Below are 72,089 nucleotides of genomic sequence, written 5' to 3' on the forward strand. Positions count from 1 at the left end.
AATGTATGGTATTTTAGATATCAGTTTTAAACTGATATGTAAACATTGTTTATTATATCATTTTTCTTTTTCAACCTGATATCCTAAATAAAAAATAGATATCCAATTTGATATTATTTATGATATCTATAAAATCCAAGTACCAACAGAATTGGTCAATAGATATCGTATTGGATACTAATACTGACATATAACTCGATATCAATATCAGGTTTGAGGTAGAATATGATATAAAATTATAGTATCAATATCAGGTCTATAGTAGAATCTGATATATATAATCTTGATATCAATATCAGGTATGGAATAGGTTCTGATATCTAAATATTGTTTTTATATCAGATCTGAGAAAGAACCTGATATCAAAGCGTTATAAAATATCAATTATTAGTCTAAAACTGATATCGTTTAGTATGTCGATTTCACAAAAGAAAATTGGAATACAACTTGCTATATCAGTTTTTTTTCACCTAAAAAATGATATGAATACATAAATTTGAGCCTGTACATAAATTTGTGCAGCCATAAAATCTTCCATGCATTCTCATTCCATATATTTCAATAATCACCAATAACAATATTCAAAGCTGCCTACATGTACATAATCACCAATAACAATACAAATATCCAACAAGATAACCATATATATATTTTTTGTTTTGTAGAGGTCTAAACATACCATGCCACCAGCCTAATAACTAAGGCAATATTGCCTAAACCCTGCTTGTTAATTAAGACCTTTACAAAACCAAAACAATGTACCAAACGCTGCCCACATGTACAAAATAACATGACAGCACCTAGCCTAATTAATCTGCAAATCAGCACTATGTCTAGCTAGCTAGCTAGTTCTATCTTCAATTCTGCCATCCTTTACAAAATAGTCATGGCAGCATGTATGATCTAATTCAAAGCACCAAATCTTCAATCTTCTTCCATGCTTTACAAAAAATGAGCATGCACGACAGCTTTCTTCTATCCACAAAAAAGGCAAAATGCACACCACCTACCAATTAACTTGTCGGTCTAAAGATAATTGTTCAGAAAATCTCCCCATTCCACACGCAACTCATCTATTTGATCTTGTGTGTATCCGCTTCGCTTGGTCTTCATATTGGACCACTGAAAACATCAAAGGAACATATATTCTTTAATTTAATCACAAATTCATTGATCTCATAAGTTCTATATACTGAATACATGCATGCCTTATTAATCTCAATTTTCAACTAAACATGCATATGCATAAAGAATAAAAGCAAGTCAGAGTAGTTGAATGGACAATAGCAGCACTAGAAAATGAGTTGATAGTGATGAATCTATACCCAATGTTGTACATACAAAATAAAAAAGTTGATAGTGATGAATATATATATATATATAAAGGTTTTGACCAAGGTAAAAATGTTGATTGGAAGCATAAGAAATGGAAATAAACTAAGCTTCACCTAATCAGTTAATTCAATTGATTAATATATAACATATTATCTAAAGTACATGACACTCTAATCAAACATGTGTATTCTGGAGGAACAAATGAGGAAAACAAATTCATGGGATAAGTGGCTAAAAAAATTAAAATAAGCATAAAATTCATCATAAAGTTAAAACAAAAAATTTAAATCACCTAATGAGGTATGTGGAACAAATCGAAGGTTCTTAGGCTTTAGTGAAATATAAAAGATATGCAGGTCATGTACTACAGGCTAGCTGTCGTGTCATACCTGAGAGATGCAGCCACCAAGTCCCATGCCCTCAAAGAATTGATGGAATATATATATAGCACTACTACAAAATAACTCATCTACAAAATAGATATATAAAACAATAAATTGAAATTGTACATTCCCTATAATACAATAATTGTATTTATAATTTCATTGTGAAAATACACTTAAGCATTAGGAATTATCAAGCTACTAACTATACAACAAAAATTATACTAGAATTGCAACAAATTCTAAAACCAAAGAGTTATACTTATTAATTAGAATAAAACCAAGTTGTATATCAAGTGCCAAGTAGGCCTTAAATAATAAGAAACTTGACAATTGACACTTAGAAACTTTACTTTTCCTTAGCATCTCCAAACAAAGCCCTTTGAGAGTCAAAAACTCCTTATCACATCTATCTGCATAGACATAAACAAATACTAAGTTAAATGCTAAGTTAAATATTAAGTATCACATTTATCACATTAGCTCAAAACAGTTTAAGGCTGACTGGTTATCACATTTATCTGCATAGATTAAACAAATACTAAGTTAAAAACAATCTTTAGTGTATCAAGCATCTAGAATAGCATCAATGTATGAACTTCAAGTTACAAGAAGTCACATTGTCAAAATTACAGAAAAATCTTTTGAGATTTAGTCACATATAGCAATTTACAACACCAAAGATTCCACCACAAAGGGCTTAATGTCTCACTAAGTCATTTCCAAAACTCATTAGATGTATAAGAACCCAAAAAAGATAAAAATAAAAATTAAGGGACTCTTACTGTAAGGTAATAAGTCTCAGTTGGCAAGGTATAAACTCTTTTTGGATGCACCCTCTGCTGCTTTTTGGGGTCTATTTCCTTCCCAAAATTCTTACCAGAATATAAAGGAAAAAGAAAATAGTGTTATCTAAAACATGCAATTGGAGCCACTGATAATGAGTACAATGAAAAAGAAAATAGAGTTCAAATGTGGAAAAAGTTGAAAGAATGGACAAGGTTTCAACATGGGTCATATTCAAATCCAAGGTTCTCAACTGCTCTTTATTTGGGAACTGAGCATTTTGCCTTTATATCTCATTTTCATATCATATTAATTATAGCATTAGTACTACAAAGCCATTAGTGCTTCAAGATTACATCACATGCCATAATCCAGTATTAGCTAGCTAGAACCACAAATAAAGTAGAGGAATATCCAATGTACAAGCACTCACCAAATCTGAATTTAAAAAAAAAAAAATTTATATCCGCAGCCACAAAAGAGAGGTGCATGATATTATTGTCACTTGTTTATTATGTTAATCCACAAGTATTAAATTGTGGATGGGGAATGATTGTAACAATAGGCAAAAGATCATTAGTACTTAAAAGTCTGTCAATTCTATTCAATATAAAATAAGATTTTATTTTATTTTTGCAATTTATTTTTTGCTGCTACAATAAAATAAGATTTGATTCTAGGGAGAAGTGTCTTTCTAACTATACAAGAAGGTGGAGGTGCCAATTTTCTAAGTCATTGCTTCAGAGTCAAAGTTATGAAGGAATCTTTTTTATGCAGATGAGGAAAATAGGAAATTCAAACAATTTGGACCCCACTAAAAAAGTTTTATCATTCATACCATTTAACAAAACCATAGGTTTTTGAAAGTTGAAGTCAATGATAACACACATGATTCCCCTGCTACTTAATAGATTGGGCATTAAAATGGTCATCAATTTTATCAGTGCTTTTGTTATCATAAAGAATCTATCCTGAGTAGGTGGAATGAGTATCAGAAATTGTAAAAGTATCAGGTGGAATGAGTATCAATTTTTCCAAAAAGCAGCAGATGAAACATTATGCGAATCAGAAAGAAACTTTTACTGTAAGTTAATAAGTCTCAGTTGGAAACTCTTACTCTTACATTATACGAATTAGAAGGAAAAGGTAAAAGATATGAAATAAGGTTGTCCATAACATTTTGGCCTGACCTAAAAGCATCCGACTTTACCCAAGTTCTCAGTTTCTTCATCTGAAGATGAAGAAATGGTCCAACCCACTTCTAATATCTCTCTCTCTCTCTCTCTCTCTCTCTCTCTCTCTCTCTCTCTCTCTCTCTCACTCTCCACTATCAAAGGCGTGACCTTGAGCTTGTCAATTTGAGAATAAGTGCTGGGCGACATGATTCAATGAAAGGAAAGAGAACAACTTGAATGCAACAAACAACCAGGATGATGGGAAGAGACTCACCGCAAGAAAACGAGAATCGGAGGGAAGAATATTAGCCAATTTCCTCAGATTGGTTGAAACCCCCTTGTGAGCAAACTAATTTACCCAAAAATTCAGAAAACATAAACCAGCACAAATACAACTAAATCACAAACCAAATGCTCAATCAAACTAAATCAAAAAATCCAGAAACCAACTAAATGAATTGGGGAAAAAATTAAAAACATGATAAACACTTACCATAACCTGTCGAGAGGATCTTCAAGCGGCAGCGGCGACGGCAAGAGAGAGGCTGGGGTGCAACTGGTCAGGTGAGAAGTGTGTCTGCGAAGGGAGAGGCTGAGAGTCAGAGGGTGAGAGAGAGACAGAGAAGTGAGAGTGACAGAGACAGACGAACTCACTAGGAAGTCTGGGAGTGGCGACAACGACGGCGACGGCAGGTGTGTGAGGCTGAGCTGAGAGAGTTTTTGCGACTGCGACTTGCGACTTGCGACTTTGCGAGAGACAGACAGACAGAGAAGTGAGAACTGACCTAGGTTTTAATTTTTTAGTATATATAGAATTTGTATTTAAGTGTTTGGAGCTAGGTTAAGTCGAAAAAAAATCATTACATATCAGGTATGTTTGGGTGTTAGGACAAGAAAATTATAAATGGTATGTTAAGATATCAGTTGATAGTTTAGATTGATGTCTTTATAAATTCTTAGAAAAAAGGAAATATTATATATCAGTTGAAAAAAACCATGTGATATCTAATAGAGTTTAGAAATCAGCTAAAAAATTAACTGATATTATAATTTTTACAATATCAGTCAATTTCAAATCTGATATAAAATTGGTGATATCTATTGACAATTTTGTTGTAGTGCATTTTCGTTCTAGTAGAAGCTTGATTGAGTTATTTGCTTCAACTAGTACAATGCTTCAAAGAATGCTTTTAAGTGGAATCAACGAAGATATGCGTGGGGAAGCCAATAGTCTTCTTAATTGGATGACATCTTTTGGTTTTGTGTTTAACTTGCTTTTGTTGAATAAGGTTATGGAAATCACTAACTTTCTTTCTCAAGCATTGCAGAACAAATCTCAAGACATTGTACATGCTTTGAATTTTGTTTCAACAACAAAATTATTTCTCCAAGAGTTGAGAGAAAATGGATGGGATACTTTTCTGAAAACAGTGGAATCATTTTGTGAATTACATGAAATCATTATGCCTGATTTGGGTGCTCGTTATAGGGTGGGTACAGGTCGTTCTTGTCAACAAAGGAATTCTATAACAGTTGAACATCATTATCATGTAAATGTATTTTATGCTGTTATAGATTTTCAGTTGGTGGAGTTAGATACTAGATTTAACCCCCAAGCAGTGGAACTTCTTACTCTTAGCTCATCATTGGATCCTCGTGATAGTTTCAGATCATTTAAAACTGAACATATATGTGATCTTGCTATGAAGTTCTACCCTCAAGATTTCACTCATGCTGAGTTAGTTAGTTTAAGAATGGAATGCCCTTTTTATGAGGTAGACATGCGTTCTGATCCCAAGTTTCGTAATACATCTTCTATTTCTGATTTATGTCATCAGTTAGTTGAAACAAGGAAGTCAGATTTTTTTCCCATGATATATAGATTGATTTGTCTAGTGTTGACTCTTCCTGTTTCTACTGCAACAACGGAGCGAGCATTTTCATCTTTGAAGATTATTAAAACTCGACTTCGAAACAAGATAGAAGATGAGTTTCTTGATGATTGTATGATTCTCCACATTGAAAGAGAGCTTTCTGATACTATAAGTACAGATTCAGTAATTAAGGATTTTTATGTTTTGAAGAAGCGCAGGGTTCAATTTGCATAGTCTTATCTTGTATTTGCATTGCATGTTTCATTGTTTTGTTGTTATTTTCTAGTCTATGTTTTTGTATAGATATGCATTTTGAGGGGTAAGGCTCACTATGTCCCCCCCTAACTAGGTGTATCTTTTTTATTTATTAATGAAATTTCATCGTACCGTCGATGTTTTTTTTAATTTAGCCCCTCCGAGTTCTAAATCCTGGCTCCGTCCCTGCCAAGGATCAACACTTTCAAACATGGAAGATATGTTAATTAGCTGAATAATAATAAACAATTGATTTTCTTGTGCAGCACGTATATATGGTGACTAGTACAAGTACTATTTGAATTTATACAAGTGCTAGTGCCTTTGCATGTTCATGAGATTTTTCTTGAATACTCAAATATCAACGGCAAGATATATGCATGATGGCTGTCTTCAGAAAAATGCGAATGGCTTGATTAGTATAAATCAGTATTTTATCTTGCTATTGAGTCAATCAGTATAAATCAATTCTAAAATATTGGCTCCTACAAACACAAGGGTGTTTTGAGAACAAATGAAATAATATAAATATTCAAAAGAAAATAAATATGAGCTGTAATATAGTCTCCAACTTCTTCTCGGACACATGTACCCTGACTCAGAGTACAGGTAGCTATATTTTGTTTTGTTTTCCAATTTCCCCCTAACTAGTTAGCTATATTAATTAATTTCTTTACATAATTTATGCTCATCGTACACAGTTATTTTGTTGTCTGAGGATACAGAGATGTCTCCACAGACGGTTTGCAAAAATATAATTTCTCTTATTTTATTTTAGAAAACATATATTTAAGATATGACAGTTATTTAAAATTTTGAAATAAAAAAATAGAGAGAAAATATGATGTGACGGTTGTGTCTACTATATGCTCTTTCTTTGCAACTTCATAAGTGTACGTATTATTGGTCTCTAGTTTGTGTTGAAAAGTCAATACATAGGAGCTTAAACGGCAATAAAAGAAAGAAGAAGCCTTTAGACCATCAAGTTTTCATTGATAGTTTGACCAATCCACAGGTTTTTCTTATTTTAGCCTTAAACGGCAAAAATTCCAATCCACAGGTTTTTCTTATTTTAGCCTTAAACGGCAAAAATTCCAATCCACAGGTTTTTCTTATTTTCTTCCCCAAAACTAGAATTATGCTGTTCATTCTATATATAGCTAGATGTAACTGTGTAAGTATGCTAAAAATTTCTTACAAATCAACCAACATATTTGTGTATGTCTACATAAAACGAATTTGTCTTGGGAACGAGCAAATCATTAAGAGATCAGAAAAGAGTTACAAATCATAAATAATTAATCAGTACAGCAACAGAAATTAAACTAGGTTAAAACCACAAATTAAGAAAGCTAGATAGATAGACAAGTGCCAAAGATTTTTAGACTATTATTATTATTATTATTTTTTTGCAAATCAACAACCATATATTTTGAGCTGTGATTCTGCACTTGTGACACTTCATTTGTTGTTATCATGTTAATATGTTTTGTTGTAGAGGACTGCAGCTGGTACTGTGAAGGGAATGCTGGTTGAGGCTAGGGAATACTTGAAAACCTTTACATTGCAAATGATATGTGTCCTATTTCAACCTCATTTCGGATTGCTGATTTGGGTTGTTCTGTTGGACCCAAGTACCCAACACATTCTTTGCAGTAAACAATATTATAGAAACCGTAGCACAAAAATAATCTTAGAATAGAGAACTACAAAATAGAGGTTCGAATTGTTGAAATACAATATAAGGCTTTTTATCGCCAATAGTTTCTGTATTTTCACTCAAACATTAAATTGGTCTCTAAAGTACATTTTCAATCAATTTTATCCTCATTTTTGCCGTCGAACATCAATTTTGAAAATTCGCTAAAAATAGCTCGGGATACGAAAAATTTCCCGAAAATTCCTAAAGACTCTTCTTGACTACTACTATTTTTATATGGGGTCAAATTATCAAATTGATTTTTCAGAAAATTCAGAATTCCCAAACTAATTCCTTGAAAATACTAAATGTCAATTTGATAATTTGACCCCATATATAAATAGTAGTAGTCAAAACAAGTCCATAGGAATTTTGGGAGAATTTTTTCGTATCTTGAGCTATATTTGCCGAATTTTCAAAGTGTGTCTAGGGACCAAATTGATATTCGGTGGTAAAGATGAGGGATGACATTGAGTGAATGCACTTTAGGGACCAAATTGATGTTTTAGTGAAAGTTGAGGGACAATTTGTGATAAAAAGCCTACAATATAATAGGTCCTATGATTGATCACTTAAATAGGAATCCCTAAATAAAAGGAGCCTCTATAAATATATATAAATTCTTTAGAGCAAATAACTAAACCTTTTTTTACGCAATTTCATTACCAATGAGCAAAAACACTGAGTGATCTTTATTTTCAAAATTGCATATAGTTTCTTGCAGTAAGTTTCAACCAAATTTTCAATGGTTTTAACCTGCCCATAGGGTGTACAATCGTAGAGCTAATCAACAAACTAGGTGTTGAGCCATCGAAGCGAAAGGATTTGCACTGTTGATCGCTCGACATTAGGTCTGCCCTTTAGTTTGGTGAATATATCGATTTTTGTAATTCGAAAATCCGAAAAAACTCGGTTTGGTTTTGGTAAAATAAAAAAAGTTAGTAAATCGACCAATTATCGAAAGAAACAGAATTGATTATTAATGAAAAAGCTGAAATATTTACCAAAAAAAACCGAAATAATTTCCGAAAGTTAGTTATATATAGATGCTTATATAATACTATATATTCTGTTAGTAACATAAATACTAAAGTTAGTAACATAAATACTAAACGACTAATATTATAAACTAACTATAAGAAGATATAAATGTGTAATGTTATCATATATATTAATATTATTAAAAGTGCATGTGGGCTAATATAAAAATCTAGTCATTCTCTAATAAATTAAAGGTTATCATAATTAGGAAAATAATAACCTCGTTGTTAGGTAATTACTAATGCATATATATATATATTATACATAGTATTCATATTTATTGGTACATACACATACTAATTATATAAAGAGATAATTAGACTTAAGTCCTTTAGAAAAACAGTTTTTAGATAGAGACCGGAGGTGTTTTAAAATTTATAAGAAAATCCTTTTAATTTATAAGAAAATCATTTTAATTCATAATAAAGTCCTTCCCCGATTTGAAGGATATTTCCCTCTATTTGAAGGATATTTCCCCTCCTAGGGTGTAGAGTGGGCTTTGTAGAGGCTGCATATTAGGTTTTAACTCCGAGATTTCGGGCGGAGCCCGAAATCTCGGAGTTAAAACCTAACATAAAACCATCAAAGAAGAAAAATAAAAGGACTTAATTAAAAACCCTAAATCACTACCGGTCTTAGTCTAAAAAAGACTCATAAAATGGACTGTACTCTAAGTCTCCATTATATAAATTAGTATGATAGATATATAATAATATATATTATTAAACTACTTGTACTAGTATATATTATTTCTATTAATACTAGTACTATACTACACTACCAATACTACTCATGCAAATATATATATATATATATCAAATCTTATATGTTATGCATCATATTTAATTAAATTGCAATTTATATTGGTATATAATTAGTATTATTAATTATTAAGCAAAAAATGAACTGAAGATATATTGAAAATAAGCCAAAGCTAAACCGGAAATGAACCGAAAGCATTAGATACCAAAATTACCGAAAAATACTGAAAATGGAAAATACTGAAATCGAAAAGTACCAAAATTTTTGGTTTTGGTTTCTGTAAGCCCTATTACCGAACTAAACCGACCGATGGACAACCCTAATTGTAACAATAGTTTGCATTCGAATATAAAATCATTAAATCTTAGTTGTTGCAAGGCTTCTTCTTTAGCGCGCCTTCATTATATTTCTCATTTGTGCCTGCCAAATTATATAGCTAATTTTTCATGTCTTAGTAGCATTTATAACTATGTGTTTTCAGTTTGTCTAAAATTGTTGGTTTTATTAATTTTATTTGCATGTAATGTTAATGTTACACTTTGTGCATATTTTTCTTTTACATTCATGGTTTGTAATTTTCAACTCACTAATAAAAATAAGAAAACAAATTCAACATATGGGCGGCGTGCGTAATAGGTAAAGTCTTTTGAACACATTATGTGTGCTAAAATATCAATGTTTACGCAATAAGAAAAGCCAACAAGTGGGAAGAGATTAGTGGTCATTAATTGAAACATAGCCAATACCATGAATTTTACTAGAAAGAATACATGCATACATGTATCATGATGTACCAAGCAATTGATGAAGTATTATTCAATTGAAGCCCGAAGCAACTTTATTGAATGAAAATAGTGAAACATGTCCAGGGAAAAGATTGAAAAACTTGCATAAAGGAAATTAAGCAAATCAGCAGCAACAGATCCCAGTAAACTAAGTGTTAAATCTATAATATTAACATGCATGGAAGCCCAAATTTTATGCAATGTTAATTAATTAGCAGTGTCCAGTCTCTACATCCACAAAACTGAAGCATCTAGATCACAACGTACGAACAATTAAATGAACGTTGATGGTGCTATAGATTTAGCTCGAGGACGTCGCGGCTCAGGTGCAGTGGTAAGAGACAGTAATGGTGCATTAATTCATCGGGGCAATGGCAATGCAAGCTCAAAGTCCTTGCTACGTACGGAGCTTTTTGCTCTCAAGTCAGGGGCCAGTTAGAGTTTGTATGGTGAACAATGTTGAAACTTATGGTGCACAATGTGGCCATGTTGAGGGTCTGGTTGTTGATAACCAGTCATTTAGAACTCTGAAAAGCAATTAAACGGAAGGAGTTGAATTGGAATCACTTGACTTGCCTTTGCTATATATACATGTACCAACGCTTTAAAAGCACCAAAAAAAAATCTTCATGATATTTGCAATTGGACCGAAAAATTACAAATGAAAAGAAATTAATGTTGGTGGAGCTACCGAAACACAGTAACGAAAAATGAATTTAAAAACCAAGGTAAACCCAATTCCTCACCCCCCCCATTAATCTACAGAGTACAATAGCAATTTGACACCCAAAGAAAATTCAATGTCGTTAAAACAAAACAGAAAGTTCGAGAAAACAAAATATATGAAGAAGCCCGGGATTGTTGAAATATAATGCCTCTGCATTCTCTGCCAAAACAAGATCAAGCTTTCCTATTCTCTGCAAATACTAGCTCAAGCTTCATTTGACATAATTTTTTGCTGTTTAAATTTACTGTTCTGTTTTTAACTTGTGGGGAAGTTTTGTCCACTTGTTTTAATGAATGGTTGATCTAATGTCTGATGTATGGCTAGGATTAAAGTTGGTGTTGTCTTAGGTCTTGTCCTAAGCTTCACAAATATTAACACAATCATATATATCAAATTGCTGGAGCAGTAAGCTAGCTGTGTCCAAAACCTCTCTCACTCTGTTTTTCACTTTCTTTGCAATTCATCTCTTCTTCTTCTTCTTGTATTTAAGTGGTTGATTGCAGGTGAAATTACAACAAGGTATCAGAGCTTGATCAAATCAGCTAGGGTGTGTGTGAAATCAGAAAAGGGAAAATCTGAAACCTAACTCAGAAAATCGATGTTGAGCTCCAGCGGTAACGATGATCGAAACCTATCATCTCCGATCTTCAATGGCTGAGAACTAAGACTATTAGAGGGTTATGATGAGAACTTTGTTTATCTCACATGACCTATGGAAGTTTATGATGTGGGGTTTGAAAAACCAGATGAAACCAAGGTCTTGACTGCAAAGGAAAGCACACTACTGGAGGATTCAATTAAGAAGGATGCCAGATCGAGCTCTCCACCTTATTCAGTTGGGTCTGTCAATCGATATTTTTTCCCAGAGGAGATACAAAGGTACGATCTGTCAAACTTCAATCTCTTAGAAAAGACTTTGAGTATACTAGAATGAAAGATGATGAGTTGCTTAAAGACTATTTTACTAGGCTTACTGATGTGATTAATCAAATGAAATCATATGGTGATGCCATTACTGATAAGAGAATTGTTGAGAAAATCTTAATAAGTTTACCTCAAAAATTATATGATTATATTGTTAGTGTAATTGAGGAAACTAAGGATTTAGATAGTCTGACCATTCAAGTGTTGAAAGGTTCAATCGAAGCTTTTGATCAAAGGTTAGATAGGCATGATGAGCATTCAGTGGAGAGTGCATTTCAGTCACTCGATCACCATGAATACAAAAGGAAAAGAGCAAGGTCAATCTAGTTCTCAACAAGGGCAGTCAATAGTAACCAAGAATGAGAAAAATTGGAAGGGTAAGAATCAGAAGTACAAAGGAAAAAAATACCTTTAAGAAGAAATCAAACTCTGAGATGTCTTCTACACAATCTATCAACAGCAATCAAACAAAGTGCAGAATTTTTGAGAGGAAGAGTCACTCTGAGGACACTTGCTGGTTCAAAGGGAAACCTAAATGCTATAGTTGTGGAAAATTTGGCCATTTTCAAAAGAACTGTAGAGTGAAGGAAAATCAGCAAGTTAACTACACTAGAGGAAGTTGGCAATGAAGGCTATTTATTTTTTGCTTGTCATGCAGCAACAACTGAGGAGAAGCATAATGATGTGTGGTTCATAGACAGTGGGTGCATCAACCACATGATTGGAAACAAAGATCTTTTTGTGGACATTGATGAATCATTGACTTCACAAGTCAAGATGGGCAATGGAGCATTGGTGAAAGCAAGAGGCATGGGCACTCTAGAAATTGAGACAAAGAAAGTGAAAAAGCTCATAAAATCTGTGATGCTTGTACTTGATTTGGATCAAAATCTTCTTAGTGTTGGTCAGTTAGTGGAGCATGGCTATTATGTCAACTTTGGTGAGAATCTTTGTGATATCTATGAGAAAGGAGATCCAAGCCAAGCTGTTGCAAGAGTTAGAATGGAGAAAAACATGAGTTTTCCTCTCTCTTTTTATTACTCAAACAACCTTGCAATGAAGATGGATGTAGTGAGCAGTTCTAGGCTATGGCATCAAAGACTTGGGCACTTGAATTTCCAAAGTTTGAAGCAAAAGAAATGGTTTATGGTCTTCCATCAATCCAAGAAGCAGAAGAAGTGTGTGAAGGTTGTGCAATTGGAAAGCAACATCAAGTCTCATTTCCAAGAGACAGTGCATGAAGAGCTTCTAAACCTCTTGAACTCATCCATTTTGATGTATATGTGCCCCAATGAAAACAACAACTCATTCAGGAACAAGTACCTTCTGATTTTTGTAGACATGGATTTACTTCCTAAGGCAAAAATTAGATGTATTTTCTGTATATAAAAAGTTTCAAGTGATGGTGGAAAGGCAAAGTGGCCTTGTTATCAACACCATGAGAAGTGATAGAGGTGGTGATCGAGTACAATTCACATGAATTTGTCAAGTTTTGTGAAGATGTGGACCTTGAAAGACAACTCACAGCAGCCTATACTCCAAAACATAATGGAGTAGCTGAGAGGAAAAACAGGACTATTGTCGAAATGAAAAAGTCCATGTTACATGAGAAGGGAATGCCTTATGTGTTCTGGGGAGAAGCAGTTTATACTGCTGTCAACTTGTTGAATAGGTGTCCAACTAGAGCAGTAGAGAGAAAAACGCCATTTGAAGCTTGGAGTGGTAGAAAACCTTTTGTCAATCACTTGAGGGTGTTTGGTTCTATATGCTATGCTCATGTACCAAAACAACTGAGGCATAAGCTTGAAGAAACAAGTGAGAAGTGTGTGTTTGTGGGATATAGTAGTCACACAAAAGACATGCTCTACAACTTGAAGAAAGAACAAATTGTCATTTCTAGAGATGTAACTTTTAATGAAAAAGCCTCATGGGACTAGAAGAAGAATTCAGTTCAAGAATCTACACTCCAAGTTGATAATGACTTTGAAGTAGATGATCGAAAATGAAGATGAGAATGATCCTCAACCACCAATTCATTCACCTCAAATGACAAGCCCTCAAACTGCTTAATCACAAGCTTCAACTCCTAGTTCAACTCCAATAAGGATGAAAAGTCTTAGTGATGTGTATGCAAGCTGTAACTTATGTGTGATTGAACCTTAAACCTTTGAAGAAGCAGTGAGAGATATAGCATGGAGAAAGGCTATGGAGGAAGAAATCTCAGTCAACTTGGAAGATAGTGAATAGACCAAGTGACAAGGAAGTGATTGGTGTGAAATGGATCTACAAGACAAAGCTGAATTTGGATGGATCAATACAAAGAAACAAGGCTAGACTAGTTGCAAAAGGGTATTATCAACAACCTGGGGTTGATTACTTTGAAACCTTTGCTCCAGTAGCTAGATTGGATACCATTAGGACTATAATTTCCTTGGCAGCTCAAAAGCAGTGGTCTATCTATCAATTAGATGTCAAGTTAGCATTCTTGAATGGAGTCTTAACTAAGGAAGTCTATGTTGATCAACTGCAGGGCTTTGTTATACAAAATGAAGAATTGAAGGTGTACAAGTTGAACAAGACTTTGTATGGTCTAAAATAAGCACCCCGAATTTGGTATGGGAAGATTCACTACTACAAAACACCTTATTCATGGCGGTTTTAATTCGCCAGCAAAAAGAATATCCTGGCGGAATATTTGCAAAATCCGACAGGATTGCATTGTACAGACGGATAGGGTCTCTGACAGAATTATTTTTGCAGCAAAAACACTTTTCCTTATCGGCTAGGAAATTAATTTCGTGCTGACAAGACATATGAATTTAAATCCAACAGGAAAAGTATTCGCGTCGGATGAAACCGCCATCATGTTTATTATTCATGTCGGACACAACTAATAGAAAAAGTAATAAAATATATATAATACTCATTCCTGGCGGATACAACTGCCAGGATCATATAATATTGAGAAAAAAAATATATTTTACTTCATTTATATAAATTTAAAATAAAAGGTTTCAATATGCCTCAAAAAGTGAGTGCAGGCAGCATCATGTCACGCCACCCACTTTTCTTATTCTTATTCTTTCTCTTTCTTTTTTTTTGGGATGCTCACCACTTTTCTTTCTTCATTCTTTTCCCTTCTCGTTTCAACATCTTCTTTCTTCTTCTTCTTCTTCTGCATCTTCTTTCTGCAACTCCCAACAGATATACTCACATCTTTTTTACTCACATCTACACATAAAATAAAATTACAAAAACAATAACAAATAAAGCAAGAATAAAATTTGAATATTTTAATCATTGATTTTCTTCCAGATTGAAAGTACACCAAAAAAAATCAATTGTAAGCACACCCAAAAAAATTGAATCATTGATTTGTTTTTAGATAATTGAATGAAAAAAAATGTAGAAACAAAAACTAAAGGGCTGATATCCCAGCAACCCCGCAGCCCAAACCCTCCTCCCTCTACCTCCCTGCGTTGGCCACCAGGTGAAAACCTCCTGCAACCCCCAACCAAGCCCCATCTATCTCTTTTTCACTCTCCCTCTCACTCTCTTCTCTTTCCCCAAACAGACCAAAATATGCCAAAACAACCCAAATCAAATTTTCAGCCAAATCAAAATTTAAAAACAAACCAAATCAGAAAAACCTTGTTGCCAAATCAAACAATCAGATCTGCTGCACCCTTGGGTTAGCCTGCAAAATAAAATACAAAAATCATATTTAAATTTAAATCAAAAGATTAAACCAAATTGAATACAAACATTTTGAAATGCAAATCTTAAACCCAAACAATTTGAACTAAAAAATCAAGCTAGTTGCTACATAAAATCGAGTTCCAAAGACTGAAATCAACCTAGCTGCTACCACACCCACTCTGCACCCAATAAACACACACAAGTTGAAAAAAAATAAGAGGAACAATAAAGAAAGAAGCGACACATAAAATGAGTAGGAAGAGAATAAGAAAAAAAGAAGAAAAAAAAAAAAACCAGCGAAGAACTAGCGAAGTTGCACGACATACAGCAAAGAAGAAGAAGAATTGAGGAAGAAGAAGAAGTGTGAGGGGGAAGCGGCGCACGCAAAGTTATATTAGGTTAGAAGCAATTCTGGCAGTTTGGACTGCCAGAAATTTAAAAAAGAATAAAAAAAAAAGGTATATGTTGGCGGCTCAATCCAACGGGATTAAGTTGGACCTCTAGCTAGCTGCACTTTCTTAACTATTCCTGGCAGTTATATCCAACAGAAAAGCTAATCCCGGCGGTTTAATCCGCCACAACAAAGCTATCCTGGCGGGCTAAAGGTTCCACAAAAAATTCTTGACCATTTCTAGCGGACATAGCTAATCCGCTTGCAATGTCCACCACAAATGAGGTGATTTGTAGTAGTGATTGATGCTTACTTCATTAAAAATGGCTTCCGAAGGAGCAAGAGTGAAGCAACTTTGTACATCAAGATGGAAGGTAACACTGAAATCCTTATTGTCTCTACACTACTAAAAAACAGCTCATCTAGCACGGGCAATGTCTGTGGTGGATTTAAATTAACCACGGACGGGCCGCCCGTTATGTATTGGGATGTGGTAGATTAGCGCGGTCATCTACCACGGGCAATGTCCGTGGTTGAATATAATATTGACCACGGACAATGCACATGGTAGATTCTTATATATTACCACGGACACTACACGTGGTAGATTATCATATACGATCACGGACATTACACGTGGTAGATTATCACATACGACCACGGACACTACACGTTGTAGATTACCAATGCCCGTTGTAAATTACCAATGCCCGTTGTAAATTACCTTATCAACTACGGTCAATGCCCGTGAAGAAAGTTAAATAAGCATAAAAAAAAAAAATTATATTAAATAATATTTTAGCAATTTTATTTGTCAAAATAGACTATATAAAGGAAAAATAAATATATAAATATTGAATACATATTATAACATAAGAAATGATAATATCATAATCAATATTATAAGTCATTACAATTAAAGCTACCAATTAATTAAACTAGTCTCATATATATGTCTTGACATAAACCAAATAAGTCTTAGGATAATATAAAAGCCAAGTGGTTGACTAACATCAAAATATAGTCTAACTAATAACTAAGGTTCTTCAACACTAATGTATTTTGATGGCCACGCAATCGTACTCGCTATAGCATCTTCAAGAATATGAAATTCACTCGTAGCACGGTATAAAGAGACACCCTCCACTTTCACTTTCCTTACCCAAACTTTCCAACAATCAGGACCAAGCACCATATGATGAACCATAGCTTCAGGATTTGTAGATTCTATGTCTCCTTCTGCAACAACTTTTCCAGTTCCTAACCAATGTAGTAGCTTGCATTTAGACCCTCTTAAAGCATGAGGTTGCAGCTACATACCAACAAGAAAAAAAAAATCTCAATATATGAACAATATAATTGAGGTATAAAACCATATATACTTAAGTACCATTAAATTACCCTGCTGTGGAATTACCTGGGAAGTAGCTTTACAAGTTTTTCTTCCATCATTCCTACCTATTTGCAGACTTGTTTCACATCGTTGTGACTACAAAATTTGAAAGAAAAAAAATTGGGACTTTCTTTGGTGGACAGGTCACAGCAGACAAGATAGTCCCCCACAGTAGACAAAAAATTGCCATTACTCTAAAGTCTGAAACAACCAGAATATTAATTAATATTTCAACATCAACATCAACTTCTTCCATCGCTCATTCTCTCTCTACCTGTGACTTTGGACAATAAGATTATGTGCTCTTCATAAATCATAGACTGCATGGTTGGTACTTTCACAATTTAAGGAGTAAGTTGCACAACTCTCGATCAATGCTTCCCCATCAACTACTTCCTAATTTTTTTATAATGCTATTCCTCAGCTGCCAACTAATTATTATATGATATATACTCACAGCAACTCTTGCCCAAGTCTTTACTTTCCAACAACCCCGTGATGTTTGACATTTATATTTTTTAGTCTCTCAAACATCTGAATCCAACTATTTACATCTAGTCACTGGACAATTCTTACTTCATTCACTACATGCATATCATAAACTAGGAGTTTTCAATCATATATAGCTAGTAAAACATGCAACTAATTAAAAAAATGTACCTAGACACTATCTTTAGAAGCTTGTTTCGAACCACTATTACTGCCTTTTAAACCTTCTATATCATGTTGTAACTAATAAAAAATAAAATAAAATAATTAGTGTGCACTCAATTAAAATATGATAAATCATCCACAAACAAATCATCTAGTGAACAGAATCAGACTACATTACCTGCTGAGTAGGTTTAGAAACTTGCCCTCCATCATTCTTAGCTCTTTGAATATTTGTACTACCTCGTTGAGATGACTAACAAATATCCAATAAATGAAAAAGAGGTAATAAAACAAACAAACAAAAAAGAAGAAGAAGAAGAAAGCCTTATTAAACAAGCATACAATTAGACAGGAAGCCTTATATTACTAGACAAGCATACAATTAGACATTCAATTGCGGAATAACCACCCATGGGCCCCAAATTAGAGAGTAGCTATTCATTTGCAATAAAACCAAGTAGAAACCAGGAAACCAAACACACAGAGACATATATAAACATCTAAACTCAATTATATATGTTTGTGACTGCACAGCCACTGCACACTTACCAATCTCACATCCTAAACCTTCAAATGAAATTAATATAACTACAAGAATCTATCAAAGCATCCACAAGCTGTAAATAACTAACTTCTACACCCCATATTGCTAAAAAATTGTTTGCCAGTAAACCCCATATCCTTGATGGTCTGCTTGTGGTCATTTTAGTTTTTAGTTTTTCATTTAATTTTATTAAAGGTGGAGAAGGAAAGTTCAAAGGATGGTGAGAAGGATAGTTCAAAGGAAAGTTCCTCCTACCTTGTATTTAAGCAGCTCTGGAGGTCTGTCTTGGAAAACCTGCGAGGGAAGGTGTGCCCGGAATTAGCAGCTGCGACAAGAACAACAACCTAGCTACCAAAATACAAAAATGCAATTACATCAGGTAGCAAACAATATATCAATATCAATTTCTTTTCTCAAATCTAAATTTGTCCACAAATCGAAAGAGAGAGAAGGAGAGAGAGAGAGAGATCGAGATCACTCACCGAACCGAAACGGCCAAAGATGGAGCTACTAGTGCTGGCGTGCTTCGGAGAGATCGAGAGAGTAGTCACTGCTAGAAGGATAAAAAAAAAATTAAACTAACAAATTTTACATAAATCCAAGAAAAAACGAAAATCCAAGAAACCCACCCAAAATCATACACACTGCAAATTTTTCTTCTTCAGATCGGGGCAAAAGTGAACTCTCTTTTGCTGGGTTCAGTATAGGGCGCCAATCTCAAAAAATTTCATTAAAGGGCGCGGGACTGGAAAAATTTAGGACAAAAAAAAAAATCTTTCCACCACGTACATATCTCGTTGTACATCAAAAAAAGGCGCTGTGGTTATTAAAATTATTAACCACATACATATACCGTGGTGGAATAGAAAAATGCGCTGTGCTAACTAAAATTTTTAACCACGTTCATTTCCCGTGGTGGATTGTATTATAGACCATGGGCATTAAATGTCCGTGATAAATTAACTTCTTCTAACCACGGGCCCGTTATTGACCGTGGTAGTATAACTTTATTTATAACGGGCTTATATTGACCGTGGTAGATATATATTTTTAACCATGGACTTTTCTTGACCATGGTAGAATTAATGTGGTAAATAAGCTATTTTCTAGTAGTGCTATTTATGTAGATGATTTAGTGTTTACTGGAAGTAACAAGGATATGATTCTGAATTTTAAAAGGGAGATAATGAAAAAATATGAAATGAGTGATCTTGGTCTCTTGCATTATTTTTTGGGAATTGAATTTTTCAAAACAATGATGGCATCTTTAATTTATTTCTCAAAAGAAATATGCTAAATCTCTCCTTGAAAAGTTTGGAATGAGAGGTTGTAAACCTGTTTCTACACTTCTAATTGTAAATGAAAAACTCTCAAAAGAAGATGGGAGTGGAGCTGCTGACATAACTCTTTACAGAAGTTTGATGGGAAGTCTACTTTATCTTACAGCAACTAGACCAGATATTATGTTTGCTACAAGTCTATTATCAAGGTTCATGCATATGCCTTCTCTAATTCACTATGGAACTGCAAAAAGAATAGTAGATATGTGCAGGGCACAATTGATTTTGGCATCGTGTATGAAAAGAATATTAAGCCAATGTTAATTGGGTTTTGTGATAGTGATTGGGGAGGAAGTGTTGATGACTTGAAGAGCACCTCTGGTTATGCCTTTTCTATAGATTCTGGTGTTGTATCTTGGGCTTCAAAGAAGCAAGAAACTGTTGCTCAATCCACTGCTGAGGCTGAGTATGTTTCAGCTGCATTTGCCACTAGTCATGCTATGTGAATGAAAAAGATCCTAGAGGATGTTGGTGAGAAGCAAGAAGAGTCTACTCCAATTTTATCTAACAGCACGTTTGCAATTCCAATGACTAAAAATCCAGTCTTTCATGGTCAATCAAAACACATTGACTTAAAGCCTCATTTTATTAAGGATGTTGTGGATGACAATTAATTAAAGTGGTTGAAGTTGTGTACTGCAAGACTGAAGATCAAGTAGCTGATATCTTCACAAAAGCTCTGCCTAATGAGAAGTTTTACTACTTAAGGTAACTATTGAGAGTTAAACAGCAAGGCATTAAGGGAGAGTGTTGAAATATAATGCCTCTCCATTCTCTGCCAAAACAAGATCAAGCTTTCCTATTCTCTGCCAATACTAGCTCAAGCATCATTTAATAGAATTTTTTTATGTTTAAATTTACTGTTTTGTTTTTAACTTGTGGGGAAGTTTTGTCCACGTGTTTTAATGAATGGTTGATCTAATGTCTCATGTATGGCTAGGATTAAACATGGTGTTGTCTTCGGTCTTGTCCTAAGCTTCACAAATATTTACACAATTAGATATATCAAAATAGCTGGAGCAGTAAGCTAGCTGCGTCAAAAACTCTCTCTCTCTCTCTCTCTCTCTCTCTCTCTCTCTCTCTCTCTCTCTCTCCTTTTCACTTTCTCTGCAATTCATCTCTTTTTCTTCTTGTATTTGAGTGATGATTGCAAGTGAAATTACAACAGAGATGTAGATCCCACTTACTAGTAATGATCATACATACTATTAACTAGTAATCCTCAGAGAAGAAAAAATTATTTACTAGTAATTTAGAAAAAAAAAAAAATAGCTTGCCGTTGGATGAGATCGAGGAGATCCATTGGTTGGGCCTCTGCTTTGAACTCTTATAAATAAAGAAAGACACACACATGCACTCACTCTCAGTCACTTGAAAGTTGAAACACTGTTTAATCCTTAAGCCACCAGGCGCCAGGAAGTCATTAACCCTCGATCAGTCTTTCTCTTCAAGAATAGAAACCATCAGTCACTCTCTCTCTCTCTCTCTCTCTCTCTCTCTCTCATACACTGCTTAACCTTAATCACCCTAATTGCCCTGTATCCAAGAAACCATAACTTGTTTTCTCTCTTATCGACCAATGAGTTCAATGGTGTCTAATTGTGTGCCGGTGGGTTTTCGGTTCCACCTGACCGACGAAGTGCTCGTGAGCTAGCCACATTCTCTACAACAAGGTTGTGGCCATGATGAACAACACACCGCCACCGCAAGAACCGTTGTATATCCCTGAGGTGGACTTATTCGACAAGAATCAAGAGCCATGGGAGATTTGGGAAAAGTTCGATCAATTCGAAAAGTTCGAGGGACCGAAATTGTTCGACCAAGATCTTTACTTGTTCACCAAACTCAAGAAGGCCAACCCGAACGGTTCCCGCATCGATCGCAAGGTCGCGAAGGGTACGTGGAGCGAAGGCAAACCGGCCAAAATGGTTTACATTGGAGACACCGGGAACGCCATCGGCCAGAAGAGGAAGTTCCGCTATGAGAACAAAAGGAACAAAGACCACCACGCTCGGTGGTACATGGGCGAGTATAGTCTTCTCACTTATGATGGTAATAGTTTTTTGGATTGTGTGATTTGTCGTCTCAGACCAAACGACAGGTCATCTTCATCTCAAAACAAGAGGAAGAACACGTCATCATCGTGCCAATAATCTTCAAGGGATGATGATCGTGAGAAGGTGAAGAAGCCAAGAATTAACAAAAGAAAGGCAAGAAACGTAGAAGAAGAAGAACAAGTACCAGTGGTGGGGCCTGCAGAGAACGACGACACCAAGTTTGATCATGACTACTTCACTGATCCGGAGGTCCATTATAGTAATACTATTCATCAAGATCATAATCAAGTTCAAGGATATGAATATTTGATGGGTGGTTCTGGATTATCGAGTCTTGGTTATTGAAAAGGAATTAATGGCTATGATCGAGTTTGATGAGGATCAGGTGGCTACTACAACAGCACCATGGGTCCATGCACTGCCTGATCATCATCAATATCCTCATGAGAAAATTGCTCAACTAGTCCAACCCTTACAAACTGATTCTGGATTTCTAGGTGTGCTGTTGATGAGCTGGTGATGATGAATATGACCAACAGTAACAACATATTTGATGATGAAGGTGGTCAACATTTAATGGGTTATAATGTTAATCATGATGGACTCTTCGACATTGATCGAACAAGAATTGATGGCAATGCTGCCTCATGATCATGAAGATCAAAATGTTGAATTAATCCCAGTTACTACAGCTACCCTTAATATATGCCAACTGATCATTCTGGGAATCTTGGGGCTGATGCTGATGGAGGAGTAGCAGCAACATTGCAAGTGGAAGCTGCAGCTAATATATATATTGAACGTATAGGCAACCTGCCACTAGGGAACATCTAGTATCCCATTTAAATATGAGTTTCTCCAGTGAGTTATGTATTTGACTAATTTTAACATATTTTGTCTTACAATAATGCTAGTTGTCCCACATTTTTTTCCTCACATTTGTATCTCACTTGATGTATCATTACTTTACTGGAAGGGTTTTTTTTTTTTTTCTTTTTTAGGGTTTATTTTTTAATTTTTAGTGTCCAATGTATGAATACCATATAAAATGATATGAAATTGTGGTATAAAAATGTGGTAAGTGTAGCATTACTGTCTTATAATCTTAGAAAAAAAAAAAACATATTCAAAGAGTTGGTAAATAAAAAACATTTGGTAAGTGGTATCATATTTTTGTTTTAATGTATTTTAATTTACTTTTATGGTGATTATAAGCAATTTTTTATAAAAAACAAATTTCTATGAGATTATTCAAGAGGGGCCCATTGTTAAAATTCGCACAAGGCCTCCGAAATCTTCGGACCGGCCCTGCTAGCGGCCAGCCCCCACTTCTTTTGCAAGTTGAAGGAAACTAGTTGTAGCTAGAGGATTAAGAGTACTCCACGATTTCTCATTTGATGGCATACATATTATCCTGGACATGACCATTGGCATCAAGTCTTTCAAATCCAATTTCCAAATAGCACAACAAATGACGAGATTGCAGATGAGCTTGGAGTCACTACAACAAATATGGCCAAGGGCCACTATTTTTTGCAACCATAGATGAGAGGGTGTCTATTGACAAATGAGGTGGTCACTAATATTTATTGTTAGTGATTATTATGTTTATGGTGGAGATAATAGTTGCCTTAGGACCCACTAATTTGTAAGATAGTTGATTTTTTGGTAGCTCCATAAACATAGTAACCAAATTGGGAGATTAGTGGGATAATTTTTCTTTTCCCACCCCTAACCCAAACTAAATTTGTAATGGTGGCTGTGCACAAGACCTCTTTTCTTTGAAACTAAAGTTGAGAAAGTGACAATTGACATTTTGGGTTTAGGGATGAATTTATAAAATATTTCATTAAAATTATTTTCTATGAATTTATAAAATTGTTTGTTTTGAAAAAAAAAAAGTTTTTATAAATTGGTTTAAGGTTTTATTTGATAAAATTAAATGTTTATATTTTAAACGAATTTTTGATCTAGTTGGATAGGGCTCGGGACTACGAACATGTAGACACGAAGAAGACGTGAAAAGGAGTTACGACCATCAAGTTTCATGTATTTTAAGTGAAAGGGTAATTTAGTAAATTCGTCAGATAGGGTTTATTTATAAAGACCTAACTTCAGCATTGTTCTTCTCATTTTACTCCTGAAGCAGCCGCACACCCCCTTCTCTTTCTCTTTCTTCTCTCTCCTCTGCCTTGAGCTCTCTCTGGCCATCTTTTTGTCGTCCAGCAGCCAACACCGGCGACATGGACCTCAATCAAACAGTCACTTCCTCCTCTCTCTATCCCTGCCTTTTGATTGCTCAACAACCCAATGGAAACATGGATTCACACCAAACCTGATCTGGCCTTCTTCTCCGATAGGTCACTAGTTCCGGCGACCACTTTACGTCGAGTTGGTCTCAAAATCTTTACCTAGGTGAGCTGAGTTCAATTGTGTAAACACCCAGCCCATTCAGACGCCACACGTGGTCGTTCGAAACCCAAACTTCCACGACCTTCCTCTGCCGATTATGGACAACATTAAAAACTATTCCAACATCAGTACTGAGCAACCTCCATTTAGGTTTTTATTTCAAGTTAGCCCGATCAGTTTTTTTTTTTTTTTTTTTTTTTTTTCCATTTTTCAAATCAAAACACTAATTTCTCTGACCCATTTTGTATTTGTTAATTTGTTTGCAGAAGAAGATGCCAAGAACTCACCCTTTGTTCAAAGGCACAAAAGGAATATGAAGTATCAGATTTTGTTATGCCTCATAAATTCTTAGTTGTTTATTGATTTTATCTAATTTTATCTGATAGCTTAGATGTGTATATTTTGAGGCGAGATGGCTGATGTCAACACGTATAGTTTTGTCTAATTTTATTTATGAGGTAAGCTCAATATGTTTTCTATCTATTTTAACTGTCCAAGAGTAGTAAGAACAATTGTTAATTCTCATGTTTCTAAAAGGGCCGGGGAAGAAAGATTTTTGGTATTATCTACATCCACACTACTTTTGTCCAAGTAATTTGGATGTTGTATATGGCATAGAGTGCAAACTACGGATTATATAGGTTTCTCACTTACATTGTGTATATTGGGATTTAATTTCTTAGTCTTCTTTAGCTATGTGTGATCAATTATTTTAACATGATGGTTTGAATAAATCATTTTCATAATTTGAATTCATTAGGTAACAATAAACTGTAGTACTTTGAGTTGGAAAGCATGTGAGGAGGAGTGCTTGAAGAACTGCTCTTGCTCTGCATATGCCAAAGCAGATGTGGTGAGGGGGTGGTGCATGTTATCGTATGGAGATTTAGTAGATAAAAAGGACTTTTGCTAAGGGAGGCCAAGATTTATACATTGTGTATATTGCTCATTAATTTATACATATGTGTTGATGCACTTTAGTTTGGTATTCTCTTTTCAAATCTAATTTTTCTAAATACTACAAGAATATCTAATGATTATTTTAATAATAGTTAGTATGTTTATTCTTTCTTATGTAGCCTAATGCTCACGATCATGGTCCAAAAGCTGTTGCAGAACACATGCTTACTTGCTGCATCAAAGGATCACCTTCAGGTTTATCATCTTTGTATGTTTAGTGTTTTCTTTTTGTTTATACATACTTAGTGTTGGAAAAAAAAATTGTAGTATGATGTTGGAATCCTGTTATTTTCTTAGTCCATTGTACAAATCAATCATATAAATATCTAGATACAAATAAAAATTAGTTTGAAATTTCTCTTCTATTGATGGAATATGCAAACAAACATGATATGGATTTTCCTTGGCTGCACAAGGGGCTAGGAATTTTAAGTCAGAAATGAAGTTCTCTGTGCACTTTGAAGTTTCTTATTTGCTGGTAGTCTAGTGGACACTCTCAAAAAGTAGACAAGTTAAGGCTAGTTTATGGGGGAGGAATAGAAAAATGGAAGCATGGGGGTTATGGGAATTGGTTAAGAAATGCAGGTGGGGGAGTTGTTGGGGAAAAGAATGATGGGAGATGACTAAAGAAGTGGGAACGTGATTATAAAAAAAGAAAGAGAAAGATATTAAAGAAATGTGGAAGAGGCATCAGCAAGGAGAATAACGTGGGTTGATTAAAGAAAGAGGGAAAAGATAGGAATAAGATGAAACTGGGGTGGGGTATTGGCTCTAGAGGTCCGAACCTCATGGGAGAGGTCCGGTCTTCATGGTAATGCTGGGAGTTGCTGGAGGTTCTGGAGGTCCGGACCTCAAGAAGGAGGTCCAGTCCTTAGCTTCATAGCTTCAATGGTGAGTTTTTGAAGGTCCGATCCTCTAAGGAGAGGTCTGGTCCTCAAGCTTCGAATCCACTTCTTGTCCTACATCAATATGGAACATTCAACATTGCATGATTTATATATTGGTGTATATATTTGTGTAGATTTTAGATGATGCACAATGGTTAAGTATTGTTGTTGGTTAATTCTATATAAGTACAACAAAAAAGTTTGTTTATCAATAAATTTAACAGATATGCTCTCTATGACTTGTAAATGGTGTTCTTGAAGCTGAGGGAGTTACTACTGAAGCACCAACAAGTCAAGAGGATAAAGCTGCATGCTTAAGGTACATAATTATCGGGGCATTTATATATTTATTTTGTGGTACAATTAAAGAAATTTCATTTTGTAGTTCTGTGAGATTGATGGTATTGAAGGATCTGAGTTCGTGAAGAGGGATCTTGAAGGGGATGATATTGACGGTGAAAGCTTGGTCATTTTTTTTTGTGAAAACTGGCAGGGTATCTACGTATTTTGTAGCGGGTTTGGAGCTGTTGCATGACCAAGTTTAATTGTTTTAGATGCTTCTAGTTGTAAGAATGTTGAAGGAAACTGATAGAATGATTTATAATTTAGGCTTCAACTGATATATATGTGTAATGCAAGTTACTTTCAGTTCAAGTATGTGTTTTCAAATTTTATGAGCAATTTATTAGTTAGTAGTGTTTATTGAGGTTACATGAAAATTCATTACTATTAATTAGTAAGCATTTTTTTTTTGTATGGTGGAGGATATTTAATTACTGAAACCAAATCAGAAACTAATACCAAAAAGGTGGGAATGCAGCAACCAACTGTTGGAATTAGTGAGCTAGCTAACCCACTTTTAACAAGACAGTAGAAGAATCCATGACATATTATTACTTAATAATATCAATCCTCCACCAATATAGCAACCTCATTAGATATGGTGAACAATTGAAACCAACTAACTGTAGCATTGGTGAGTATTGGACCTTGCAGACTGTCATGGCAGTTTTGGCAGAAGCTTCCACCATTCTTACATGTGGGTGGCCTTAGCTCCCTTGCCACCCCAACACTAACCTCCATCATGATATATGGTGACTGCAGTGTGGCAATGGGCAATACAAACTAACAATAGTGACAATTGCATCTATTCCTACAAAAAAAAAATTGGTTGCCTTTGCTTGATTTTGTTGTAGTGAGTGCATGTAAAAAATATAAAATCTTTGCAAAATAAAAATTAAATTACAGCCCTTGGATTTGAACTGGGTGAGATGGTCTTTTAGAAAAAATTATATTAATTTGATATAAAAAATAATTAACGATGTGTATAATCTTCAAAATAAATAAATAGTGATGTGTACAATTTACTTTACAACATAGGATTAAGGCATATAGATGTTGTGCCCTAATAGGGTACAAAATTTTTTCCCTTCTGAAAATAGAAAGAATATCATCAGAATTCTAGTACATTAAGACACTTCAATGCCAAATGCACTTCAACTCGTGGTCATGCATTCACGTATTCAAATAAACACGTGTACATTAAGACCTCGTTTGATGCATATGATAGAATTGAAAATGATAAATGACTTAATTCATATGTATTCAAGAAAAAAATTTATAACTTAAAGAATAACATGGGAGTAAGATGGACTAACCAAAAGGGGAAATTTATAAATTCCAATTCCCCCAAAAATGGTAGGAATATTAGTGGAAGTTTCTCCTAATATTTTTAATTCATTTTCTTATCATCTTCTTCCTTTAAGTTAAAAGACACTCTCCATGTTAATACATATAAATTTAGTCATTTATCCTATTTAATTATATCTTATGCACCAAACGAGACTAAATTGTACTAATTATCTTGTTTAAACAAGAAAAAATTTACAAACATGACACATATTTTGATGGTTGTTTCATTTCAGAACGTTAATTTTAATTCGTGTTAATGAATGACACATACTTTTATTTTGTGTCAATTAAGGACCTTGTTTTATCTCAACTTTGACCCGACATTAAACTTATCAAAACTCCACCAAATTTAGCAAATTTGTACTTGCTTTAAAGCTATGCATCTCATCTTTACAACCATATAAAAATCACTCAAATCGGACATCTACAACTCCAGATAATTGGCCCAAAATTAAGGTACCTGAAACTATCCAATCGGACCTCTGAGAAAAATTTGGAAAATTGGAGAGTTTTGGGTACCCTACTTTGGGGCCGATTATCTGGAGTTGTACGGATCCGATTGAGGTGATCTTTATATAGTTGTAAAGAAGAGATGCATATCTTTAAACTCAGTATTATTTTACTGATTTGATAGAGTTTTGATGGGTTCAACGTCAGACCAAAGTTGAGGATAAAACTGAAAAAAAAACATGGTCCTTACTTTACATAAAATGAAAGTATATGTCCTTCATTAACACAATGTAAAATTAATGTTCTGAAATAAAATAACCATCAAAATATGTGTTTTATTTGTAAATTTTTTCTTTAAACAAACAACAAAGTGAAATTTTAGAATTACACTTCTCCGCTAAGATTATGATAAGAGTCGGAGAGTTGGAGTTTACTAGAATATGCTTCATTTGTTAACGTACATTGCTTTGGTCCGTTATGGGGACACTTAGAATATTTTTAATTATTTTTTATATAAAAAGGTATTAGAGTTTATTGGTTTAGGGTTTAAAAACAATTAAACGAAACTCCAACACGGCCAAACGAAATCTCAAATCATTTTTTTTTTCAATTGCCCAAAAACCTCAAACTAGGATATGGTATATAATATTAGGGTTTAGGCTCTTTAGAGTATTTTAAATTATTTTTTATATTGAAATATATTAGAGTTTACAAATTTAGGGTTTAAAAACAAATAAATGAAACTCCAAAAAAGCCAAATAAAAACCCAAACTATTTTATTTTCTTTACAATTGCCCAAAGGCCCCAAACTCCAATCTACCCTAAACCTTTTAATTTTTTTTCTCTTTCTTACTTTTTTTTTCTCTTTTTTTCTTCTTCTTTTTCTTTTTTTCTTTTCTTTTGTTTTTCTTTTTTTCTTCTTCTTTTTCTTTCCTTCTTTTTCTTTTTTTCCTTTCTTTTTTTTTTTCTCCCTTTTCTTTCCTTCCTTCCCTTTTCTTTCTTTCCCCCCCGAGTCTCCAGCAAAACTTTTCCACTGTTTTTCTTCTCTCTCTCTCTCTCTCTCTCTCTCTCTCTCTCTCTCTCTCTCTCTCTCTCCCCCCCTGTTGCGCCGCCTGCCTCGCCCCGCTTGTCGCGCCGCCTGCCGCGCCCAAGATCTCCCTCGATCTCCCTCCTGCCACGCCCCCCGGCCACCCCCTGCCGCCGCCCCTCCTTTCTGCCCCGATCTCCCCCTGCCGCGCCCCCTGCAGCCGCCGGCGAAATTTCGAAAATTTCGAGAATTTCGGCGAAATTTCGATAATTTCGCCGAAATTATACCGAAAATTTAACAAAATTAGGTTTCGATTTCGCCCACTCCTCAAATCGAAAATTTCTGCGAAATTTTCGAAATTTAAACCCTTGATTACACCATGTAACGGTGTATCGATTATACAAAATAATTTCTCTTATCCCAGATTAGGATATAGGGAAGTTCTTCTCTTCCATTTAAGGCCTCAAAGGCCATTATGCATCAAACGACCTAATAATACTAATATTATGCATCAAATGAATACTAATAGTACTAATTATCTTGTTTAACAAACAACAAAAGTGAAATTATAGAATCACACTTCTCCAGTAAGATTATGATAAAAGTTAGAGAGTTTGAGTTTACTAGAATATTTCATTTGTTAACATTGGCTTTGGTCCGTTAAGGGGACACATTGTTGACATTGCTGTTGTTCTAATTAATTAATTACCATTCCTCTTCAAAGGTGGCGCCGCAAACTTGTCTTAATTAATTACCATTAATTAAGAAAAGTATGACTTTTTTTATGGTCAAGGATAAAAGTTTGGCTTACGTACATACACACTTGTTCTTATCCATTTGCTATGAAATTCAGTCAAGAAAAAATAGTATAAATAAATCAGTTGAGAGAGAGCTTTAATCTGCATACTCTGAGTGAGAGAGAGAGAGAGAGAGAGAGAGAGAGAGAGAGAGAGAGAGAGAGAGAGAGAGAGTACACCTACGTACTCCATAAATCTTTGAATCAGGTACTCGATCTTTTGGTTTTTCAGTTTTTGTTTTTGTTTTTATACTTGTTAAATGCTTTCTAAAAGTAAATATATTTATTTTTTGAGAAGTATACAATTCAGTAATTAAGATGAAAGTTATGATGTCTAAAGGGAATTGGGATTCTAATGGATTTTAAAAGAATTTAAAAATCCATAAAATGAGCTTTTCGATCATCCAGTTTAATTTCTTGATAGTTTCAATTTCAGAGAGGGATGGAAGAAGCATTTCCTATGAATGGAGGAGATGGCCAATACAGCTATGCCAAAAATTCCAATTCACAGGTTTATATATATATATATATATATATATATTCATTTATATAATTTTTCTTTCCCGTTAACTAGAACTAAGAACATGCTTTTGATAAACAAAAAAAAAAAAAAAAAAACTAGAACTAAGACACATACCTGGACAAGTACCAAAGATGCAAAGACATATTTTAAAAAATCAACCCCCATTGTTTGAGCTGTGCTTCTGTACTTGCGAGATTTATTTGCACTTTTCATGTTAGTACACTTTTTATTGTAGGCGAGGGCAGCTGCTATTGTGAAGGGAATGCTGGTTGAGGGAATACTTGAAAACCTTAACATTGGAAATGAGGTGTGTCCTATTTCAACCTCATTTCGGATTGCTGATTTGGGTTGTTCGGTTGGACCCAACACATTCATTGCAATCAACAATATTATAGAAACCGTAACACAAAAATTCCAGCACAAAGGCCACTCTCATTCCCTACCTGAATTCCATGTATACTTCAATGATCATGTTTCGAACGATTTCAACTGTCTCTTCACCAACCTTCCCCCAAATAGGCAATATTTTGCGGCCGGAGTGCCGGGATCATTTTATGGAAGATTGTTTCCTAAAGCCTCCCTTGATTTTGTGTACTCTGCATACTCTGTGATATGGCTTTCTAAGGTACCAGAAGGAGTGGCTGATTTGAAATCACCAATATGTAACAAGGGGAGGATGTACTATGCCAATGCACCTATTGAAGTTGGCGAGGCATATGCTGCTCAGTATGCAAAGGACATTCAGTGCTTTCTTGAGGCTCGAGCACAAGAGCTTATTCCCGGAGGGTTAATGGCCCTTCTTATTTCTGGACGTCCAGATGGGACACTTCCGGGAGAATGTTCTAGTGGCCCACTTTACCAACTCGTCGAATCTTCCCTTATAGATATGGCCAATGAGGTATGTAGTGTTGACACTGTTATATATACATTAATTCTCTGTACAGACATTTTTTATTTAATTAAAGAATGGATGAGTGTATTTATAGGCTTTTTTTTTTTTTTTTTTCATTTTTTGATCTATTTTTCACTTTAGCATATAAATTAATCGTCAATTGAGACTCATTTTTCAGTTTGAACTCTTATGGTTTTGGGCTCTCGTTTGTCAGTTAAATTTTACGTTTTAAATATCAAATTTTGGGCTAACATCAAAAGATGATTTTATAAACTAAAAAATAAAACCGTATAACTCTAAAATGTTTAACTCTATAAAAATGAGATAAAAATTGGCAATAAATAATAAAAGATCCACATCCCTTCTTTAAGCATAGACATAGGTCTTTTTATCCAATTTTTGTTAGGGTGCAATCTTTTAGAGTATAGAATCATCGTTTGAGGTTATATTTTAGATTGTAAGTCGAAAGTTAAAATCTAATATTATATTTATATATATATATATATATTCCACAAGACTGTAAAGCCTGGATTATGATAAACATATAAATAGAGTCATGAGTTTATACATTTCTTTATAATTGATTTTGAGTTGAATGCTTTATAAAAAAAGATCCATTCTAATTCTATATAACATTAATGTACCTATGTGTACATGCAGGGTTTAGTAAGCCATGATAAACTCGACACTTTCAACCATCCATCGTACAGCCCATCAGTGGAAGAGCTACAGACGCTGATACATGAGAATGGGAGTTTTGAGATTGCAAGATTGGAGGAGGCGCCCCCTCGAAGACGTAGCCCTCTGAGTACTACAAAAGAGGTTAGAGCTGGCATGGAGAGCCTTTTAAAAGAACACTTTGGCTCTGAAATTATGGATGAGCTTTTTGAACGTTACTCAAAAAAACGTGAAGCACACCCGCGTCCATTCGTCACTACTGAGGAGGATGGCTTGTGTGTTGGATTGTTTGTCCTTCTAAAGCGAAAACATTGATGACAGTTCGTTCCTTAATTTTCTTGTACAATGGATTTGATGCTTTGTTTTTCTTGTTTGTAAGCAAATAAAATTGGTGGCTTTCCTAAGCCAATGTAATATTTGTGGATTGCTTTTTTCTGTTTTTTCGTTTTTAGTTTTCATTCTATGTATCTTTTACTTTTGGGATGAAAAGAACTTTTTTGTTCTATGCAATTAAGTCGGAGATCGAGTGAATTTTGAAAATTTGTTGTTGAATATAATTTGAAATATGAAATTTTTATTAGTTAGAGCATTTCCAATTGTGCATGCAATAATGTGCCAATGCTATACTTTATCGTACTCGTGGTCATTTTTTTCTTTCCTTATGAAAGAGACATGTTATCATACTCGGGTTTCATGTCCATTTTTTTTATCATATTTGTGGTTCATATGTCCATTTTTTTCCACATTAATTTTATATAAGGTTTTCTTATTTTCCTTCCAACCTACCGTTCTCTTTTAACTAATATATTCTAATAAATTAATATTCCTCAAATTCAAAGATGACATATTTGACCTTTAATGTTAGTCTATCAAAAGTAGTAAGACCCTTCGAACGATTCGAACTGTTAGAAAATATTCAAAGATGACATACTTGACCTTAGAAAATATTGCTTAAATAATTTTATTTAAATGGGCCAAAATTTATATTATATTTCAACGATTCGAACTGTCTATTTTCTAGGTTTCTGTTCCTAGATCATTTATGCAAAAACTTAGATAAATCAAAAACCATTAAGATATCTAATTTTGATCAAATAAATAAATGAACAAAATATTTTTGATAAACACTTAAAATGGTGACCATTTAATCAACAGTCAAATAGTTTTCGATTTGCCTAAATTTTTGCAAGAACAATCCTTCAATCAAGATAAAAAGAAAAAAATAGACAGTTTTGTTTATTAAAATACAATGTGGAGTGGATCCCACAAAAAATTCCTTAAATAAATTTATTTAAAAAATTCCTTAATAAAAAGGCCTGTATGTGAAAAGTAGTACTATATCTACTTAATTTTAAATATAATTCGAACTGCTATACATTTATCTTCAATAATGAAATACTGGACTTTGATGTTAAGTATATTAGAGTGAGTTGAATTTTTTTTTTTTTGGCCAAGAGGCATGAGTTGAAATTTAAGTAATAGATATACATGCATTGAGAGAGAGAGAGAGAGAGAGAGAGAGAGAGAGCGAGCACTGCACGTCAGATGGCCACCCAATGAATAGTGGGATGGACAAATGTTTGGATTTTGTTTTTGGTCAAATAAACTGTTTGGATTAGGTACCTTTTGAATCAAATGATGGATTAATCATAGAAAGTCTGACTTTTTTTTGGCCATATATGATAGAAAGTCTGACTTAATGTCCATTTATGAGTTTATTGATCTTTCCATTTAGAAAATAACTTACCTATCCCTCTCTTTGCATGATTTTTTTTTTTTTTGCCATGATAGAAAGTCTAACTTAATATCCAATTTATGATCTTTCCATTTAGAAAATAACTTATTTGTCCTTGTGATAAGGACACGTGGTATCACAAAGAGAGAGAGAGAGAGCTGCACGTCAGATGGCCACCCAATGAATAGTGGGATGGACAAATGTTTGGATTTTGTTTTTGGTCAAATAAACTGTTTGGATTAGGTACCTTTTGAATCAAATGATGGATTAATCATAGAAAGTCTGACTTTTTTTTGGCCATATATGATAGAAAGTCTGACTTACATTTATGAGTTTATTGATCTTTCCATTTAGAAAATAACTTACCTATCCCTCTCTTTGCATGATTTTTTTTTTTTGCCATGATAGAAAGTCTAACTTAATATCCAATTTATGATCTTTCCATTTAGAAAATAACTTATCTGTCCCTGTGATAAAGACACGTGGTATCACAGAGAGAGAGAGAGATAGAGAGATAGAGAGAGAGAGAGAGAGAGAGAGAGAGAGAGAGAGAGAGTGAAGAAGGAGAGAAAGAGGGTGAGAAAAAGAGAGAGCCAATGAGAATGAGAAAGGAGGGGGGGGATGACAGGTGGTATCCTAGGAAAAATTATTAGGTGTATCTGATACACCATTATATGGTGTAACCAATTCAATGTGTAAGGGTGTTTTTAGACGGTTTATTTATATTAATAGAGTATAGTATTAATAACATTTGCTCATATTATGACACGTTGGATTGGTTACACCATGTAACGGTGCATTGATTACACAAAATAATTTCTCTTATTCCAGAGGAGATAGGGAAGTTCTTCTTTTTCATTTAAGACCTCAAAGGCCTTTCACTATTATGCATCAAACGAATCCTAATAGTACTAATATTATGCATCAAACGAATACTAATAGTACTAATTATCTTGTTTAAACAAACAACAAAAGTGAAATTATAGTATCACACTTCTCCAGTAAGATTATGATAAAAGTTAGAGAGTTGGAGTTTACTAGAATATTTCATTTGTTAACATTGGCTTTGGTCCGTTAAGGGGACACATTGTTGACTTTGCTGTTCTAATTAATTAATTACCATTCCTCTTCAAAGGTGGCGCCGCATACTTGTCTTTGATGTTGAAGGCTTAAAGCTATGAAAAGTACGACTTTTTTTTTATGGACAAGGCTTAAAGCCAATGTAATATTTGTGGATTGCTTTTTTCTGTTTTTTCGTTTTTAGTTTTCATTCTATGTATCTTTTACTTTTGGGATGAAAAGAACTTTTTTGTTCTATGCAATTAAGTCGGAGATCGAGTGAATTTTGAAAATTTGTTGTTGAATATAATTTGAAATATGAAATTTTTATTAATTAGAGCATTTCCAATTGTGCATGCAATAATGTGCCAATGCTATACTTTATCGTACTCGTGGTCATTTTTTTCTTTCCTTATGAAAGAGACATGTTATCATACTCGGGTTTCATGTCCATTTTTTTTATCATATTTGTGATTCATATGTCCATTTTTTTCCACATTAATTTTATATAAGGTTTTCTTATTTTCCTTCCAACCTACCGTTCTCTTTTAACTAATATATTCTAATAAATTAATATTCCTCAAATTCAAAGATGACATATTTGACCTTTAATGTTAGTCTATCAAAAGTAGTAAGACCCTTCGAACAATTCGAACTGTTAGAAAATATTCAAAGATGACATACTTGACCTTAGAAAATATTGCTTAAATAATTTTATTTAAATGGGCCAAAATTTATATTATATTTCAACGATTCGAACTGTCTATTTTCTAGGTTTCTGTTCCTAGATCATTTATGCAAAAACTTAGATAAATCAAAAACCATTAAGATATCTAATTTTGATCAAATAAATAAATGAACAAAATATTTTTGATAAACACTTAAAATGGTGACCATTTAATCAACAGTCAAATAGTTTTCGATTTACCTAAATTTTTGCAAGAACAATCCTTCAATCAAGATAAAAAGAAAAAAATAGACAGTTTTGTTTATTAAAATACAATGTGGAGTGGATCCCACAAAAAATTCCTTAAATAAATTTATTTAAAAAATTCCTTAATAAAAAGGCCTGTATGTGAAAAGTAGTACTATATCTACTTAATTTTAAACATAATTCGAACTGCTATACATTTATCTTCAATAATGAAATACTGGACTTTGATGTTAAGTATATTAGAGTGAGTTGAATTTTTTTTTTTTTTGGCCAAGAAGCATGAGTTGAAATTTAAGTAATAGATATACATTCATTGAGAGAGAGAGAGAGAGAGAGAGAGAGAGAGAGAGCGAGCGCTGCACGTCAGATGGCCACCCAATGAATAGTGGGATGGACAAATGTTTGGATTTTGTTTTTGGTCAAATAAACTGTTTGGATTAGGTACCTTTTGAATCAAATGATGGATTAATCATAGAAAGTCTGACTTTTTTTTGGCCATATATGATAGAAAGTCTGACTTAATGTCCATTTATGAGTTTATTGATCTTTCCATTTAGAAAATAACTTACCTATCCCTCTCTTTCCATGATTTTTTTTTTTTTTGCCATGATAGAAAGTCTAACTTAATATCCAATTTATGATCTTTTCATTTAGAAAATAACTTATTTGTCCTTGTGATAAGGACACGTGGTATCACAAAGAGAGAGAGAGAGAGAGAGCTGCACGTCAGATGGCCACCCAATGAATAGTGGGATGGACAAATGTTTGGATTTTGTTTTTGGTCAAATAAACTGTTTGGATTAGGTACCTTTTGAATCAAATGATGGATTAATCATAGAAAGTCTGACTTTTTTTTGGCCATATATGATAGAAAGTCTGACCTACATTTATGAGTTTATTGATCTTTCCATTTAGAAAATAACTTACCTATCCCTCTCTTTGCATGATTTTTGGCCATATATGATAGAAAGTCTAACTTAATATCCAATTTATGATCTTTCCATTTAGAAAATAACTTATCTGTCCCTGTGATAAAGACACGTGGTATCACAGAGAGAGAGAGAGATAGAGAGATAGAGAGAGAGAGAGAGAGAGAGAGAGAGAGAGAGAGAAAGAGAGTGAAGAAGGAGAGAAAGAGGGTGAGAAAAAGAGAGAGCCAATGAGAATGAGAAAGGAGGGGGGGGGATGACAGGTGGTATCCTAGGAAAAATTATTAGGTGTATCTGATACACCATTATATGGTGTAACCAATTCAATGTGTAAGGGTGTTTTTAGACGGTTTATTTATATTAATAGAGTATAGTATTAATAACATTTGCTCATATTATGACACGTTGGATTGGTTACACCATGTAACGGTGCATTGATTACACAAAATAATTTCTCTTATTCCAGAGGAGATAGGGAAGTTCTTCTTTTTCATTTAAGACCTCAAAGGCCTTTCACTATTATGCATCAAACGAATCCTAATAGTACTAATATTATGCATCAAACGAATACTAATAGTACTAATTATCTTGTTTAAACAAACAACAAAAGTGAAATTATAGTATCACACTTCTCCAGTAAGATTATGATAAAAGTTAGAGAGTTGGAGTTTACTAGAATATTTCATTTGTTAACATTGGCTTTGGTCCGTTAAGGGGACACATTGTTGACTTTGCTGTTCTAATTAATTAATTACCATTCCTCTTCAAAGGTGGCGCCGCATACTTGTCTTTGATGTTGAAGGCTTAAAGCTATGAAAAGTACGACTTTTTTTTTATGGACAAGGTTAAAAGTTCGGCTTGCGTAGATACACACTAGTTCTTAGCCTTTTGCTATGAAATGCAGTCAAGAAAAAATAGCATAAATAATTCAATTGAGAGAGGGCTTTAATCTGCATATTCTCTGAGTGAGAGAGAGAGATAATACACCTACGCGCGTACTCCCTGAAAAAGGAGATTTTAATCCTTGAATAAGTTCAAGTTTAGATTAAACACCTGGTGTAAGATCAAATATTAACTCCAGTCCTTTGACTCTATATCCATGTCAGCATACATGCATATTAAATATCAGTTTTTTATTTTTTCAATGATAATTTTTGTTTTTTCTATTTCTAATATTCCCCTTTGAGGATTAATTTTGAATGCTGTTATTTACACACTTTTTTTTTTTCCATTTTTCTGCCAACACACCTTTTACTTTTTTTTTAAATTTAAAATTTCTTTTTGCACACCCCTTTTATTTAGGCTTATTCATACCATTGCCCCCTGTAAGATACACTTTTTTTCACTTTGCCCCCTGAAACTTAAATCCTCTCAGTTTGCCACCTGAACTTCGCAAAGTTGTTGCAAAAGACCCTATGCCGTTAACTCTGTCAATTTTTCCGTTAAAATAACTGACATGGCACCTATATGGCATGAGTGAGACCCTTTTTTAGTTATGTAAGATCCATGTAGACAAGCAAAATTATAAAAAATTGACATGGATCTTATTATTTTTAGTTTAAAAATTATTTTTTTTGTCCACATAGATTTTACATAACTAAAAAACGGTCTCACTCATGCTATATAGGTGTCATGTCAGCTATTTTAACGGAAAAATTGACAGAGTTAACAGCATAGGGTCTTTTGCAATAACTTTGTGAAGTTCAGGTGGCAAACTGAGAGGATTTAAGTTTCAGGAGGCAAAGTGAAAAAAAGTGTATATTACAGGGGGCAATGGTGTAAATAAGCCTTTTATTTATCAAAATATTCACCTTCTCAAACACACCCACCCCACCTCTCTCTCTTTCCTTCTCTCTCCTCCCTCCTTTTCTCTGGCTTTTTAACCCAGCAACCACACCCTTGCTTTTCAACCCAGCAGTCACCGGCAAACCTCCTCCTCCATCTCCTTCTCTCTCTGTTTTTCTTTCCCTCTCTCTTTTTCTTTTCCCTCTCACTTTCTCTCTCACTCACCCATCCCCCTGGCTTGACTGAGAGGTCGCCGGCAAGGTCGACAGAAGCTTCCAATGAGTGAAAACTGAAAATCGGAGTATATATGAGTGAGAGAAGGTTGTATAGAGGGAGATATTGAGTTTCTATAAAAAAGGGTGTCAATTAATCAGAGGTCGTATAATATTGAGTTGAAAGCTTCCTTGGCTAGGTTGGTGGGTTGGAAGCTTCTGTTTTCACTCTATAAAAAAGAGTCGTATATATTTGAGACTTGATTAATTGAGAAGAATGAGTTCTGTTTTCACTCATATATATTTGAGACTTGATTAATTGATTAATAGGATAGAGGGAAAGTGGGTGAGTGACAGAAGCTATATTTCAGTTCTCACTTTCTCTCTCACTCACCCTTGATTAATTTCTGGGATAGAAGGTCGGGCTGGCTGGGTTGGTGGGTCTGGGAGGGCTCAGGGGAAGGGGAAGGAGGGGTGGGTCTGTGTTTGCAGAAAAAGGTAGAGAGAGAGAGAGAGAGAGAGAGAGAGAGAGAGAGGTGTGTCTTTTTACTTTGGTGTTTTTTTTTTTTTTTAAGAGAGGTGTGCAAATAGCAGCACTTTTAATTTTATTAATTATTCATATTTTTAGCCTTCATTTATGAAGATAACTGATTTGATTCAAAATTCAACATAAACTTGCATGTATTTATTTGTTTTACCATCTCTATAATCTGTATGATATCTCTCTCAATTAATGGAACTTGATTGGACTTGTAATTTGATATTGTTGCTAGTAGCAACTCTATTTATCATCTCGCGCGTGGATCTCGCGCGTGGATCCAAATGAAAGCATCACCATCTGCTGGGATGTACGTGTTGAATGGACACCAAATTGATCAAGTCGTGGGTATGGGATGACAGAGGGAGAAGAGACAGAAGGAAAAGGAGAGAGATAAAAAGAGGGAGAAGGAAAGAGAAATGGCGGGGGAGACGTGTAATTTACCGAAGGGAGTACGTGAAGGCATACCTACCCAAAAGGGTTATCAGAGTTTGAGGAGTATAGTGCTGGAGACCTTGTTACCATCCCAATGAAAGGGATTCACCATTAACCATCACAAATTCGAATCATTTGAATCCATAAAAGAAAAGTTGATTCTTATTTTAAGGCTCAGCCTATTCAATACAACCAAAAAAATGTCGTCAGAATTTGATCATAAGAAACTTTCAACATTAATTAGTTGATTGAGAGCTCATGACATGCAGGGGAAGAATTACCCAAAATTATAGATGCATTAAACAACACTAAATATAAAGCAAACTTTATATGAGTCAAACCATAAATGAAAAGGTCATATGAAATTCAAACCAAATATATGCAAACTTTTTATGAGCCAAACCAAAAATATGCAATTGCACTAAACAAAATATGTTAATGAGAGGTGTTTTGTAGCTCTAGGTTCCTAGCCCGGTTAAGTTTATTATTTGTTATGTTTATATTACTTGGGACTTAAGTCAATTCTTTGTACTTGTACAATATAAATACACCTTATAAATCATGTTAATAATCAATAAGAATCAATTGCTCACATGGTATCAGAGCAACGAGTCTAACCACACCAAAACCCTAAGTTTTCTTTTCCTTCCTTCTCTAAACCCTAGCCGGCCACCTCTCTCTTTTTTCTCCACCACTCTCTCCTCATGTCGACCTCCTCTGATTCCTCATCTCCCTCTGGCCCCAATGTTGCTACTTTTCTGAAACTCACGGACTCCAACTATCTTCTTTGGTCGACTCAGAAGCAGCCGTTTCTCATCGGCCATGATTTGTGGAAGTATATTGATGGTTCTTCTCCAAAACATATATGTTATAAGAAAACCTTAACATCCTTTATTTTTTGCCTTCAAATGTCCTCAAATCCCAATACAAATTGCAAACTTTTCTTAAAACAATCCAATAATAGAAATAAGTGTCGATCAATGACCATTCACTTGAGCATCAACACAAAGATTGAGAGAGAGAGAGAGGGAGAGCTGCAGCGTTTCACTCTTGGCAGCAATAGTTTTGTTAATTATTCCTCTATTTCCTTCTGCTATGCTTCCACTACTTCAGCAGCTTTTATAATTCCAAACATTTCTCAATCTCTTATTCATTCAATTCCTTTCATTTTACTAATATCAATATATTAAGGATGTCCAAACTGCATGTGAAGTACGTTGAATAAGTCACTTTTCTCACCTTTGCAACAATTCACCAATTAGACAATGTTTCAAAACAAAAGTAACATGTAAGAAACGGATCATAAATCCATAGCATATTTATAGTTTTCAAATCATATAGGAAATATAAAATTTTATGATTTATAAAACTGTCAATCAAAGAAAAAGTGAAAATAATAGAAAATTAATGGAATTCTTCAAAGCAGTTCAGATATTGAGGTTAAGTGAAAAACATAACCCATAGCTCTAGGCATTTTTCTTTTCTCTTTGATTTTATGAGTTTGATTGCTTGTCCTCATTCATCCTATGTTTTTTTGGTTTTTTTATTTTATCTTTTTTTTTTGTTCAATCATAGCAGCCCACACTTTTTTATGTCAAATAGGTACCATCCCACCTATTCTCTGTTTGGTTTTGTGATATATGGTTTCTTTTTTATTCCTTGTTGAATGTGGCTTTTAACATTCAGAAAAGTAACAAAGAAAGGAAAAAGATGCATCAGAAAATAAAGATAAACAATAACCAACCATTATTTTCATTCGTGGTTTACAAACATTAATAAATAGATCAAACAGATAGACAGAACTCAGTTTGGCACTCTGATTTTTATCCAAGCATATATACGTACCACTCAGTTTGAAACGGTTTCCTCATTGCTGCACATACATTCCTGAACCAAGAAACTTGAAATTCAAAGCAGTGAAATCCTTTACCAATCTAGCTATCTAAAACCCAATCACAAACCCAAACAAAGAACCTGAAAAAGATACAAATCCAAAAATCAAAATGTAATCAATTTACAAAGAGAACCAAACAAAGAAGAAAATAAGACAGAGAGAGAGGGGGAGAGAGAAGTGCAGCTACTGAAATAGGTTAAAATGCCTAGTGGGGGAGAACAGATTGCTGAACTTGAGGGAGCGGTTTCACCAAGCATCACGAAGTGTAACAATATGTGCAAGTAGTTGAAACACTCACCAAGCATGAAAATATTATACTATCTAGATACGTTTGATTTATTGCCGCTTCACAACCTTAGGCATCTCCACACTGTATATTTTTTTGAGAGACTTAATATTTTTCGAGAGGCTTTTTGTATGGTGCATATGGATTTTTCTAAAAACCTCTCGAATGCTATCTATTAATTAAATATTTTATGAGTGCAAAAAAATTTGACATAGAAATTTTGGCATCAAACAATTTATATGAGTTAGTAAACCTGCCAACAACAATTTCATACAGAAATCTTGGTATCAAACAATATATATCTTCAACGGATGCAGAATCATCCAAAGATCAAATTTTTGACTGATCATAAACATCAAGAAGGATAGTATATATTACCACAAAGAGTAGCATTAATAACTTTACAAAACACTAAAATTTCGTTTCTGAACTCAAACAAAGTTAGGGGCTAATTGATGCCAGCAATTGAGTTACAGAGAGTAACTCAACTGCTGGCATCAACTGAAAAAATAAAAATAAAAATTTAAGCAGAGTTTTAATGCATATATATATATATACCTGGCAGAAGTCTTCCCCATCAAACAATCAGAACTTCTCCTTATTCATTCCGAAAGCCTGATTGCAATCCCGCCATTGTTTGCTTCAGAGGTACCAACTAAGTGATATCTACATAACAGTGTTGTACTAACAGAAGATTAGAGAGAGAGGTAGAGGTACTTACGCCGAATCCGATCGGAAAATTATAGGAGCCTTAGTGCTTCAGATAAAACGTAAATTTTTGAAATTACTATAATTAAAAAGATTAGAATCAGACAAAAAAAGAAAACGAAGAAGGAGATCGATTACAAGAGGGAGTTGATAATGTAATATAGTCATATAGAAACTGCAGCCGTTTAAACTCCAAAGAGGGGGAGTGGGCATTGTCATCTGCTTTCAAAGTGCATCAAACGTGGGCTTTTTTTTTCTTGGTTTTTAATTCTGTTTTCCAGAATCTCTTAGTTATTGTTTTACCTTCATACCCTTTTTTAAATACATAAGGTTATCTGTACCTTTTATTTTTAAACGGGGGTAGTTTTGGTGTATTTGAAAATTTAATCTTATTCTCCCTTCTCCTTTTATTTATACTATCCTTTTGCCACGTGCTCCACACGTGTCAATTGACATTTTTACTGTGTTTTTTTCTTTTTGTATTTTGTCCTTAATTTTATAATTTCTCACAACTATCTCCATATCTTAAGGTAGTGGGCTGTTTTTATTTTTATTGTTTAAAGTTCATTTTAATGGTTGTATTTTACAACTATGCCTTCATTTATTAGGTTTTTTTAATGAGAATGTTTGTTAAATAAAGCGTAATTTAGGCAATTCTATTTTTGGTGAAGCCTGTAACACCAAACATTTCTTCTGGCTTTATAATAATAAAGATAGAATAGATGACATTATTTGATAATATCCAGACAAATGCTTTCGAAAAGTAAATATATTAATTTTTCGAAAAGCATACAGTTCAGTAAGATGAAAGTTATGATGTCTAAATGGTATATTTAATTGGGATTCTAATGGATTTTAAAAGAATTTAAAAATCCATAGAAATCTAGGTGCATTCAATTCAGAATTTTAAAGCTTTTATAAAAAATCAGGTATATTCAATTCAGAATTTTAAAAATTACATAGAAATCTAGGTGTATTCGATTTCTCATGGATTTTAAAGAATTTCATTAAGTGGTGGATTTTGATGAATTTTGAACAAAAAAACAAAGGCCATGACAAATCCAACTTTTCCCCCTTAGCTAGATTTTTATGGATTTCATGGAATTCAATAAAAATTCATAAAATCCATAAAATTAATTTGCAGGAGCCTATAACTAGTTTAAAATCCATTAAAATATCATTTGAATACTCCCCCTAGTTTGAATTAAATAAAATGAGCCTTTAGATAATCCAGTTTAATTTCTTGATAGTTTCAATTTCAGAGAGGGATGGAAGAAGCATTTCCTATGAATGGAGGAGATGGCCAATACAGCTATGCCAAAAATTCCAATTCACAGGTATATATATATATATATATATATATATATTCATTTACATAATTTTTCTTTCCCGTTAACTAGAACTAAGAACATGCTTTTGATAAACAAAAAAAAAAAAAAAAAAAAAAAAACTAGAACTAAGAAAGATACATGGACAAGCACCAAAGATGCAAAGACATATTTTAAAAAATCAACCCCCATTGTTTGAGCTGTGCTTCTATACTTGCGAGATTTATTTGCACTTTTCATGTTAGTACACTTTTAATTGTACGCGAAGGCAGCTGCTATTGTGAAGGGAATGCTGGTTGAGGGAATACTTGAAAACCTTGACATTGGAATTGAGGTGTGTCCTATTTCAACCTCATTTCGGATTGCTGATTTGGGTTGTTCTATTGGACCCAATACATTCATTGCAATCAACAATATTATAGAAACCGTAACACAAAAATTCCAGCACAAAGGCCACTCTGATTCCCTACCTGAATTCCATGTATACTTCAATGATCATGTTTCGAACGATTTCAACTGTCTCTTCACCAACCTTCCCCCAAATACGCAATATTTCGCGGCCGGAGTGCCGGGATCATTTTATGGAAGATTGTTTCCTAAAGCCTCCCTTGATTTTGTGTACTCTGCATACTCTGTGATATGGCTGTCTAAGGTACCAGAAGGAGTGGCTGATTTGAAATCACCAATATGTAACAAGGGGAGGATGTACTATGCCAATGCACCTATTGAAGTTGGTGAGGCATATGCTGCTCAGTATGCAAAGGACATTCAGTGCTTTCTTGAGGCTCGAGCGCAAGAGCTTATTCCCGGAGGGTTAATGGCCCTTCTTATTTCTGGACGTCCAGATGGGACACTTCCGGCAGAATGTTCTTGTGGCCCACTTTACGAACCCGTTGAATCTTCCCTTATAGATATGGCCAATGAGGTATGTAGTGTTGACACTGTTATATATACATTAATTCTCTGTACAGACATTTGTTATTTAATTAAAGAATGGATGAGTGTATTTATAGGTTTTTTTATTTTTTTATTTTTTTTCATTTTTTGATCTATTTTTCACTTTAGCATATAAATTAATCGTCAATTGAGACTCATTTTTCAGTTTTAATTCTTATGGTTTTGGGCTCTCGTTCCTCAGTTAAATTTTACATTTTAAATCTCAAATTTTGGGGTAACATCGAAAGATATATGATTTTATATGCTAAAATATAAAACTGTATAACTCTAAAATGTTGAACTCTATAAAAATGAGATAAAAATTGGCAATACATCATAAATGACCCACATCCGTTCTTTAAGCATAGACATAGGTCTTTTTATCCAATTTTTGTTAGGGTGCAATCTTTTAGAATATAAAATCACTGAAGTACCTCAGGGTTTTAAAATGATAGGTTTCAAATGGATTTATAAGACCAAGAAGAATCCAGATGGAAGTATAGAGAGATATAAGGCCAAGCTAGTTGCAAAGGGTTTCACTCAAAAGGAAGGAATTGACTACAATGAGACATTTTCTCCAGTCTCTAGTAAAGATGCTTTTAGGACAATTATGGCTCTCATTGCACATTTTGACATGGAATTACACCAAATGGATGTCAAAACTGCTTTTTTAAATGGGGAATTGGAAGAGGAGATATACATGGCTCAACCAGAAGGTTTTATAAAGGAAGATGATGAGCATTTAGCTTGCAGGTTAAGGAAGTCCATTTATGGACTAAAACAGGCCTCAAGGCAATGGTATGTCAAGTTTGACTCAGAAATCACTTCAAATGGTTTTATAGAGAATTCATCTGATGAATGTATTTATATCAAAACCAGTGGGAGCAACTTTATATTTCTAGTTCTTTATGTTGATGACATTCTCCTGGCTAGTAGTAATAGAAAGCTACTAATTGAGACTAAGGCTTTTTCTTGCAGACAAATTTGAAATGAAAGATCTTGGAGAAGCATCTTACGTATTGGGAATTGAAATTAAAAGGGATAGAAAGAACTTCCTACTGGGATTGTCACAGCAAGCCTACATTCTAAGGATTCTAAAACGTTTTGACATGCTGAATTGCAAGGCAGGAGATTCACCTATGTCAAAAGGTGACAAGTTCAGTAAAGAACAATGTCCCACATCTGAACAAGAAAAGGAATTTATGAAAGACAAGCCTTATGCTTCTTTAGTAGGGTCTGTGATGTATGCGTAAATGTGTACTAGACCTGACCTTGCTTTTGCTGTGGGAATGTTGGAAAGATACCAAATCAATCCAGGTCAAGCTCACTGGATTGCTGGTAAGAAGGTGCTTAGGTATCTACAAAAGACAAAAGATTACATGCTGGTGTTTAGAAGAATGGATTATCTAGAGTTGATAGGCTATTCTGATTTTGACTTAATTTGCAGAATGTGTGGATAGCCTTAAGTCCACAACAGGTTATGTTTTTATGTTTGGAAGGGCTGCTGTCTCATGGAAAAGTGTCAAGCAGACGTTGACAACAACCTCTACTATGCAGGCTGAATATGTGGCAGTGTATGAAGCATCTACACATTCTATCTGGTTGAAAACATTTATGCAAGAGACTAAGATGATTAAGTCAATAACCAGTCCTATAAAGATCTATTGTGATAATAGTGGGGCTGTGAGTTTCTCTAAGAACAACAAAAGAACATCTAAGTCCAAACACATTGGAACCAAGTATTTGATAATTAGACAATGTGTTAAGGCATGTGAGTTGCAGATCGAGCATATTAGCACTCAAGACCAGTTGGCAGACCCTTTTACTAAGGCTTTACCAGTGGGACTTTTCAAGCAACATGTGAGAAACATGAGAGTCGTTGAAAGTATAGGAGCTGCTATTGAGTGGGAGCCGTGAGGGGTTTTTGAGAGAGGTGGAGATAAATTAACACTTCTAACTGATTCTGTTAAGTTCTCTTGATTATAATTTTTTTTTGTTGCAGTTTTAACAAACTAAAAATTCAGTATGTTAATGCTTTTCAGTTAAATTTTGCATTATTTATTTTTTCTGTTATGTTGTAGATTGAGCAATGCTTATCATGATTGCAGTTTTAATAGCTCAATTTAAACACCTATAGTGTTTTCACTTTCAGTTCAATCTTAAGTAGTGATACATGTGCAAATATATACATATGTTTCAGATATAAGCATGCATATTATAATTGTTTATGTATATATAATTGTCTTGCAAATAATTTTATACGAATTGTATAAAGAATGGCAATTCATACAGTAGGACCAAATTTTATAAGTGTTAGTTTTGTGATTGAGTCAACAGATTCTGAAAACTAATTTCAGCATTCATGTTTAGAAATTGACTGAGGTGAGACATAGTTACAGCATCAATGGTTATGAGTTATTTAGGTACAAAATAGCCTAAGAACTTCTCATAGTCTGATGTTTATGACTATATCTTGACTAAGTTGATCCGAGTTTGGGTTTAGTTAATATCTCCAGCGCAACTATAGGTTACTTGCTGAAACTATCAGTAAAGAGGTTGATCTTGAACAATACCAGTCCAACTGGGAGAATGTAAGATGCTCATGGACGTTAGGCCTTGTTCTACTAGGTTTCAACTAACTGTTTTGCTTAAGATGCAAGTAATAAGGGGATTAACTCAAACCACTTCATGACTAGTACACATAAGGATGAAATCCTAAACTAGTATGGACTAGGATTACTTGGATACCAATGCTATGTGCTGTATGCTAAGCATAACTAAATAAGTCTTTATATAGGAGTCTAATTAGGATTGAGAGAGGGGTACCTTAGTGGAGGACACTCGGGATCTCAAGACTCTATATATAGCATAGGTCCCCAACCACATAGGTACTTGAACTATTCATTCACTGCCCCATCTCGTGTGAAGTTCTGAAGCATTGTGTTGGCAGGAAGACTTGTGTATTGTGACTTTTCATCGAGCAACTGGTGTGCATCTAGATTTCTAGTTAAATACCTGCAATTAGACATGGCATCATCAGGTATGTATTTGTTGTGTGTTACCTATTATGAAAGCATGATTACCTATAGAATACAGTTTATATATATATTTGATTTGTGCTTATGAGTTGTGTATGTTAAAGATGTATAATAACACTTACAGTAAGACCCTTCTACTATTGAGGGATTGCTTAAATAATTTTATTTAAATGGGCCAAAATTTATATTATATTTCAAAGATCCGAACTGTCTATTTTCTAGGTCTCTATTCCTAGATCATCTATGCAAAAACTTAGACAAATCGAAAACCATTAAGATATTTAATTTTGATCAAATAAATAAACGAACAAAATATTTTTGATAAACACTTAAAATGGTGACCATTTAATCAACAATGGAGTGGATCCCACAAAAAATTCCTTAAATAAGTTTATTTAAAAAATCTCTTAATAGAAGGGGTCTGTATGTGAAAAGTAGTACTATATCTACTTAATTTTAAATATAATTCGAACTGCTATATATTTCTCTTCAATAATGAAATACTGGACTTTGATGTTAAGTATATTAGAGTGAGTTGAATTTTTTATTTCTTTTTTGGCCAAGAGGCATGAGTTGAAATTTAAGTAATAGATATACATGCATTGAGAGAGAGAGAGAGAGAGAGAGAGAGAGAGAGAGAGAGAGAGAGAGAGAGAGAGAGAGCTGCACGTCAGATGGCCACCCAATGAATAGTGGGATGGACAAATGTTTGGATTTTGTTTTTGGTCAAATAAACTGTTTGGATTATGTACTTTTTGAATCAAATGATGGATTAATCATAGAAAGTCTGACTTTTTTTTGGCCATATATGATAGAAAGTCTGACTTAATGTCCATTTATGAGTTTATTGATCTTTCCATTTAGAAAATAACTTATCTATCCCTGTGATAGGGACACGTAGTATCACAGAGAGAGAGAAAGAGTGAAGAAGGTATCACAGAGAGAGAGAGAGAAAGAGTGAAGAAGGAGAGAAAGAGAGTGAGAAAAAGAGAGAGAGCCAATGAGAGAGGAGGGGGGGTTGACAGGTGGTATCCTAGGAAAAATTATTAGGTGTATATGATACAATACTATGTGGTGCATGTAACCAATTCAACGTATAAGGGTATTATTGGATGATATATTTATATTAATAGGGTATAGTATTAATACATTCACTTATATTATGACACAATGGATTGGTTACACCATGTAACGGTGTATCGATTATACAAAATAATTTCTCTTATCCCAGAGGATATAGGGAAGTTCTTCTCTTCCATTTAAGGCCTCAAAGGCCATTATGCATCAAACGAATCCTAATAATACTAATATTATGCATCAAACGAATACTAATAGTACTAATTATCTTGTTTAACAAACAACAAAAGTGAAATTATAGAATCACACTTCTTCAGTAAGATTATGATAAAAGTTAGAGAGTTGGAGTTTACTAGAATATTTCATTTGTTAACATTGGCTTTGGTCCGTTAAGGGGACATTGTTGACATTGCTGTTGTTCTAATTAATTAATTACCATTCCTCTTCAAAGGTGGCGCCGCATACTTGTCTTAATTAATAACCATTAATTAAGAAAAATATGACTTTTTTTATGGTCAAGGATAAAAGTTTGGCTTACGTACATACACACTTGTTCTTATCCATTTGCTATGAAATTCAGTCAGGAAAAAATAGTATAAATATATCAGTTGAGAGAGCTTTAATCTGCATACTCTGAGTGAGAGAGAGAGAGAGAGTACACCTACGTACTCCATAAATCTTTGAATCAGGTACTCGATCTTTTGGTTTTTCAGTTTTTGTTTTTGTTTTTATTCTTGTTAAATGCTTTCTAAAAGTAAATATATTTATTTTTTGAAAAGTATACAATTCAGTAATTAAGATGAAAGTTATGATGTCTAAAGGGAATTGGGATTCTAATGGATTTTAAAAGAATTTAAAAATCCATAAAATAAGCTTTTCGATCATCCAGTTTAATTTCTTGATAGTTTCAATTTCAGAGAGGGATGGAAGAAGCATTTCCTATGAATGGAGGAGATGGCCAATACAGCTATGCCAAAAATTCCAATTCACAGGTTTATATATATATATATATATATATATATATATTCATTTATATAATTTTTCTTTCCCGTTAACTAGAACTAAGAACATGCTTTTGATAAACAAAAAAAAAAAAAAAAAAACTAGAACTAAGACACATACCTGGACAAGTACCAAAGATGCAAAGACATATTTTAAAAAATCAACCCCCATTGTTTGAGCTGTGCTTCTGTACTTGCGAGATTTATTTGCACTTTTCATGTTAGTACACTTTTTATTGTAGGCGAGGGCAGCTGGTACTGTGAAGGGAATGCTGGTCGAGGGAATACTTGAAAACCTTCACATTGGAAATGATGTATGTCCTATTTCAACCTCATTTCGGATTGCTGATTTGGGTTGTTCTATTGGACCCAACACATTCATTGCAATCAACAATATTATAGAAACCGTAACACAAAAATTCCAGCACAAACGCCACTCTGATTCCCTACCTGAATTCCATGTATACTTCAATGATCATGTTTCGAACGATTTCAATAGTCTCTTCACCAACCTTCCCCCAAATAGGCAATATTTTGCGGCCGGAGTGCCGGGATCATTTTATGGAAGATTGTTTCCTAAAGCCTCCCTTGATTTTGTGTACTCTGCATACTCTGTGATATGGCTTTCTAAGGTACCAGAAGGAGTGGCTGATTTGAAATCACCAATATGTAACAAGGGGAGGATTTTCTATTCCAATGCACCTATTGAAGTTGGTGAGGCATATGCTGCTCAGTATGCAAAGGACATTCAGTGCTTTCTTGAGGCTCGAGCACAAGAGCTTATTCCCGGAGGGTTAATGGCCCTTCTTATTTCTGGACGTCCAGATGGGACACTTCCAGGAGAATGTTCTTGTGGCCCACTTTACGAACCCGTCGAATCTTCCCTTATAGATATGGCCAATGAGGTATGTATTGTTGACACTATTATATATACATTAATTCTCTTAGAATATAGAATCATTGTTTGAGGTTATATTTTAGATTGTAAGACGTCCAAAGTTAAAATCTAACCTTATATGATAAACATATAAATAAAGTCATAAGTTTGTACATTTCTTTATAATTGATTTTGAGTTGAATGCTCTATGAAAAAAGATCTATTCTAATTCTATATAACATTAATGTACCTATGTGTACATGCAGGGTTTAGTAAGCCATGATAAACTGGACACTTTCAACCATCCAACATACAGCCCATCAGTGGAAGAGCTACGGAAGCTGATACATGAGAATGGAAGTTTTGAGATTGCAAGATTGGACGAGGCCCCTCGAACACCTATCCCTCTGAATACTACACAAGAGGTTAGAGCTGGCATGGAGAGCCTTTTAAAAGAACACTTTGGCTCTGAAATTATGGATGAGCTTTTTGAACGTTACTCAAAGAAACGTGAAGCACACCCGCGTCCATTTCTCACTACTGAGGAGGATGGCTTGGGTGTTGGATTGTTTGTCCTTCTAAAGCGAAAACATTGATGACAGTTCGCTCCTTAATTTTCTTGTACAATGGATTTGATGCTTTGTTTTTCTTGTCTGTAAGCAAATAAAATTGGTGGCTTCCTAAGCCAATGTAATATTTGTGGATTGCTTTTTCTGTTTTTTTGTTTTTTGTTTTCATTCTATGTATCTTTTACTTTTGGGATGAAAAGAACTTTTTGTTCTATACAATTAAGTTGAAGATTGAGTGAATTTTGAAAATTTGTTGTTGAATATTATTCTTAATTTGAAATATGAAATTTTTATTAGGCATAAATTCAATTTAGACACATAACTATATATGCTATTTCAACGAGATCTACAAACTTTCAAATATTTCAAATATACACATATATGATTTATTATATATGTAAATTGAAAAATGAAATTTTGTTCATTAATCAGTTAAATGTCAGCTTGGCTTTTGCTTACGGGGATTAATTGGCGACGTGGCACCAACTTAGCATACATTTCCCGCCAAATGAGCGACACATATCCACTTGACACGGGCCCACACACCCATCACCTCTTTCCCGCTCGTTGAACGCTCGCCTGACCATTTAGTCTTCCAAAAACATCACGTTTTCCCTCAAATTCGAATATAAATCCGTCACTTGTGTTCAATGAGCGAGAAATAGATGATGAGTTTGTGGACCCGTGTCAGGGGTTAGGTGAACCCGTGTCGCTCATTTCCCGCGGGTCCACCTAACCACTGACACGGGCCCACAAACTCTCTCTCTCTATTATTATTAAATTGTGGGCCCGTGTCGCTCATTTGGTGGGAAATGTTTGCTGAGCAAAAGCCAAATTGTCATTTAATTGATCTCTCAACGAATCAATGGACAAAAATTCATTTTTCAATTTAGATAATAGATCGGGTATATATTTGAAATATTTGAAAATTCATGGATCTCGTTGAAATAGCATATATAATTATGTGTCTAAATTGAATTTATGCCTTTTTATTAATTAGAGCATTTCCAGTTGTGCATGCAATAATGTGCCAATGCTATACTTTATCGTACTCGTGGTCATTTTTTTCTTTCCTTACGAAAGAGAAATGTTATCATACTCGGGTTTCATGCCCATTTTTTTTTATTATATTTGTGGTTCATATGTCCATTTTTTTCCACATTAATTTTATATAAGGTTTTTTTATTTTCCTTCCAACCTACCGTTCTCTTTTAACAAATATAATTCTAATAAATTAATATTCCTCAAATTCAAAGATGACATACTTGACTTTTAATGTTAGTCTATCAAAAGTAGTAAGACCCTTCAACTATTGAGGGATTGCTTAAATAATTTTATTTAAATGAGCCCAATTTATATTATATTTCAACAATCTGAATTGTCTATTTTCTAAGTCTCTATTTCTAGATCATTTATGCAAAAACTTAGACAAATCAAAAATCATTAAAATATCTAGTTTTGATCAAATAAATAGATGAACAAAATATTTTCAATAAACACTTAAAATGGAAACCATTTAATCAACGATCAAATAATTTCCGATTTACCTAAATTTTTACAAAGACGATCCTTCAATTGAGACCAAAAAAAAAAAAAAAAAAGGTTCGGATCATTAAAGTTTAATGTGGAGTAGATTCCAAAAAAAATCTCTGAAATAAGTTTATTTAAATAATCTGTTAATTGAAGGGGCATGTGAAAATTAGTACTATATCTACTTAATTTTAAGTATAATTTGAACTGCTATATATATTTCTCTTCAAGAATGAAATACTGGACTTTGATGTTAAGTACATTAGAGTGATCGAGTTGAAATTTTTTATTTTTCTGAGAGAGAGAGAGAGAGAGAGGAAGGAGCTGCACGTCAGATTTCCACCCAATGAATAGTGGGATGGACAGATGTTTGGATTTTGTTTTAGTCAAATAAACTGTTTTGATTAACCATGGAAAGTATGACTTAATGTCCAATTTATGAGTTTCATGTTCTTTCCATTTAAGGCCTCAAAGGCCTTCCAACGAATCCTAATAGCACTAATATTATGCATCAAAAGAATCCTCAGAGTACTAATTATCTTGTGGTTTTTTTGGCCACATACTAATTATCTTGTTTAAACAAACAACAAAAGTGAAATTATAGAATCACACTTCTCCACTAAGATTATAGGAGTTAGAGAGTTGGAGTTTACTAGAATATTTCATTTGTTAACATTGGCTTTGGTCAATCCGTTAAGGGGACACATTGTTGACTTTGCTGTTGTTCTAATTAATTAATTAATTACCATTCCTCTTCAAAGGTGGCGCCACATACTTTTCTTTGATGTTGAAGCTATGAAAAGTACTACTTTTTTTTTTTTTTTTTTATGGTCAAGGTTAAAAGTTCGGCTTGCGTAGATACACACTTGTTCGATCTTATCCTTTTGCATGAAATTCAGTCAATGAGAGAGAGAGAGAGAGAGAGAGAGAGAGAGAGAGAGAGATATACCTACGTGCGTACTCTGGAAATTGAGATTTTAATCTTTGGATAAGTTCAAGTTTAGATTAACACCTGGTGTAAGATCAAATATTGACTAAAATCAATTTCTAATCTTACACACGGTCTTGTTGAATATTTAATCTTATTAAAGGACTTAAATCTAGAAGTCCCTAAATCTTTGAATCAGGTACTCTTTTGGTTTTTCAATTTTTTTTTTTGTTCTCCCTAATTAACAAGCTAGGAACATTGTTTTACTTGTTAAATAATTGGCTCAATTACAAAATGCATCCACCAACTATATGTGGTATTTCAAATTTGTCCATAAAAAAAAATTATTTCATAGCAAAAGTGGCATCATACAAAAATAATTTTATATCCTTTATATATATATATATATATATATACTAGCCTCTTTGTACTAGCTTCCACAAGTACGAAGCGGTTCTTTCTGTTACGCAAACATGAATATTTTGGTAAGTGTAATTAGTTTAATAGGCTGTTCGTATGTAATCCTATTACATATTATTTTTTTTATTTTTTATTTTCATTTAATCATTGAGTTGAAAATTTAAAATCATATAAAAACTTAACTAAATAATTTTAAAATGTACAAAATGAGAAAGAAAATATACACTACAACAAATTTGGCCAAAGGCCTCCAATTATATATTTCAACTAAAGTTGAGAGGGTGGCAATTACCAATGTGGCTGGTCACTAATACTTATTCTTAGTGATTACTTCACTCAGTCAGCTATTAACAGTGATTTAATATTCAACTAATTTGTCTAAAAGTTGATTAAATTGTATAAAGGTTAATATTCAAATTAAATAAAAGGGTTTAGCGGCTTCTTCCCAATAAAAAATGAACACTTTACACCCACTAAATATAGCCCAAGATAGATTAATCTAAAAGGATAGACGTAGATAAATATTCCTAGTTTAGTCATTACCTCTTAAAAAGGTCAAAGATTCTCTTTGGCGGCCACAAAAATACATCCTTTGGCGTCAACTTGCTCTATGATATATCTTTGCAAAAATACATACTTCCTCGATCTGTGCTGTGAATCATCGCTAGCCTAAGATATCCACTGAAACTGTAAGGTTACCTTGCCACAAACCAATATGGTAGCTACCAACACAAATGGGGTTCCAATTCCCAATAGACAAAGTGAGCTAAAAGCTTTTGACGACACAAAGGAAGGTGTTAAAGGCCTTGTAGATGCTGGGATAACAGAGGGTTCCTCAAATCTTTTATCAACCACCATATGACTCCATCAACAACACCTCTGCTACTTCAGAAGATCAAACCGAATTTAGCATTCCGGTCATAGACCTCAGAGGCCTTGACAGTCAAACTAAGCGCAAGGAGATTGTTGCAAAAGTCGAAGAGGCATCAGAGACTTGGGGCTTCTTTCAGATTGCCAATCATGGAATTCCTGTTGGTGTTTTGGAGGAGATAAAGGATGGGGTGCGTCGGTTTTATGAGCAGGACACTCAAGTGAAGAAAGAGTTTTATACTCGTGATCACTTCAGACCTCTCATCTACAATTGCAACTTTGATCTGTACAGTGCACCAGCAACTAATTGGAGGGATACCTTTTTGTGTTACCTGGCTCCTAATCCTCCTAAGCCAGAAGATTTGCCAGAAGTATGCAGGTATGTGACAAGGAATTCTCTGCGGATGAGTTTATGGAATTAGTTTGATTAAGAATGCATATCCCTCTTGATGAATATAGATGGTATGATCATGTATTAAATTTTGGTAATTAAGGGGGACTCAATTCTTTGACCAACTTAATGGTGGGTGTGACAGAGAAAACTCTCACATCGGATAAGAATCTCATATGAGATTTGTAAGGATAAATAAGCAGTATCACTTAACAAACTAGTCTTTTGAGTTGAGCGTCAAAGTTTAGCATGTGATAAAGGTATCAGAGTGGGCCCAGTTTCTTATTTGATATCGATTTTGACGACGGTGTTGTGTGTTCGAGTGAGGTAGAATGTCACGAACAAGAATCTTACATCATATAAGAATGAGTTTGATCTCGGGTTTATATTTGGGTGAATGGGCAACATCTCTTAAAATGCTAGTCTTTTGGCTTAAGTGACAAGTCCTAGCCTCTAATAGTAGGCCATTTGAAATGGGGACTCTCCTGAAAGCTTCTTACGCTCATATGAAGGTGTGCAAATACGTACGTATTAATGCCAAATATGACAATGTTATTTTCTTTCCTCCGTAGAAGTGAAGTTTGATTTTCTTCCAAGAATAAGTATCATAGGAAAAATGATATATGTGTATATTGCTTTTCTGTGTTTCATCTTGTAGAGACATCCTTGTGGAGTACTCAAATCAAGTGATGAAATTGGGGAAGTTATTGTTCGATCGAGTTGTTGTCTGAGGCTCTTGGGCTAACGCCAAGTCACTTGAATGACATGGATTGTAGCAAGGGGCTTATGATTTTAGGCCATTACTATCCTGCTTGCCCACAGCCAGAACTAACAATAGGCGCAAGCAAGCATGCTGATAATGACTTCCTCACGGTCCTTCTGCAAGATCATATTGGTGGTCTCCAAGTTCTTCATCACAACAAGTGGATTGATGTTCCACCTGTGCCTGGGGCCCTAGTGGTTAACATTGGAGATCTTCTACAGGCAAGTAAATATATATCTGTACCACTACTATGTTACTATGGAGTAACGAAATATGGTACCATTATTATGTTGCTATGTACGTATATATTGTTACCATTACTATGTTACTATGTATCAAGTTCTTCAAGTTTGAATTTCACTAATGTCACTTTTAAATTCTTAATTCGATTTGGTTTTGTATTTTGAGTTTTCCATATTGAATAACATGCTTTTGGGGTTCTAGTTTATATCAAATGACAGATTCAAGAGCGTAGAACATAGGATGTTGGCAAACGGAAAAGGTCCAAGAGTATCTGTTGCGAGCTTTTTTGCCACAGGTCTACGGACCCATCAAGGAGTTGTTATCAGAAGACAATCCTCCAAAGTACGGGGAGACCACTGTGAGGGACTATACTGCTCACTTCAATGCAAAAGGCCTTGATGGAACCTCTGCCTTGAATCATTTTAAGCTCTGAACTTGGAGACAGTGAAACAATGCGCATATGGTGTATATTTTATACTAAATAATTTGGCATGATAAATTTCTGTGCATTGTATTGGTTGTTAATTATAACATGACTCTCTAGGCATACATTGTATTGGTTGTTTTGATTGTAATAATTATGATTGAACTACGTATTTCTCAAGTGTTTTGGCAGAGATTTCCTAGCCTGTTCTTTAAAATATGCAGATAAAATTTGAAAGAAGAAGATGAAGAGCGTGTTGAGATGAGAATTAGGTTATATTTTGAGAAGCATATTGTTACAAAGATTTCAAGCGTTTTTTCAAAGCTTAATAATCTCTCCCTGTGGTAGTTAGAGAAAAATAGGGAGAAAAAAAGAGAAAAATAATGTATAGGCCAAAAGTGTCCTTTACTAACCTATGTGGCACGTTGACATAAAAATTTATTACCTTAAAAGTTTTTCACTCCAATAGATGAGGCAAATATTTAGAGTAAATATTATTTTATATATTTAGTAAAAGCTACATTATTGGAATTGATGAAATAATAGGTAAAAAAAAAAAAAAACAGCTCGTTCACCACTGATTAAAACGATATTCTTCGTAAGAATATACATGTCTATTCTGAACCATATATTTCTAGTGTAAAGTATCCACTAAAGTAAAGGTACCCTGCCACAAACCAATATGAAAAAGATTCTCCTTAGGTAGCCAAAAAAACATATCCTTTGGCGTCAACTTTCTCTATGATCTTTGCATAAATACTCACTTTTTGTGTGAATCATATCTGTTTGCCTCAAAATCCAAACGGCCACGTGTCAATTAGGTCATAGATCAAGGAAACCAGGTCCTTCTAATTTGCGTTTGGGCGTACCAGTACACGGTCGAGAGCTTGAGTGTACAATTGTTGAGTTGCGTGAATCTGACTTCTACTCAGGCGACCGTGAACCGAAAAAGGAACACCCCTCGGTTACAAGAGTTCTAATCCCTTGGTTGTAAGGACTTGGGGTAGATGGACCGTATCTGATGTGATGGTGATGTGATGAGTGAACGTGTTTGAGTGATAAGGGTGAAATCAAGATCAAGTAAATAAAAATTAATAGTCAAAACTTAAATGATATTCGATATTAATCATAACTATGCGAGTATAAACCGTAAAATGCATAACCTAAACTATTTTAGGCTAAGAAAGCAATAAATCTTAATTATGCAAGAAGTAAAATCAGAAATTTGAATCTAAACTAACAATATGCGAATTAAAGCAACATAATCATATAAAAACCACTAAAAACTGAAGAACACAAGGGTTTTGATCCTAAAGTCTTGAGAGAAACTGTAATGACTTAGTTTTATTTAATTAGTTATAATTATATTTATATTTATGTAAAAAAAATTAAAAATTTAAGTTGCTGGACGCAAGTCCAGCAGCTTCTAGTTTTGTGTGGGTGTGTTTTGGTTTATGTGTGTGAGTTTTGTGAGTGGTTGAGATATAGGTGAGGTGTGTGCTTGTGTTAAGGCGGTGGTCTGGCGGTGGAGAGTGTGTCTGTGTGTTTAATAACTTAAGGCTGGGTTTGATTAACAAACCCAGCAAAACCCCATAACCCCAGCGAACCCGAGAGAAAGAAAGACAGAGAAAAGAGAAAGGAAGAAGAGAAACCGAGAGGGAAGGAAGGAAAGAAAGAGAAAGAAGAAGAGTAGAGGGACAGAGAGAGAGAGAGAGAGAGAGAGAGAGAAAGAGAGAGATAAAGGGAAAGAGGAAGAAGAGGTAAGCTCCACCTCCATATGCTCTGTTTTCTTGGATTCGAATTTAGGTGATGATATCTGTATTGGTGAAGTTTATTTGATTGTTAGAGTCGTCTTTAAGATCACAAAAAACCTAGAGATTGAAGGAGAAGTGAAGGATTTTCGGGTTGGGGTGTAGAGAGCAAATTTTCAGTTTTGAGTTTTTGAATTTTAAATTCATTTGATTGCGTTTCTTTTGATTTTGGTTGAAGTTTAAGTTTTAATTTATCATTTCTTAGCCTTAAAAACTAATTTGGATGGTGAGAATCTAAGAAAAATGAGTTTGGTTGAATTTTGGAAATCTGCCATTTTTCTGCAAATTTTGGCAGTGTTCAAGTAGCCTACTTTGAGGCCTTATAACTTGCGTTGTAGAGATCCGGTTTAAGTGTTGTTTGAATGGTTGTAAAGAGAAGTTGCAGAGCTTTAAAACCAGTATAAGCTTGCTCAATTTGGAGTTGATTTGATAGGGTAAACAGCGAGCCAAAGTTGGAAACAAATAAGCAAAAACTGGCAACAAGGTTGAAGATAATGAACAGTGCCGCCGGACCACCACTCGCACCACCGGAGCATGGCGGCGGCGGCGTGCGGATGCTCCGGTGACCGGGGAAAGTCCCTCCCCACTGCATTTTCGATTCCGAGTCCAACGGTGGACTCCGTTTTGCGATCCGAGTCCCTTAACTTAGTGTTTTCACTACACACTAGAATTAGAGAATGAGTGATTTTTATTTCGTAATTAATTGTGATTTTCTTGTACGGGATTAGGTTCGGAGAACGACCCGGAGACACGAGGCTATTTCTAACGGCGGATTAAACTTGTTTTCGAGGTAGGGGGATTTGGGGAACCTTAAACTGCAAAAAATTTGATTTTATTGAATGTTAGTTGAAAAATGCAATATGTGTGCTAATGTGTGACTTATATGAATTATTTGAATTATTTGAGCACAGTATAAATTAATTAATTATTATATAATTATGTGCATTTATTTGAATGTGACATTTATTTGAACGTGAAGCATGATTCATTGAGAAATGAAGATTTTGGTGTGAGTAGGGGTTGGGAGTTAAATTTAAATTTTGTAGTGTGCGTGGGGAGTGAAGTTTTATCCGTTGCGTACGAATAAAACGATCTATTTTTCCCAAGGCGCATTGGGACCTTCGATTGCGTATCGAAGTTAGGATATCTTGCACTTTAATTGCGAATTAAGGGCCAGTTTGGTATTGCTGTGAAAAAAACAGCTGTGAAGAAAAGTCAGCTTTAAAGTAAAGCAATTGAGTGTTTGGTAAACTATGTTTTCAAAAGTGCTGTGGGTGCAAAAAACAGCATCAAAGTGTTTGGTAAATGTTAATGTCAAAGTGCTGTGACGGTGTATAATTACTAAAATGGACATTATGCTGAAAGTGTCTTTCACTTATTTGTTTGGTAAAACTAAAATGTTTTTTTACTTATTTTTTAAATTTGTGGCTACAAATTTTTGTTAGCATTAATTTTTTTAAGAACAACATTATTAAATAAGTATTCCTATTATTTTTTTAAGTATATTATAATTTTAATCGTACAAATAAAATATCATAATTAATTATCGCAATATAAAATATAACTAACAATGAACATATTTTCTAATTTAAAATAAACAAATAAAAATTATATAAATCAATAAGGATAGTATGGGTAAAATAAAATATTCATTGTTGTTGTGATTTATTGCAGTTTTCAAAAGTACCTAGAAACCTGCTTTCTGTTTTTGCTATGGGGAGTTGAGAATTGTTGAGAAAAGCAGTTTTTTATTTTTTTTTACCAAACACCAAAACTACTGTAGGTGATTGATAATTGTCATCTACAGCAGCTTTTGGATCCTCCACCGCAATCCCAAACGGGCCTAAAGTAAAGATGTGTTGCAATTTAATTTTCAAGGTATTATTAAGGAAGTGCAGCATAACATTCATGCATCTATGATATTATTAAATATATATTATCTGCTCCATGTTGTATGATTCATTGAAATTCAATATAATTAATTTTGCATGTTAAGGTGAAATGTCCCTACTAAGCCATTGTTTAGAGCTCACCCCCTTATAGGCTTTGCACGTTCAAATACTGAAGATCAGAACCTTTAGAAGAAGTAAGAAGAAGAAGTTTGTGTACATAAGTGTGAACAGACTTTGAAGTTTAGTTTCGTTTTATTTTGAAAGTTCTGTTAAACTTAAGTTACTGATCGAGACAGGTTGTGTATTGTAAACTAAGCTTGAATCCAATATGGTATGTTAATAGTATACAGTTTTTCTTATTTTATTTTATTATTCTTTGTCGTATTCTAGTTATAGAAGTTAATTCTATAATTAGAGTGTGATTCACACCTTAATCTGTAATTAGTTCTTAATTACGGATTGGGGCGTGACAGAAACCATGAGATTTTCTCGAAGACTTGCCTAAAACTGAAAATTTAAATGAACATAATAATAACCTTTGAAGGTTTGGAGGCTAGCTTGATGCTCTTGAATTTCAGGGATTTTTTTGTGTCTTTATGGTGTTACAAGGCCTCTATTTATAGTCGTAAAACCCTAATGGGTGCCTAGCTTGGATCCCAAGAGTCCTGATTCTTCTGAAAGTTGTAATGGGAAAGAATCTTTGGAGAGTTATGACTCTTCGCCTTCCGGCCTCTATGGTTGCTTATTCTAGTGGGAGTTGTCTTCCTTGATCTGATCCGCATGCTGGTCTTCTGTGTTATCTCCGGCCCATTTTTCTTACCGACCTACTCCGTTTTGGCAATTTGTTTGTGGATAAATCCACATGGATTCAATGGCCAATCACAGACCAACACCTGGCACACCAGGTCCCATTTTTGCTCTGACTTTTCAATGGCCAACTTGATCAGACCTAGCCATCTATGTCATCATCTCAGCTTAGCAATGCCAACGACATGTACATATGAGATCGGCTCTTACCTCCGGGTTACCCCTGTCCGATCCGAACTAACGTTGGGATCCACCAGAAATTCGAGAGATCATCTTTTTCGGATACCATTAGTTCCGCTCGGATTTGGAGATCATCTTTCTCCAGTCACATCTCAACCATTAAACATTCTATTAGAACCTGGAACATCACTTCCAAAATCTTTAGCTCGGATCGGCTCGGCCAGACGAGATCATGATTGTACAGCTCGGATCGGCTCGGCCAGAAGAGATGACGATTGTACAACACACCTTGGCTCGGCTCGGCTCGGCTCGGGCTAGATCATCATTTTGTTGATCAAACTAGACAAGATGATCATTGTACATGAGACACTTACAAAGTCATATATTCAGCTCGGCTCGGATGTTCTAATCCACCGCCTCAAAGATCCTACGTGACATCTTGACCAGTCAACACTTGACATGGTCAGCCACCCCAATCGTCTTATCACTTTGGCTTGGTCAATCAATCATGATTGGACTTGCTCTGACAATCTTGTCACCATTGAATCATCTCGACCATTGGTTCGGCTCGGCCCGGCCCGGCCCAATGACCGATCATGATCAGACTTGCTTTGACAATCTTGTCATCACCGAAATCATCTCGACCATTTGGTTCGGCTAGGCCTAGGAACCGCCTCCTGTCGATCCGAACCAATCAACACTTGCTCTACACTTGGAGAAATCCATCATGAAGTGGACACCCGGTTCGGCTCGACCTTTGGTGATCATTCTCTCAAATTCTAGTCACAGCCAACTACGACTTGAAGAGATCACTACCTACCAGATTGGCTCGGCCGGCTTGTTCATGTCCGATCCGATCACACATGGGTTTCTTGTCTACACATGAGAACATATGTTCAGATCGGCTCGGCTTCCCACCGCCATTCTAAAGAAGATCATGTTGGGACGAACTGCCATACTCAAATGCACTTGACAGGACTCTCTGACAGATGAGACTTGCTAGCTCACAGTCATGACTATTGGGGCATCCCAGTTTATCTTCCATCCTTGCATTCAATGCAGCATTGAATGTAAATATGATGAGTAGCTGTGCATGCCACTATTCATGACCGAACGCGTGGCCTCTTCTCAACCATTCACCCTCATGCAGGTAACTTACCCCTCACCATTTTCTTTGCCTATATAAGCTGCCTTATGTGCACAAAAAGGGGGATCTAATACACAACTTCAATCACCAAAAAGCCTATCAGAATATCCCCTACTTGTTGAGAATAAACCCAGGAGATCTTACTTTGTTCTTCCTCATTCTCCCAAGTTCATCACATGTTCTTCCTTGTTCTTACACAAACACCTCCAAATACACATCACTGACTTCATCATCGGAGCGTATTTGGCTGGTACCACACCGGTCCATCTCCTTTGATCTTGTGTTCGTGCAAATCATCCCTTCTAAGTTGTTGCATCTCTCTTACGGAAATTTGCATCAACACAATTTCTTCTATTTATTGGGCTAGTTTTGCAACAAACTAATATCTTTCCACTTCCGGCTCAAACACTGATCAGTGCAAAAAACAAGCCCAAACAATATCTAGCCTAAAATATCCACTTAATCCTACGTCGCCACAAACCAATATGGTAGCTACCAACACAAATGGGGTTGCAATTACTAACAGAAAAAGTGAGCTACAAGCTTTTGATGACACAAATTACAAAAGGTGTTAAAGGCCTTGTAGATGCTGGAATTAGAGAGGTTACTCAAATCTTTTATCACCGACCATATGACTCCACCAACAACACCTCTGCTACTTCAGAAGATGAAACTCAGTTTAGCATTCCGGTCATAGACCTCGGAGGCCTTCACAGTCCAACAAAGTGCAAGGAGATTGTTGCCAAAGTCAAAGAGGCATCAGAGACTTGGGGCTTCTTTCAGATTGCCAATCATGGAATACCTGTTGGTGATTTCATCAACTTTTAAAAGGTTTTAATTAAAGCTGTTAAGTATTATTTTAAATATTAGTAGTCTTTATATGTCAATAGTAAATTAATAGAAGGAAATAATAATTTTGATGCATGAACTTAATTTTGATATGCGCATGCTAAATTACTTAAAATAATAATTTTCATATGTCAATAGTATATTACTATGCCATTTTAATGGTCTCAAGTGCATGTCAATTGGCTTTTCTTATTGTGTACATGATAAATTTTTTGAATAGTAAATTTTATTTCTTAAATCATTCTCAAATTCAATTCAATGGGTAAGACCATTAAATTACACACTACCTCCGAAAAAGTATTCTTGCAATAGAAATTTATCTAAATATTTATGTAAAACAAATTGATCATTTTCAAGGCTCAACCTATTCTGCACAACCAAAATTTGTATGATGCGTAAATAAAGTCCATCTTTACAAAAAAAAAAAAAAAAAAAAAACAATTGCATATATGTTGCAAATATATGTCACACCCCAACCATGAATAAAACCTAATATAAGTGTGAGTTACATCCGAATTTAGATTAATAAAATTATTTCTGCAATTAAGACGTGAAAATTATTTCTACAATTAACACATGAAAATAAGTGGAAATAAAATCAAATCAAATAATTTAAGAAACTAATTAAAATAAGTATGAAAATAAACTTTATTTGGCAAATTAACTAGCTACTGTTTCAAGAGTACTACACATGATGTTCATCTTTTTATATATTACAATTTATTGATAATAAACAAAACATGACACTCCAGAAAATTCTCTAAATTCCACTTGAGTAGTTCACATCATCGGTCATATTCCCGTCGCTTGCACATTGTATTAGGGTGTGAGCTTTTAATTAAGGCTCAGTAGGGTATTGTGATCCCTAGCCTTATGGTAATTAGTTATAACATTTAACAATAATGCTAGTTGTCCCACATTTTTTTTCCCACATTTGTATCCCACATGATGTGTCATTACTTTACTGGAAGGGTATTTCCTTTTTCTTTTTTAGATTTTATTTTTTAATTTTTAGTGTCCAATGTATGAATGCCATGTAAGATGGTATGAAATTGTGGTATAAAAATGTGGTAAGTGTAGCATTACTGAACATTTAATCAATGTCTCAATGAAAGAAAAGAAAACGGATAATGTTTACAGTTATATGCAATGAAAATGTGTGTACTCACACCTTAACTATTGCCGTTGACACACACATAAGACAAACAGACCTACACGTCTCATGCCATGCATCCTACCACTATGGCCCCAAACATCCCATGTATGACCCAACATCCGTCCGGCCCTTAACCCTAAATATTTTAATATTATTCTTTCCATTTTTCCTTCAATTCTTTCACAAATCATGAGATCACCAGGTACATCTCCCTTTCTCCTGTCTCCAATAAATCACAAGATCACCAAGTCTATCTCCCTCTCTTTTTGGTGTCTCAATTAATTGTTTTCCTAATATTGTTCACAATGCAACCACACTTTCCTCATGCACTTATAATTATGCATGCAAAGATGAACAATGCATGATAATTCAATCTTGTGCAATTTGAGTGTATCACAGACTTAAGAAATTTCACAGTGCACACCCATGGTATTAATAATAATTAACAAGATTAATAATAAAATTTTATCCATTAATATAATGAACTTGATACATTTAATAAAAAAATATCATCACAAGAAAAATAAATCACATAATATGACACAAAGGTTAATTGTAATATAGTCCAATCATTGGGGAATAGAGACCCTACCTTAATTTCCTAAGCACGGGTTCCCTATTGGTCCATTCCTACGTGCTCGGGTACTCTAACTTAAAAGCGTCGAATCGAAGTGAAATTAGTACCATTAGACTCGTATCGAAAAATGGAGTCGGGTGGGTTAAAATTGCGCGACGGTGGTCACCGGAAACAGCCGCACGAACCGGCAGTGCCTGTGGGGGTTGCTGGCCAATCACTATCCATCATCTTCTTCAAAACAATCTTTGTTTTCATAATTTTTCTAGTTTTTATCTCAACTTTGGCTCGACTTTAATTTAACCTATCAAACATTCCCAAAATTATGAAAACTTATACTTGTTTTAAAGCTCTGCATCACCTCTTTATAACCATATAAATATCATGCAAAAAGAACTATTAAAACTCTAGTTATAAAGCCCGAAAGTAAGCCATACAAAACTACAAATTTTCTGAAAAAATTTCCAAATTTTTCATTTTTCTTTGTTTTCATTTTCTTTAAATTGTAAACCACAAAACATGTTCCTATGGCTATAATAAGGTTATATACTACTTAGTTTTATTTTTATAACATTAAACAAAGATGTATTTAAATAAAAGTTTTAAAAGAAAATTTGATAAGAACATTGATTATTCCTTGAGCTCACCTTCCTTTCTACCCTTGAAGTTAAATAGAGGCTAAAAGCTGTGATTCGTACAGTAAAAGAAAAACCACAAAGACTAAAAGATTGATGTTAGTTTAAGTAAAGTCTAAACAACTAAGAATGATGAAGTTTAAATTTTAACTCTAACCTTCTTAAATTTCCTCCTTCCCCTTCTTTGTCCCATTCTCGAGTTCTCTCTCTGTTTTTTTTCGTTGCTTGCTTTAGTGCTCTTAAGCTCACACCACCGTCTTATTTATAGGCAAACTTCTTTGTTCAAGTAACCAATTAGTTGGCTCTTCTAGTTATGGTAACTTAGGCTTAATCATTGCCCAAGAGGTGACTCACCCCTTTAAACAAATCATAACCTGTGATTAAAGGCTTATGTGTTCTTAGGAAAGAAGGATGATAGAAGTTAACTTATCTACATCTTCTTTCATTCATCATTTTTTGTTTTTTTTGTTTTTGGGCTTTTAACTTATTTTACTTGGGCTATAGGAGTGTAGCCCAAAGTTAAAACTTGAGTTGACTAAAATCATATATATTTAAATATATAATTTTATTCATTTATTTATTGGGTTTTTTTTTTAAAGTCCATTTTCAAAAATACACTATTCATCCGGTCCACACGCTACAGTAAGTACTGTAGCGGCCCTTTTTTTTTTTTTTTTTTAACGCGAGTATTTTTTGCCCACATTTGGAGAATTGACAGTGGCAATTCTCATTGTGCAAAAAACCCAAAAATAAGTAATAACATGTTGTTATTACTGGCAAACAGGAACAATAACGTGTTCTTATTGGCAAACAGTAACAATAACGTGTTGTTGTTATTACTGGCAAACAGTAACAATAACGTGTTCTTATTGGCAAACAGTAACAATAACGTGTTGTTACTGGCAAACAGTAATAATGATATGTTGTTACTTGCAAACAGTAACAATGACATGTTGTTATTGGAAAACAGTAACAATGACATATTGTTACTGGCAAACAGTAACAATAACATGCTGTTACTTGCACACAGTAACAATAACATGTTGTTACTTGCACACAGTAACAATCATAGCCCCACTTACATTTTCAATTTTATGTAAAAAAATTGGCAGAAAGCCTTACATATTAAACCAATCAATATGAAAGAATAAACCAAATCTCAAACCCAATAATAATCTAAAGGGAGACTTAAAGTCCAGTCCATTTTATGAGCCTTTCTTAGACTAAGACCGGTAGTGATTTAGGGTTTTTAATTAAGTCCTTTTATTTTTCTTTTTTGACGGCTTTATGTTAGATTTTAACTCCAAGATTTTGGGCTTTGCCCAAAATATCGGAGTTAAAACCTAACATGCAGCCTCTACAAAGCCCACTCTACACCCTAAGAAGGGAAATACCCTTCATATAGGGGGAAATACCCTTTAAATCGGGAAAGGACTTTATTATGAATTAAAAGGATTTTATTATAAACTAAAAGGACTTTATTATGAATTAAAATGATTTTCTTATAAATTTTAAAACACCCTCGGTCTCTATCTAAAAACTGTTTTTCTAAAGGACCTAAGTCTAATTATCTTTAATCTAAATCCAAATGAAATCATATAATCCAAGCAGAAAATGAAATCAATGATTATTTTGGGGTGCCAAAATCTGAAACCCCAATTCAACGTCAGTGTAGCCATGTTTCCAACCTACTTCTTTGCTTAATTTCCTTGATCTACATCAAAATAGTTAAACAACTGTTAATCAAAGGTATCACTTCTAATCTATTTCACAAAATTTTGGCCGTTCAACGGCCGAAATGGGCGATAACCACCACCCACAAAACACCACAAAACTCACCAATTAATCTGGAAATGGTTTCTAAAGTCAAATTGGACAGAATAGATGAAATCCACCACCAACCTGAAATTCAACAAATTCAACTCAAAATCAGTCCAATTGTAACTTAGACGCTTCAATTTAATGAAAAACAACTAAGAAACAACTCAATTTGGCTCAATTCAAGCATAGTCTTACTTACATTTTCGACCTAGTATGAAACAATCACAATAAACCAAATTTCAAACCGTAAAAATCAAGGTAATTAGTTGCCACTGTCAAACAGTAACAATAACATATAGTTACTGACTCAAGGCTTTTGCTTCCTTAACTCCACAATCTGAAAGTTTCATTTCTAACTATTTTGTTATTCATCTTTCTCTCCTAAACCAAACTAAATAGGTAAACCAACCTAACACACTTCCATTCAGATTTCTCAAACTTCAATTCAGTCAAATAGATTCAATCAATTCACATAAAGCGAGACAGATTGAGAGACTTTGAATTACCCGAATCCTCAGTACAGAGCGGAGCATAATAGCGATTCGGATGCATGATCGGTATCCTGCAAGTATACAGGGAGGATGTAGAATAGTATATGGAAGAGACCTTAGAAAACCCTAACAAAAATAAGATTGGACCTTAGAAAAATAACCCAAAACCTTCTAGACACTTGCTGTGTTCGATGACCATGATTTGGACTCCAAGTTTGCAATGCCAAAATAAAACATTGCAAATTTTCGAGCAAAACCACTTTTCTGAATTGTCTACACTCAAATAGCCATAACTTTTCCTAGAAAAGTGCAAATCATGAACCGTAAAATTTCTCAGAAAGCTAACATCCATATCTTTCCATCAGTATAAGGCTCATCAACCAGTTTGCTCTGAGGAATTACAGATTAATCCGGGAAGTTGGCTGATCTCCACATGAATTTTCTGCTTCTTTGATAGTAATGTGCCTTTTCATCAAAAAATTGCCCTTTTGCGTTAATTCCTCTTCTTTGCTCTTCAAACCTATAAAAATACAAAAATAAATTTAAACGAACTAAAATCACCCAAGAAAATAACAAAAATCCAAACATAAGGGTATTAAATGTATGAAATGATGGTTATTCAGTATAAAAAAAAATCCAAATTAATGAGATTTCATACCCTACAGGAACATAAAAATCATAGTAAAAGTTTGTTACTGTTTGACAGTAACAATAACAATAACAAGTTGTTACTGACAAACAGTAACAACCAGAGCCTCACTTACATTTTCAATTTTAAGTAAATAATTGATAGCAAACCTTGCATATTCAACTACTCAGTATGAAAAAATCAAAATTAGTGAGATTTTATACCCTAGGAACATAAAAATAGTAGTAAAATGTTGTTACTGTCAAGCAATAACAATAATAGGTTGTTACTAACAAATGGTAACAACTAGAGCCTCACTTACATTTTCAATTCTAAGTCAAGAATTGACAGCAAGCTTTACGAACACCTTACACCTTCAACCATTCAACATAAAAAACATAAAAATCACAATAAAAGGTTGTTACTATCAAACAATAACAATAACAAGTTGTTACTGACAAATAGTAACAACCAAAGCTTCACTTACCTTTTCAATTATAAGTCAAGCTTTGACAACAATAGTTTAATAGCCAATTTTGCAGAATAATTTGGTACCTTTTCATCTTTAGAGAAGACCAAAGGCCTGACCCTATTGCAGATGTTGTCAAGAATGAGATCATCCAAGTTGTGGAACAGGGGTACCTATATGTCAAATAGTATAATTAATTATTAGCAAATTACAAATAAGTCAATAAATAATTTGCAAATTACAAAAAGGTCAATACATAATTTTCTATCCCATTTTAGTCAATCATATAATTTGAAAAAATTACGTTTTGGTCAATAACCTTATGGGCCCCAACCCATTACTGATTTTTTTTTAGTTTGTTTTACCCTTTTGCCCCCAACCTATTATTTTAATTTTGATAATTACTTTTTGGTCAATAGGTGTGGACCCCAACCCATTTTCACATATATACTGAAATAGATACTGTCACACATATACTGAAACAGACACTGTCACACAGATACTGAAATAGACACTGTCACACAGATACTGAAACAGATTTATAGTATTTATTTTAGTATGTGTGACAATATCTGTTTCAGTATATGCATGACATTGATACTGAAACAGACACTGTCCAACAGATAATGCAACAAACATTGTCACATAGATACTGAAATAGACACTGTTACACATATACTGAAACAGACACTGTCACACAGATACTGAAACAGATACTATAAATCTGTTTCAGTATATGTGTGACTGTATCTGTTTTAGTATATGTGCGACATTAATACTGAAACAAATATTGTCCAATAGATACTTAAACAAACACTGTCACATAGATATTGAAATAGACACTGTCACATATATACTAAAACAGACACTGTCACACATATACTGAAACAAACATTGTCAATTTACTGAAATGGACAATGGCACAAAGATATTGAAAAAGATTTATAGTATTTATTTCAGTATATGTGTGACAATATCTGTTTTAGTATATGTGTGACATTATCAGTTTCAGTATCTGTATGACAGTATTTGTTTAGGTTTTTACATATACTGAAATCAGTATCTGTTTATGTTTTTATAGATACTGATTTTTAGTATCTGTCACACAATTATTGATTTCAAATCAGTAACTGTCACACAATGTCTAATATGTTACATGTTACTGCAAGTAAAAAAGAGGAGAAATGGAAAAAAAAAAAAAAAGTTTCATGTTGCTGCAAGTAAAAAAAGTTACACGTTGCTACAGGTAAAAAAAGGAGAAAGGGAAAAAAAAAATTGTTGTTGACCTTTATTTTGGAGATGTGTCAGCTTCTGGTTAGTTGTTGACGTTTTTGTAATTTTTAAAATTAGGATATATTGTTGAGATCATCGATGGGTAAGCATTGATCGACCTTTTTTTAATTTATTGAAATTTTCATGCGTTAGTTAGTAATGTTAGTGGCAGTGGTTGTAATTTGTAGTTTTTGTTATGTCTTTTTTTGTAAAATACATAATTTCATTTATTACAAATAGGTCAATAGTGACTATTTTGAAATTTAGGAAAATGTTCATTGACCTATTTATAATTTTGAAATGTTTTATTAACTTATTTGTAATTAGCCCATTAATGATTAATGTTATCATAATAGTACATATAATATATTGTGAATTTGATATGTTATTCCCTATATACCTTTTTTATGAGGTCTAGGCACCTATAGCGTTTGATTTCCCTTCGGGCAAGTCTTTGATCAAGTCCATCTCATCTTCTCCAGATCACCCCATATCTCATCTTCTTTGGATCACCCCTGTAACGACCTGACCCCAAGTTTAAATTGAACTTCAATTTTCAAGTTTAATTGTTAGTTTTCAATTAAGTTATGGAAGGGAGTTCTAGTGTTTTAGAGAGACGATTTGAAATTGAAACTTTGGCCAAATTTATTTTTTTTTTGAGACGGTTAGATAAAACTTGTTTTCCCGAATGCACAGGCAAAAACGGTTTCTAAATCGGAGCTTCGTGGAGGATAGTTTGGAGAATCTCCTAGAGGGGGGTATTTTTGTAATTTCAAAACCCTAATAGCTTAATTTAAAATAGCCCAAACACTCTCTCTCTCTCTCTCTCTCTCTCTCTCTCTCTAGGACCCCATATATATATATAGGCTCCTTCTATTGAGGTATACCTCAACTTATTTATGTTGAGGTATGACCTTATTGGGGCCCACACGAGTCGTTTTGTGTCAATCCAAACCGTTCGCAAGGATCATCTTCATTGATAAATCATCCTTGTAAAAAATTAGTCAAATCGGAAATCATTTGCCTATCTAACTTTGATAAAACAAATGGATGGTTTTATCGAAAATATTTGGTTCGTCTATTTATTAAATCAAAGTTAGATAGACAAATGATTTTTGATTTAACTAATTTTTTGCAAGGATGATCTATCAATATAGATGTAAAAAATGAACGGTTTGGATCGACACAAAACGACTCATGTAGGCCCTAATAGGGTATACCTCAACATAAATAAGTTGAGGTATACCTCAATAGAAGGAGTTTGTATGTATATATATATATATATCTCTCTCTCTCTTCTTTCTCT

The 72,089-nt window shown here is 34.1% G+C and overlaps 5 protein-coding genes, 1 long non-coding RNA gene and 1 pseudogene across 10 annotated transcripts in view; 6 read left to right on the forward strand and 1 right to left on the reverse strand.

The window, feature by feature from the left end:
* The window catches only part of LOC147293176 (uncharacterized), a 7,341-nt gene extending 1,554 nt beyond the window's left edge, over positions 1-5,787 (forward strand). The window contains exon 2 of the mRNA XM_086231021.1: positions 4,805-5,787. Within this exon, the coding sequence (XP_086087147.1) occupies positions 4,805-5,787 (983 nt within the window). The remainder of the gene's footprint in view (positions 1-4,804) is intronic.
* LOC147293177 (uncharacterized) lies at positions 2,519-4,407 on the reverse strand. Its single transcript, XR_015120690.1, has 4 exons — positions 4,334-4,407; positions 4,173-4,256; positions 3,954-4,028; positions 2,519-2,593 (listed from the first exon to the last, which is right to left on the reverse strand). It is a non-coding gene; the product is annotated as an uncharacterized LOC147293177 (long non-coding RNA).
* Positions 5,788-21,449: 15,662 nt separating the features above from the next.
* LOC147293178 (uncharacterized) lies at positions 21,450-22,475 on the forward strand. Its single transcript, XM_086231022.1, has 2 exons — positions 21,450-21,784; positions 22,322-22,475. Exons 1-2 carry the CDS (start codon positions 21,450-21,452, stop codon positions 22,473-22,475), a joined length of 489 nt encoding a protein of 162 aa, XP_086087148.1.
* Positions 22,476-30,181: 7,706 nt separating this feature from the next.
* LOC147293179 (loganic acid O-methyltransferase-like) lies at positions 30,182-32,557 on the forward strand. 3 transcript variants are annotated; one of them, XM_086234420.1, is made up of 4 exons: positions 30,182-30,256; positions 30,485-30,559; positions 30,807-31,469; positions 32,124-32,557. In XM_086234420.1, exons 2-4 carry the CDS (start codon positions 30,491-30,493, stop codon positions 32,454-32,456), a joined length of 1,065 nt encoding a protein of 354 aa, XP_086090546.1. In that variant the 5' UTR covers positions 30,182-30,256; positions 30,485-30,490; the 3' UTR covers positions 32,457-32,557. The 3 variants fall into 3 exon arrangements, with proteins under 3 accessions (XP_086090546.1, XP_086090545.1, XP_086090547.1); XM_086234419.1 differs by lacking the exon at positions 30,182-30,256 and having other exon boundaries at positions 30,409-30,559; XM_086234421.1 differs by lacking the exon at positions 30,182-30,256 and having other exon boundaries at positions 30,433-30,559; positions 30,790-31,469.
* LOC147293180 (uncharacterized) lies at positions 30,234-46,173 on the forward strand. Its single transcript, XM_086231023.1, has 5 exons — positions 30,234-30,256; positions 43,919-43,993; positions 44,253-44,997; positions 45,376-45,780; positions 45,899-46,173. Exons 2-5 carry the CDS (start codon positions 43,925-43,927, stop codon positions 46,171-46,173), a joined length of 1,494 nt encoding a protein of 497 aa, XP_086087149.1. The 5' UTR covers positions 30,234-30,256; positions 43,919-43,924.
* A 3,472-nt stretch (positions 46,174-49,645) lies between these two features.
* LOC147293181 (loganic acid O-methyltransferase-like) lies at positions 49,646-51,778 on the forward strand. Of its 2 annotated transcripts, XM_086234423.1 has the most exons (4): positions 49,646-49,724; positions 49,953-50,027; positions 50,279-50,941; positions 51,180-51,778. In XM_086234423.1, exons 2-4 carry the CDS (start codon positions 49,959-49,961, stop codon positions 51,507-51,509), a joined length of 1,062 nt encoding a protein of 353 aa, XP_086090549.1. In that variant the 5' UTR covers positions 49,646-49,724; positions 49,953-49,958; the 3' UTR covers positions 51,510-51,778. The 2 variants fall into 2 exon arrangements, with proteins under 2 accessions (XP_086090549.1, XP_086090548.1); XM_086234422.1 differs by lacking the exon at positions 49,646-49,724 and having other exon boundaries at positions 49,750-50,027.
* Positions 51,779-55,063: 3,285 nt separating this feature from the next.
* LOC147293182 (1-aminocyclopropane-1-carboxylate oxidase homolog 1-like) lies at positions 55,064-57,112 on the forward strand (annotated as a pseudogene). The gene is made up of 3 exons (XR_015120862.1): positions 55,064-55,609; positions 56,280-56,605; positions 56,829-57,112. The product of XR_015120862.1 is annotated as a 1-aminocyclopropane-1-carboxylate oxidase homolog 1-like (transcript).
* The last annotated feature ends 14,977 nt before the right edge of the window (positions 57,113-72,089 follow it).

This window comes from Dryas octopetala, chromosome 2 (assembly GCF_963921425.1).
Source record: "Dryas octopetala chromosome 2, drDryOcto1.1, whole genome shotgun sequence".
Classification (NCBI taxonomy): domain Eukaryota; kingdom Viridiplantae; phylum Streptophyta; class Magnoliopsida; order Rosales; family Rosaceae; genus Dryas; species Dryas octopetala.

What these genes read in the sequence shown, in the direction of transcription:
- LOC147293178 (XM_086231022.1), top strand. Translation starts at nt 21,450, where the DNA reads ATGATGAACAACACACCGCCACCGCAAGAACCGTTGTATATCCCTGAG. An exon ending in AAAGACCACCACGCTCGGTG is followed by an intron (nt 21,785 to 22,321) that starts GTACATGGGCGA and finishes CTGGATTTCTAG; the next exon opens with GTGTGCTGTTGATGAGCTGG.
- LOC147293179 (XM_086234420.1), top strand. Translation starts at nt 30,491, where the DNA reads ATGGAAGAAGCATTTCCTATGAATGGAGGAGATGGCCAATACAGCTAT. An exon ending in CCAAAAATTCCAATTCACAG is followed by an intron (nt 30,560 to 30,806) that starts GTTTATATATAT and finishes TTTTTATTGTAG; the next exon opens with GCGAGGGCAGCTGCTATTGT. An exon ending in TTATAGATATGGCCAATGAG is followed by an intron (nt 31,470 to 32,123) that starts GTATGTAGTGTT and finishes GTGTACATGCAG; the next exon opens with GGTTTAGTAAGCCATGATAA.
- LOC147293180 (XM_086231023.1), top strand. Translation starts at nt 43,925, where the DNA reads ATGGAAGAAGCATTTCCTATGAATGGAGGAGATGGCCAATACAGCTAT. An exon ending in ATGGATGAGTGTATTTATAG is followed by an intron (nt 44,998 to 45,375) that starts GTTTTTTTATTT and finishes TTAAAATGATAG; the next exon opens with GTTTCAAATGGATTTATAAG. An exon ending in AGAGAATTCATCTGATGAAT is followed by an intron (nt 45,781 to 45,898) that starts GTATTTATATCA and finishes TTTTTCTTGCAG; the next exon opens with ACAAATTTGAAATGAAAGAT.
- LOC147293181 (XM_086234423.1), top strand. Translation starts at nt 49,959, where the DNA reads ATGGAAGAAGCATTTCCTATGAATGGAGGAGATGGCCAATACAGCTAT. An exon ending in CCAAAAATTCCAATTCACAG is followed by an intron (nt 50,028 to 50,278) that starts GTTTATATATAT and finishes TTTTTATTGTAG; the next exon opens with GCGAGGGCAGCTGGTACTGT. An exon ending in TTATAGATATGGCCAATGAG is followed by an intron (nt 50,942 to 51,179) that starts GTATGTATTGTT and finishes GTGTACATGCAG; the next exon opens with GGTTTAGTAAGCCATGATAA.